Source organism: Talpa europaea, assembly GCF_964194135.1.
Source record: "Talpa europaea genome assembly, chromosome: 1".
Taxonomy (NCBI): Eukaryota; Metazoa; Chordata; class Mammalia; order Eulipotyphla; family Talpidae; genus Talpa; species Talpa europaea.
The window spans coordinates 144,641,987-144,711,137 of NC_140073.1; the positions used below are offsets into that span (position 1 = coordinate 144,641,987).

Consider the following 69,151-nt stretch of genomic DNA (forward strand, 5'->3'; position numbering starts at 1 on the left):
GGGGCAGGGAACCTCCCCCTTTCCTGGGGACCACCCTGTTACAAGAAAACTCCCAAGCTACAAGGTAGTGCCAAGTAGTAAACCTAGGCTTGTTTCCATTGCCTTGGAGTTTCCCAGTAGGCTAGTGTTATGAGCTGCCATTTTCTCAAGTTGGAACTCTGTGAGGACAGGATCTGGGCCATATTCTGTGAGGACAGGATCTGGGCCATATTCTCTATATATCCTGGCATCATCTAGTAAGTAGATGCTCAGTTAATGCTTGTGGATTGGCCTGGATGATATCAAGCAGGAGCCAATCCTGGAAGGTTCTCTAAGGTCCCTTTGAACCCCGGAATCCTTTTAAGGTGAAAGAGATCTACGCAGGATCAGTTTGGGAAGAAACACCTTGAATTTAGGGCATTTTTTTTCGTCCCCCCCCTACTCTTTATCCCTACTATCCTCCAAAGTGTCAAAACTGTAAACAAGGAGTCCTTCTATTCAATATTAATCATCCAATGCTTATGAATACTTTTATTTTAAAGGTAGGTCAATGTTTAAATTTATTAGAGACTGCCAAACCACTTTTTTTCAAGGTGATTTTGACCATTTTATACTCTCTTCAACAATATGTGAAAGATCTAGTTGTCCCACATCCTAACACTTGATATTATCACGGTTTCTAATTTTAGCCCTCCTAGTGGGAGTATCTCATTGTAGCTTAATTTACACTCCCCTGGTGTCTAATGATGTGGAGCACTTTTTCATGTGCCACCGACCATTCACATAGTTTCTTTTGTGGAGGGCCTATTTTTATGGGGTATTTATCTTTTCTTACCGTTGTTTGGGGATTCGTTATGTGCATATTTTGAACCCCACGACTGCCTAATACTCTAGACACAATCTACTATGTGAACTGACATTCTGGTGGGGGGGGAGGCGATGACTGTCAAACAAACACATTAAATGCTAATCTGTAGCTCCATCACGTGAGATGGGGCTGCCAGGAGACGCCAGGTGGCCAGGTGAGGCGGATGGTACCTACTCAGGGAAGCAGGGCAGCCCTCCGGGGCACCCAGGGGCTGCAGCTGGGATCAGAGGAGTCTGCGAGTGCTCGAGGTAATGATTTCCTCCGGGGTGAGTAATCATCCATATTGGGGCGTGTTTACAGGAAAGCTACAGAGCTGCCGGGGGCCGACAGCTCGCTTGTTGGCGAGTGCGTCACGCCTGGCCGGAGCCACCCGGTCGCCCAGGTTCCCTGCCGGGGTGACGTCGTCCTGGTGCAAGCCCGAAATAGCCGGCTCCGCCCCGATCTCCCGGCAGTCCCTGCAGCGACACCGCCCCCCCAAAACCCCCTCCCCCCCGAGTGACAGGCCGAACCGGCCTCCTCTGGGCCTCTAGTAGTTTCCGCGCCGCTGACGCACGCGCGCGCACCGCCGGGCCGACCGCGTCCTGCGCAGCAACCGCGAGCCCGCAGCCGGTGCCAGACGGTTCCCCGCGGGGGGCCGGGGCGGGGCGCGGCTGGAGCCAGGGACTCCGGGCGGAGGAGGTGCGGGAGGCGGACCCCTGGGCAGGTTAGGGGGCCTCGGGCCGGCTGCTGGAGTTAGGGGACCCCGATAGGGCTCTGGGCCTGGAAGGCGAGATAGTCCGTGGCACCGGTCTGCTGGGGCCGATAAGACCGCCCGAGGGAGCGTCGTCACCGGCCCCCAGCTGAGCCCAATGGGTCGGCCTCGGCTGGGAGAGCCTCCTGCCGCTGTTGGGGGTGGGGGGGTGTCCAGCCCCGGGAAGGGATTCTGGGTTCTTTCTGGCTGATTCCTTCTCTCCTGCAGCCCCTAGGAGACCCAGCACTGACGAGTTGCTATGGCATCCTACTACGAGATCCTAGACGTGCCCCGAAGTGCGTCCGCTGATGATATCAAGAAGGCGTAAGTGCCTCTGCTGCATCAGAAAGTCTCTCCTCTCCCTCTCTCCCTCCTCCCTCCCCCCCTCACCCCCGGGGGCCTTGCAGAAGCTGGGCAGGGGAACCAGGTCCTTAAATTGGGGGTCTCTCCAGAGATGACACCTGTCCTGGAAGAGTAGAAGGAGAAAGTCTGTAGAGTGAAGAAGTTCTGCTGAGAGCTGCATTGGAGTCCCTTTCCAGTGGACTCTCCTGTCCCCTCCTGGACCTCCCCAACCCCAGCCCTGAGGTGTGGCTTTCTCAGGATGCATGGCAAAGCCGCTCCTGCACGGTGGTCTGGATGGAGTAGTGTCCCTATTCCCTTCACGGCCACATGTACCCTCAAGCACTGCAGCGCCCCCCACCCCAGCTCCAGGGAGAAGTTAGGACCAGGCTTTGTGACTGTCACATTACCATCTGCTAATACATGTAGTCCCAGCACTGGCTGCAGAGGGGACAGGAGGACTGTATTAAAACATGGCAGCAGAGGCTGACTTAGCAACTGGGGTGGACTGGAGTCAGAGAGGTGAGAGGCACCGGAGGGTTAGTGGGAAAATGGGTCATCCTGTTCCCTCAGAAGGAGCCTCTGACCCTCCTCTGAACACACTTCCTGCAGGTATCGGCGGAAGGCTCTACAGTGGCACCCAGACAAGAACCCGGATAATAAAGAATTTGCCGAGAGGAAGTTCAAGGAGGTGGCTGAGGCATATGAAGTGCTGTCAGACAGTAAGGGCTAGGGTCAGGCCCTGGGCTCAACATGTCACCCCCACTTCATGCCCCATAGCATTTCTTCCCGAAGCCACGCTGCTGCCACCCTAGCCTCTGTGCCTTTTTCCAACCTGACATTTAAAACTCCCACAGGGGCTCTGGGACTTTTTTTCTTTTTTGCCCCAATTTAAATGAGTGCCTATTACATACAAAGCACTCCTATTCTTCCCTTAATGCACTGCGCTCAGTTTCTGTTCCCCAGGATCTGGCAGTTACAGCATGAGTCCTGCCAAGGGGAAGGATGCTGCGCAGGTAACCTGTGTGCCGAGCCTCTTCTGTGCCAGGCCTTGGTGGGTTAATCTCCTTGGGTCCTCACAGCCATCTTGCAAGGCAGGATTTATCAACCTCCTTTTACAGGCAAGGACACTGAGGCTGAGAGAAATGAAATAACTTGCTCAAGGCCACTCAGAACTGGAATATGCATTCAGTTTTGTCTTTAATTCATTCATTTATTTACTCGTTCATTCAATATAGGCACCGATCGCTTATGGTGACAGGTCCCTGTTGGCCACTGGGAAACCATGCAGGACAAGCAGGCATTGTCCTCATTCTGATGGCTTTATCAGATCCTGGTCAGGAAAGACTGACATTAACCGAGTAAATACACGGTCAGGATTATGTGAAGAGTATTCCAGAAGAAAGTGGCCAGGTGATGTGACAGGGGATAATCAACACTGATTTTTGTCAAGGTGTCACAGAAGACCTCTCTAAGGAGGTGACATTTAGGCTAAGTCCTGATTAATAGTAACGCAGTATTAGTTAGGTAGCATTTATTGAACATTTGCTGTGTGTCAGGCACTGTGCTAGGCAGTCTGTGTGGGTCATTTGCTGCTTGCACAAGCCTGTGAGCTAGGTGCTGTTATTGTGCCCACTGAAGGGATAAGAAGGAGCCTGAAGGCCGAGCTGCTGCTGAAACCTGTAACCCGTGTCCCCTGTGCTCTCTGCTGCCCCTCAACTGTCATTCTTTGGCCAGTCTTCTGAGAGGCCTAGCCTTGAAGGGTCATCCCTGAGGGAGGGAGAAATGATCTGGTCTCTCTTTCCAGAGCATAAGCGGGAGATCTACGACCGCTATGGACGGGAAGGGCTGACTGGGGCAGGTAGGTGACACCATAGGGCCCAGGAATGGAAGTGGGTCAGAAGGGAGAGGGGAAGGGTGGATTCTTGAGAAGGATGCTCTCCTTGGGCTCCTGGCTACACCTGCTTGGCATCCCCTGGCTCAGGGCACGTTGCACACCCTCAGCCCACTCATCCTCCTGCCTCTCTTCCAGGAACTGGCCCATCTCGAACGGATGTTGGTGGCGGTGGGTCCGGCTTCACCTTCAGCTTCCGCAGCCCCGAGGAGGTCTTCCAGGAGTTCTTTGGGAGTGGAGACCCTTTTGCAGAGCTCTTTGGTGAGTGGACTCAGAAAGCCTCTCACTAGCTTGACCTCCCCTCCAGGTGGGTCCTTATCAACTGGGAGAACCTGTGGAGGCTGAGCAGGAAGCAGAATCCCACAGACAGATTTTGTGAGGTTGGATCCAGTGACAGCTGAGACAGAACCTCACACAGGCCAGAATCCCCGTGACCACAGTGCCGCTTCAGAGACTCGCTTCAATAAGTGGTGGCAACAATAATACATTGTTAGACCTCCACAGGGACAGGCTGGGAAGCCAGACCCAGAGCATCATGGGACAATGGGAAAGACACCACAAACAACAATTGCCATTTTGGGGGATGATTAATGTGTGCCACGTGTCTTACCTCTCCTCACCCTCTAATGAATTCTGCAAGGCGGATACTTGTATTCCCATTTACAGATGAAAACCTTTCCATGAGGTAATTGTTAATCTCCTTACTTGTTGCAGATGACCTGGGTCAGTTCTCGGGGCTGCAGAACCGGGTGTCGTCGGGACACAGGCCTTTCTTCACCTTCTCTTCCTCCTTCCCCGGGCACTCTGGTAAGTGCTGTCTTCCCACTTTTGCAAGTCCTGAGTCCTGGAAGCTCACCCCTCAAGGCCTGGTCCCTCAGGGCCTTGCCTTCTCAGCTGCATATCTGGAGCCCTGCCTCTGGCAGCTCTTCAGGGAGACCCCACAGAGGTTCCCCATCCATGTGCTGCTTGGGGTCTTCCTCTAACGACCTCTCCTCCTTTGTCCTGGCACCAGATTTCTCCTCCTCGTCTTTCTCCTTCAGCCCTGGGGCTGGTGCTTTTCGTTCTGTTTCCACGTCCACCACCTTTGTCCAAGGGCACCGCATTACAACACGAAGGTAAGGGCGGAGGGGCCTGGGGCTGAGGGGTGGAGAGGGAGCTGCCCACACTAGATCAGCTCCTCCACCGCTGCAGAGCCTGGTCTGCCCTGTCACTGCAGCGTCCAGAGCCTGGGCCACACCAGTGCTCCCTGAGCGGCCCCTGCTGTCTCCCGCAGGATCATGGAGAACGGGCAGGAACGGGTGGAAGTGGAGGAGGACGGGCAGCTCAAGTCGGTCACAATCAACGGTGAGGAGCGGCTCTCCCACCCTGTCCTTGGCAGGAAGCCCCGAAAACCCACTCCCCCAACTGCTCCTCCCTGTGTTCCCTCGGAGTGGGTAGGGATTGGTGGCCACGGACCATACCAGCTGGATCAGAGATTTCCCAGGGAGGGGCCAAGACAAGGAATCCGGGCGTCTCAGAGGGCTGGCGAATCACCATCATCACTTGGAGGCCCGGTGTTTGCAGAGCACTTCACTGTTCCTAAAGCACTCACCCATCTCCGCTTCATTCCAGGGCAAAAGCTGGCAGAGGACTGTGCCCTAGTTTTCATTTGAGGGGACAGAGCCTTGGCATGGCTAAATGACTCTAACTCCCATGGAGTCGCAGGCCCAAGGCTCTGGATACTTAGTAAGGGGCACAGCCAGGAATGAGACTTGGGTGCAGGATTCCAGGATTCCAGGATTCTGCCCGCCCTCCCCAGGACATGGCCGTAACACCCTTGTGTGATGCTAGAAACAGATGTGTGCCCTGCTTTTCATGGGCTCTCTCTTACTTAGCCAGTGGGCAATTTGACATCATTCCCATTTTATAGATGAGGCAAGAGGGCTGAGGGAGGTTGAGTAGCTTAACTATGAAGACAGCATGTCCCAGGGAGCTGAATACCCGCTCATGCTCACAGCCTCAGCTTGGGTGCCAGAAATGCATGTGCCCCCTCCTCAGGAGGGGCTGTAAGCTGTCCTTGCAGGGACTCTTTTGCTGCCCACAGCAGCCTGGCAGGCAGCTGGCCTGGGTCGGAGGGCCTCATGACAGCCCTGACTCCTGCAGGTGTCCCAGACGACCTGGCACTGGGCTTGGAGCTGAGCCGTCGTGAGCAGCAACCGTCAGTCACCTCCAGGCCCGGGAGCACGCAGGTCCGTCAGACCCTTGCCACACGCCCTTCTGACAGCGACCTGTCTGATGATGAGGATCTACAGCTCGCCATGGCCTACAGCCTGTCAGAGATGGAGGCGGCTGGGAAGAAACCGGCAGGTGGGCGGGGGGCACAGCAACGGCAGCAGGGCAAGCCCAAGGCCCTGTACCAAGATCCGAGTGTGGGGGGCACCCACGAGGGTACTAGGGGTGAGGCAGCCAGACCCAGCCCACCCCCAGAAGAGAAGACCTCTCGCTGCCTCATCCTCTGATGCCCAGGCCCAGTCTGACTCCTGGCAGGAGAGCAGATAGGAGCATGGCCTGAGTTGCAGGAGCCGGCTCAGTGCCACGCTCCCTCCGTGGGTGCCCAGGCCCACCGGCACTCCAGCGAGGACTCGGGATTTGCTGTGCTCCACCCACAGCTGATAGGTGCCTGGTGAATCCCAGGGTGGGGGCCTCAGGGCAGGGGGAGGGCATCAGGAGCCAGAATGCACTTATTCTTCCTAGATGGGGAGTCTCTAGGGGGCACTGGTGGTTTGGGGTAAGCCTCTGTACCCTGGTCATTTGCCACCTGTGTTGCTGATAATGTCAAGGAAGGAGGACTTGGCCTGGGGTTCTCTGAGCCTGAGCTGAGTCAGCAGCTACAGTGGGGAGACTCCTTGTCCAGCTGCTGACATCCTACCCTGGTTTCTGTGCGCGTTGAGCTCTGACCATCTCTGTTGCTTCCCTCTGGTGCTGCTTCTCCTTCCTCGCACTGTTCTCAGCAATTCCCTGCAGGCTGCATCGCTTGCTTTCACTGCTGTCTGGCTAGGACTCCCTTCTTCCTTCCCTGAGAAGGCCTCAGTGTGGAGAGGAAGATGCTGAGGCCTGTAGGGTCTTCCCGGGAGGCTAGCTGGGTGGGGCGGGAGCCTCTCAGCCATCCAGATTCGGAACCGGAGCCCACTCTTCCTCCCTCTTGCTGCCTCAGCCTGCCCCAGGCCTCGGGACTAGGCAGAGGTGAGGCCTGTTAACCCTGGAGAGGTGGGATAGGGCTAGGGTGACCCAGGAGGGAGGCCTAGGTGGGGACCGGCCGAGGATCCTACCTCACCATGCATCAGGGCTCAGGGAGAGGCCACAGGGCTAGCCCAGGACTGCATGCTTGGCTCCAGCCGCCACGGCTTGCTGCTGACCCTCTCTCCTGTCACCCCACCCCTGCTCTCTCCCCAGATGTGTTCTGAGCTGAATGTCCGGAATCCAGAGTTGCTGCACAGCTCCAACAGGACAGCGCCCTCCCCCGCGTGCTGGGAGGGGACCCTCATTTCTTTCCTTCACCCGTGCAGAGCGTAGAGCTGGGCCTGGGTGGTGGGTGGGGGTGGGTCTGTAGTCTCAGCCTGTAAATTCTTCCCTGGGTGTTTGGTGCTGTCCCTTGGAGACTGCAGGTCCCAGAATGCGGTGCACCCTGCCTCCTTTCTGGTAGATCATGCTTGGGGGAAGCAGTGCATGGTTATGGAGCTGTGCATCTTGGGACGTGTAGTTCCAGCCCAGGTGGGCCTGTTGCTTGCTGTGAGATGGGGACATCTTGTCATTTGATTTGTCTCTGGTAGGGGCGTCGATAATGTGGATGAAGGGGTAATGGTCTGAGCTTCGGCCTCCCTGACACCTATTGCTAGTGCTGGATTAGAGAGTGCAAATCAAATCCCAGTGCCATCTGGGGGAGGCAGCCAGGGCAGATCCACTACGCAGGGCACACTAGCCTCCGAAGGCTGATAGGCATGGGCTGGCAGAGAGCTGGGGAGGGCGGGCCACACCCAGTGTGTGGGGCCACAGTTGACATGTGAAGGGAGCTCCGGGCATGTTGCTGTTTGTATGGCTTTCTTGGCCTCTGACCCTGTTGGCCGTTCTCTCTCTCTAACACCACGGAGGAGCTGCCTCGCCTCCTCCCTGCCCGGGGAGCACAGTGGCCAGGGAGGGGAGTGGTGGAGCCGGGGTGTGGCCAGCCCTGGTGACATTGATTCTCAGAGACTTATCATAGCCAGCTTGGCTTTGGGCTGAGCTCAGAAGAGAGGGGAACACTGGAAGTCAATAAAACTTGAGTTTTGAGAGCTCGGGGTATGCTGTGTTTCTGTGTCCTCCCTTCTCAGGACGGCCCAGGAGGCACCCCATGGGACCAGTGGGTGACACACCTCCCTTTCTGGCCCAGACTCTAGCTGGAGGCGGCAGCCTTCTTCCCAGCTGACAGCACAGTCCCATTTCCCCCTCTGTGTCCTCCAGCGAGTTACGGAACCCTGAGGCATGCTCACGTCCTTCTGCTCTTAACTTCTGGGGACCCCACACCTGGCTTTCCCCAAGCAGCCTCTGCTCCTCTTACTCGGGGACGCACTGCTCTAGGAAACCAAAGTGACTCCATCTTGTATTGATGCCATCTTGGGCCCTTGACCAATAGCTATACCCCGCCCCGGGGAGGTGGCCAGTCTCCCCACTGTTTCTTTTGTGTGCGCACCTGTCCCCGTGACCCCCACACAGCCTGTTCATCTTAGAACAAAGACGCACGCGACACGACCCCCTGGACCTCTGTTGTCACTAGCCTCACACAAGGAAGATCGCATGGCCTCGGCAGGGTGTGTGGCCTGTCAGGGTGGGTGTGTGGATCCCGCCTTGACCCAAAGCCCTGGCCGCTGGCTCCGTGCTGAGACCGCCTGCACGAGTTATCCTGAATAAACTTTGAGACTGGTGGGTGTGCCTGCTGCCTTCTTTGGACTCCAGTTACCTCCTACGTGGCGGGAACTCATTCCTGCAGCCGCATGCCCACCGACACTCAGCAGCCCAGCTGGAGGGCCAGGCCAAGTTCAGACGTGCCTGAAAGCCTGGGGACCGACAGGGCAGGTGACTTGGTGAAAACCTGTGAAACGTCCTCCCTCAGCCCAGACTGAGCCGCTCTTGAGGTATGATGGCGACGCTGCCTTTCCTGCGTGGAGGGAGTTTCGCCCCAGCTGGGTTCCCCCTCTATCTCCAGACATGTGCAGAGAGACCCGGCAACCACGGGCAAGCACCTTAGCTTCGTCGGTCAGGGCAGCACCGCTCCCCATAATGCTTCCATTCCAGAGCGTGGCTTCTTTAAGACCACAGGGCCCATATGCCATTTTTCTCAAAGCAAAGGGGCAGTGTCTCCTGAAAGAGGAATCTCAAGCCTCCAACTCAAGAGAATCTGTTGGAAGTTTGTAAAATGGCTGTTTGGCCCACTTGGACCTTGAGATGAGCTGGAGTTGAGCAGGAGGGCCTGCGGGCTGCAGGGGCCCTTCACTCCCTGCGCGGCTGGGATGTGGCTGGTGGGGCAGAGCACTGCTCATCCTAGTCATTCTCATTTATGGAGACCGGGTAAAATCAAGTGGCCCTAACCCAAGCAGCCCCAGACCGAAGGTTCTTTTTGCCTCATTTCTGTGTCTACCATCTTTGTCCAAGGGCCTGTTGTGAAATGCAGGTGAGGTCTCCTGGGCCCACATGGAATGGATGGTTCTGGAAGCCTTCCGGGGGCTGGCAGATGGGAGAGAAAGGGAGAAAGTGCCCTTGCCCCAGGTGAAGGTCTGTTCTACAACCCACACAGCAAGTCAGACTCCAGAAGTTTTGCTTAAGGCATGGAAGGCACTTTGCCTGTACCACCTCCTTCAGGCCTATCTTCGGAGGAACATTATTCCTAAGGCTGAAGTTCATGAAGCATTGAGAGCAGAATCAGCCAAGCAGTCAGGCATGCCTGGGTGTGAATCCATCACTCATGGGAAATGTGACTTTGGGCAAGCTCTGTGCCGCAGCCGGATGTCAAGTGGGGCTAATAAATTGGAAGCGCTGCGAACACTCAATAAGTTAATGTCTATAAAGCCATTGGAGACTGGCGGCCACATGGGAAAAGCATAAAAAATACTGCTCATTGCTATTTGCTATCACTCAGGCTGGGAGAGCCAGCTCTGCCAATGCCCAGGCTCTGCTGTGGGCCCTGGCAACTCCAGAGATGCCCAGCAGCGCAGGCTGCTGCATAGAACTGGGGTCTGGAAGCCGGGCAGATAGATGCACAGGAGTCTAGGCTGCAGTTGCACACACAACACACTAACTTTATTCACATTGATACAAAAGTAGATTTTTCTAGAAATGTTATCTTGGACCAGAGAGAGGGAGTGGAGTAGCACATGGTGTGAGGGCGGAGGGAGGAGGCCAGCAGGAAGGGCTGGGTGGAGTATGGGTCTCAGAGGCATGAGGGCAGGCAGCAGGGGCTGGAAAAGCAGGGGGAGCTGGGTATAGCGGTCCCTCCAACCTACTCTGTCCACACTGGAGGGTGGTGGGGCAGGGGGTCCACACAGACATGTCAGGAGCATCCAGATGGCGGGAGATGGGGGCCAGGAAACTCAGGCAGGAGAAGGCTCTGGGTGGAATTGATTTTCCTCTCTCCTGGCTAGCTGACAGCTCCCCCTGGGGTGCCCTTGGCTCCAGCATGCACCCTCGAGGCTGGGCGGCCTGGCCTCCAGCTTCCCCTTCCTTACACAGTGCTCCTGGAGGGCTGGGCTTGCCCAAGAGGGGCCAAGGTGACGGGTAGGGTGTGGGCTTTGGGATGGCACACAGATAGATGCTCACACAGGCAAAGAGGGGGCAGAGGCGGGGCTGCCCGCAGGGTCCCCAGGGTCTCACTGGGGCAGGGCCTTGAGGATGGCGTTCACCTCCTCAGCCACAGCTGTCAGAGCAAATTCAAACTGGTCCTGGGGAAGGGCGGTGAGAGAAGGGTCAGAGGAGGCCCCTGGCAGGGGGAGCTGGGAGTCCTCTTGGGGAAGGCACAGGGGTTGGGATAGAGGCCAGTGAGAGGGGACGCCTGCTGCTGGCTTCCCCAGGGTGCTGGAGAAGTGGGTGCTAGGGGAGGGTGGCAGGTAGGGTCAGGCAGGGAGGAACAGTCACCTTGGAACGCACGAGGCCAGGCCGCTGATCCCGGACATGCTCCAGTGTGGCAGCGATGTCAATCTCCTTTACTCCTAGAAGGGACAGGCCAGGGGAAGCCAGCAGTTAGAACCCAGAAAGCCTGAGGCATCTGGATGTGGGAGGCTTGGAGGATCGAGGAAGCTTGGGGGGGGGGGGTGGCAGTCTGCCTCCACATGAGCCCCCACAACCTTGGGTGCTGGCGTGGGCTTCAGGCACTGCGGGCAGGTCCTCACCTTTCGCCATACGGTTCAGTACCATGTCAATGAGGATGTAGGTGCCAGTTCTCCCTGCACCATCGCTGCAACGGGAGATGGTGACAGGCTCAGCTGGGGACCCAGCAGAAAGCAGGGGCGGTGCAGAGACATGCAAGTGTGGCGGGGGAGGCTGGTGGAGCCGCTGGGGTGGGTGTGAGTGAGACGAGGGTGAGGGGCTGGTCACGGCACCTGGGCCCTGGGAACCTGGTCTGGAGTGGCAGAAGCCTGTGACCCACAGGCTGGTGGTGTCCCTTGGGTCATGTGCCAAATGAAAGAGCCCTGCTCAGCCCTGAGGCGGAGGCCTTGGAAGGGACGGCAGTGGCCCTTTCTAGCCTCTGGCCAGGATTCTCATCGGCCGATTTTTTGTGTAAATGGCCAGGTAGTATTTTCAATTTGGGGACCACACAGAGTCCCTGTCACACCATCTTCTTTCATTGTTTTCTTTCTACCATTTAAGAATGTGAATATCATGCTTAGTTCATGGGCTAATCAAAAGCAGACAGTAGGCTGGACATGGGCCGTGGGCTGTAAGTGGCCGGCATCAAGGGGACTGGCAGGCAGTGTGCGTGGAAGGTATCTGGGGAAGGGGACAGAGAGAGGGCAGGAACCAGGAATGCCCCATGCAGAGCCTCTGGTCAGGCTGTCTGTCCCCTTCCATCCCTGCCCCCAGGCTCCAGCCCAGCCCCCCTCCACGCACCTGCAGTGCACAATGATGGGGCAGGAGCGGCCCCTGTAGCACTTGTTCACCTTCCTGCAATAAGAAATGCATGTGAGGGCAGGGGCCCGCCAGCAGAGTGGGGGAACTGATGCACACCCCGTGGGCCTCTCTTCTTTTCTCCCCGCGTGCCCCAGGCAGAGCAGGGACACGGACTGCAGAGAGGAGTCAGGGCTGGAGGCAAAGATCGGAGATGGTGTGGGTGGCACTGGACTTTGTAACTTGGAGCTACGCGCCCCAACTATGCACCTGGAACAACTATTTTACCCCTTTGACCCTCGGTTTTCTTACCTGCAAGATGAGAATGATAATCACAGTAACCTCTTTAAAGCTCTTACCATGCTTACATGAGTTAATGTGGGCAAAGAATTATGTGCGAGGTCTGGCACATAGTAGATGCTCAGTGCATGGTGACTATTGTTAATGAGCACACGTAATAATGTAACAGCCACCTCTGCCAGAGGCCGGGGGGATGGACTTGCCAGTGACTCCCAGGGTTTCAATCTTGCCACATCCTTGCTCTGCCCTTCACTGTCCTCCATAACTGCCTAGGATACCCTCCCTCCCTACTCAGGCTCCTGTGTTCTCACAGCGGTGAGACCAGGTAACCCTGGGCACAAAGTTCCTCTGGCTGAGGCAGGACAACAGCTCTGAACCTTGCGCTGTTGCTATTTCCTTGGATCAGTCTCACTGCAGCACAGGTGCTCTGTGGTTGGCTTGTAATCAGACTTGGGGTCCACTTGGACCTCGACTCGTCTCTGCTGCCTGATCACATGTCAGCAAGGGGCCAGGGGTTCCTCCCTACCTCCCTGGCCCAGTCTAACTTCATCCCTTTAACCCTCTTGCTTGGATTGAAGAGTTACCTAGAGAATTCTGATGCCCCCCAAACAGCAAAGACTTTCTCAGGGATTGTTAAAATGCTTCAGGGGAAGCTGAATCCCTAAGACCTGCCGGTGTCAGGCAACTTCAGGTGGTTTTATAAGAGCCCACGTTGCTTTCTGGCATGTTGGGCTCATGTCAGAGGGCTGGGTGGCAAGACAGTTCCAACAATGGTTCCCACTCATTGAATAATAATTTTGAGAATAAATAGTATCTAGAATTAATGGAGCCCTGGCTCTGTGCCAGGCACTTAAACTAGATTTTAGACACTTGATCCTTTTGACTCTTGTAACAGCACCTAAGGTGGAGGCTACTGTGCTCAGGCAGGGAAGGAGACATGAGAGGTCAAGGAACTTGCTCAGGGTCACTTTCTGGGATTAAAAAGAATTTTTCCTTACCTCTAGTAGAACTTCATCAAACTATATTATTAAACAGCAATTAATTTTGTTCTGAGAGTCTAGTGCAACTGAGTTTACGTAATTCCAACCTAAAGCAAAGCTTACCTGTACAGCCTTAAAACAGCTCCATGCACTAGTTCCCTAAGGATGGTTTAAATGTGGAAAACAGAAAATAGCCCCCATATGCCTGGCACTGAGAAGCCTGGGCCTCAGACCCCAGGGACCCCAGTTAGAAAGCACTGTGCTGAGGTTCTGAATCTATGCCCCTGTCCCCCCCCCCAACTCTGGTCCCTGCCCTCTGTCCAGCACCAAGAAGAGGGCAGGCCAGCAGGGTGGGGGTGGGGAGAGGACAGGCCTGCAGGGGGTGGGGATGGGGCCAGCCGGTGGCCACAGGATTCTCAGCCACCTAAGTGTGGGTTGGGGTGGGGAGTGTTGGGGGAGGCAGGGGCTGCAGAGGCTGGCCTGTTCGTGGCCTAGTTGTGGTTTGGGTGTCGGAACAGGTCAAGTCCCTGCTAGCTTCCCGTCCCCACCGCTACCTGGTTCCCAGAGAACCCCAAGATCCTCTGCATTCCCTTTGATAGTATCTGTCTCCTCCCTGTGTCCCTCCAGCCCCCAGCTCTCCCAGCAGCCTTGGGTGGCCCCCGGGTCCCCATGTCCTGTCCTGTCCATGCAGCGGCCACACCTGCCAATGATCACTTTTGTGACTATGCAACTGGAGTGAGAATACTAGCTGCAGATCACAAAAATGACGCCGGCAGCTGTGAGAGAGAGAAAGAGAGGAGGGAAGGGAGAGCGTGGTGGAGAGACAGACATGCGGAGGGCCAGGAAGAGGGAGGCGGCCAGGTGAGACAGGGACAAAGAGGGGCAGGGGGGACAGCCAGGACGGGGAGGTGGAGAGAGACAAAGAGACAGAACACGGGGCAAGCGCAGAGGAGAGAGAGAGTGTGTTGGGGGTGGGAAGAGGAAAAGGAAGGGAAACAGAATAAGACAGACAGGGAGAGAATTAAAAATAGAGGCAAGAGCCAGAGGGATCAGGCCAGGGAGATGCCAGGCGGGGTCGGCGGGTACAGGCGCAGGGAAGGCTTGCCAGGGCGTGGCAGGACACACAGCAAGGACAGACGGGGAGGCAGGGGCAAGGGAACTGCGCGGTTGGAAACCAGGCCCGTCCTTCTTGGGGACGGGGGTGAAAGAGAAGCCAGACAGGGAACGGAGAGGGCCAGAGTAAAAGGCGGCGTGACAGGGCGACGCAGAACAGCAGATGGGGGACACCGAGCACGACCACGGCGGGCGGGCGGGGCGGGCGGGGTGGGCGAGGGGTGCGCACAGCGACACAAAGCATCAGTCCTGGTTGGGAGGGTCTGGAAGGGGCGGTCGGAGGTCAGAGGTCAGAGGCCAGGCCCCAGGTCAGGTTCGAGGGCCCGCCTCACATAACCTTGTCCCCAGGAGGAGCCGGAGAGCTGGGGGGTCGCCCCTGGACCCCTGCCCCGGGGCTGCCCTCCCCCCGACCCCGGGAGCTGCGCGTGCAGGCGCCCACGCCGCGGCGCGCCCGCTCACCTGCGGAAGTCCAGCAGCGGCCGCGTGGAGGCCGGGGTGCCCTCTGCCGGCCAGCTGAGGAAGTGGAACTGGGTCAGCGTGCGCGTCTCCTGGGTCTGCACGTTCTTCAGGTAGAAGCTGCGCACCAGGAAGTCCTCGCACCAGATGTGCTCGGACACCAGGTTCACCTGCGGGGCGGGGCCCAGGCCTCAGCGTGCCGGGGCCTGTCCCTGCGTGCACGCTCCGCGGCCTCTCCGGACCCCAGGCCCCCGCCCCGCCAAACCCGGCGTGTGCAAATTCTAAATCCTCCAGGAAGCTTCCCCAGCTGCCCAGGCCCCTGCTCCTGGGAGCTCTAGCTGCTCCTGTCACTCATCTACTGCGCAGGGCAGCTGGTGGCTCTTCTGCCTGCTTGCAACTCTTGTGAGCGTCTGGAGGTCAGTTTCTCCTTCTTCAGAGTCTAGCAAGTGACAGTGCTACGATGCGCCATAAACTTATTTGATCTTTTCTTCACTCATGAGTAAGGCCAATAAAATTTTAAAAAGAGAGAGCTCATCTGGTTGTGAAAAAACTGCTGTCCAGTGCGCATCTGGTGACGAGCAGACTCTCTTCAGATCTTACTAGTGGGGCCTCCCTGGTGGCGCAGCGGTTGAGCGCTGGGTTGTGAAGCTGCCTGCAGCCTCTGCGGCGCTGGTTCGATCCCTGGCTGCTCCCCGGCCACCGGAGGAGGGTCCCACATGGCGCGCAGACCTCTCCTGCCGCCCGCTGCTCCCCTCAGCAGTGTACTTCGGTCCTTCTGCCTGCTCTGCTCCCTGCTCTGGCTCTGGTGAATTCTCTCACCCTCCCATGCTTCTGACTGTACCCAGTGCTTGTATAAATAAATCTTAAAAAAAAAATCTTACTAGTGGACGCACCTGCTCCCATTTGTCAGGGATTTGTTTCTCTTTCCCTTGCTTTCTATCTGCCCAGTTTCCCCTACGTATCCTCTGTCCTAAAGAAAAAGTTTGATTCCACTTTACGTAAGCAACGCATGTGACTGATGGGATTCTTTCTTTGCTTTGGCCCCCAGGGAACTCAGAACTAAGTTAGGCTCAATTAAAGTAGGGGTTAGTCTTGGTCTTTGGGTGCACTTAGTTTCCCTGTCTCATCCACTCTTGGTTCTTAGCTTCAGTGGTTTTATAGTTTTATTTCTATACTTTCTAGTGTAGGCCCCTGCAAATATTTTTGGTCTAAACCAGACACACATTTGCACACACATATTCATGCGCACATACATGTACACGTGTTTATGTACATACATGTATAAATGGTCCACCGTCCACTTTCCCCACTCCCATTGTCCCCTGGCTGGGGTGTCCTGCTGACCTCATATACATGGTACAGGGAGGAGCCCTCATCGGGCCAGTAGCGGTCACACTGCTTGACACCATCCTCCACCAGCGGGGTCAGCATGACGATGACGGTGCAGCCACTCTCCCACACCATCTAGGCACAGAGAGACAGGTAAGTTGCTTCCATCCTCCCTGGGACGGGGCCAGCCCTGGCTGACACTAGGTCCCTGGAGAAGCCGGCCTCCAAGAACCCACCTGCCAGAAGTCTGCGATGGTGTGGGAGAGCGGGCCCTGAGTGGCTATGTAGGCTGGCATCCGAGGGTCGTGTTCAATCTGGGGGCAGGAAGAGACAACGTGAACCAGAATGAGAAATGCCGAAGGGAGAGGGCCAGGGCCTGGGGGAAGCTGGGCCCCCCATTTCCATGCAAGGCTATCAGGCTCCAGCATTCCAGGGCTTTGAGGGGGGTGGGTGGTGAGCATAAGGGAATGGACTTATTTGTGCCAGGATAAGAAGGGCAGGGGTGCGGGCTGGGGCCACTCACGATGGGGCTGGCGTTGATGTAATCACTCCGGGAAGGGCTGCTCTCCACCTTCAGCTTGATGCGAGCATGGTCATCTGCAGAGACCCCCGCATCCCACCCCACGTGCGCCATCATTAGGGTGCTGGCACCTCTGTCATTCAGCCTCAGCCCTCCCCCAACCTCTGCGGCGCTCCCAGCAGACACAGGGGTGAACCCCATTGGCCAGCAGAGCTCGCTCACAGGGCAGGAAGTCAGGATGGCGGTTCTTTTTGAGGTTGCCCTCTCCCTGGGCGGTGGCGCAGGTGTTGGGCTCTGCCTGGTAGGCACACAGGGCCTGCCACTCCTTGGCCAAGCGGTCACGGTTCCGCAGGTGGTCCTCCATGTACGCCTACAGGGACACACAGCCTGGCTCGGCCCACACCACCAGGCCGGCCTCCTCCACCTACCTGTCCCTTCACCCCCTCCGCACCGGGCCCCGTCCTGACCAGAATCATGTGTCCTGTGGAGATGTCCATGTTGGCCTGGGCCGGCTCCTCACACCAGGACGGTGTGCTGCTGTGGGAGCTGGGGCTGGCCTGGGCCGCGTCGCTGAACTGAGAGGACACGCTGCTCACCCGCGAAGGCTCTGGCGGGCCCTCCGCCCGGTTGAACAGGGACTTTGTGGCCATGTGCTGGCGGCACAGGTCCTGCGGGGGAAGATCGGGGCGGGGGGAGCCCGTGGGCCCCCGGATGCCTTTTCAGCCAGATCCTGGGCTCGATTCTGAATCTTTAAGTTCATCCTCGATTGATTTGAAATGAAACCATCTCCTCTAGGGTAGGGTGTCTGGCTTGGCCCTCACCTTTATTGGGGGGGCTCTGCTTGACAACCTCAGCTATCACATGGTGGAGACCCAGAGCCAACTACAGCTTTGGGAAGAACCTTAGGAACTGTCTGCTCCCAGTTCCATCAGAATGCCTGCTCCCCACCCTGTTGGGGCTCTCCAGACTCCGCCTAATGTCCTCAGGGATGGATACTCACTCCCTAGTCAACTCCCACCTTCACCCCATGCCAGGCCTTCCCAAGCCCCTTCCATCCCCTTCCATCCCCTCCTCTCCCCTCAACAAGCTTTGGATTTGCATACCTGGTACTCAAAGGTAGTGTCCCCCTGAGCCCCCTCAGGCCCCAGGGCTGCCAGGTGCTCCTTGTCGCACTGCCGCGCGTGCTGCCGCATACACAGAGCCACCGCCAGAGCCACCAGCAACCCGGCCACCCCCGCCAGGGCCACCAGGGTCAGCAGCACTGAGCGCAGGGGGGAGGTGCTGTGCGCCTTTCGCGGAAGGACCGCGGCTGCCTCCTCCCTCTGTGGGAACAAGACTAGAATCAAGGGCGGGCACTGGGAGAGGGCATTTAGACACTTAGTCACCCCTGTCCCGGGCAACAGGGTGTCCCCTGGGGCAAAGCTGGAGGAAAGGGGTTCAGTGGTGCAGGCAGAAGGGCTCAGGGAGGCCCAAGACCCTCCTCTAGTCCCATCAGACCAACCCAACCGCATTACCGCGCGGGTGACATAGTGGGGGACCCGCCCCCACCAGGAGTTTTTACATTTAAAATAGAAAGTGTAGTGGAACCCAGTGGACAGGATATAAAACTTCAGGGTTGGATCAAGTGCAGAAGCATAGTTTGAGTTTATGTGCGACCTGGGCTAGGAATGCAAACACTACTCAGGGTGTTAGGGAGGTCTCAGCAGGTGCCTGCCCAGGGAGGTCTCAGCAGGTGCCTGCCCAGGGTGCTGCCCGCTGCAGGGAGGGCCCGCTGGGGCCATCTGCTGGTCAGGGAGACAACTGCACGGAGAGAGGGCTGCCTTGGCTGAACTGCGCCCTGGTGAGCTGCACGAGGTTTCAGCTCCTTTTCTCTTGCCAAGTTTGCCTCCACCTCTCATTGGCAACATTACCCTCTGGGTTTTTAACTGGCTCACCAGTCAGCTCATACCTGTCCCACTCCTGTCTGCAAGATCTGGAGCCCTGTCTGTGCTTCCAGTTTGGACTTCATCAGCCCTGCAGGTAGGATGAACTTAAGTCAGTCTCTTCAGCCAAGGCGGTCTCCACTCCATGTTATGTTATGCCATGTGGCAGGCGAGACCCACATGGGCTGAGAACATTTAAAGACACATCATCCACAGGCTGTATATCCTACTAGGGCTGAGGTCGGGGTAGGCATTATTTACCAGCTTTCTGGGTCACATCAGCCAAGGTCAGGTTCTGTTCATTGTGCCGGATGCGAAAGGTGAGGGCTGGTCCCACCACACTGCCAGATAGAAGCTAGGTTACTGCCTTACTCCTCCTAGGCTGCAGACTCAAAAAGAGGCCAGCTCCGGCCCTCTCCCCAATAGAGAAGGGGGCTGAAGCGGATCAGAGATGCCCTACAGCAGCAGCTGAGGCCAGGGAGACTGTGTGGGGCCAGCAGCAGGGCTAGGTGTGGCTGTGCCTTCAATGCAGTTGGACCCTTACTCAGTGCTTGTCTTCTCCTCCTTCCCTGAGCACCTCCAGCCACCTTCTGCCTCAAGCTACCTTCTAGATCTCTGCTACCTTTTAGATACCTGCCACCCCAGCCAGATACCAGTCCCACCTGATGTTGATGAAGCTGCCCGAGGACATGTGCACGTGCTCAGCCAGGATCTCCAGCAGTTTCACTCCTGCAGCCAGGCTCAGGGGCCTGAAAGTGGTGAGCAGGCAGAGGGAGGAACGTGGGGACCCTCTTGATCACTTTCTTGAAACAGGCCACCATTGGGGGTGCAGTCACCCATCCCTCTGTCTACTTCACGTCTAGATTTCTACTGTCTGCCTCCTGCCAGGCAGCCATCCCAGCCCCAGTGTGCTGGAGACCTTGCCCAGGCTTCCTTACTTTTGGTCAGTGACAATGTAGCCATATTCCTCTGCCGAGGGCTGAGTTGAGGGCTGCCCCGCCACGGTGGGCTGACTCTGGCTCAGTGGACTCTTTTTCTCCAGCAGGACAGATGTGGCTGCAGAGCCAGCAGTTTTGGGGGGCTCAGAGGATCCAGACCCCAGCACCTGCTGGGCTTTATTGGAGGTGGGGACGGCAGTGGGGTATACAGGCAGGGAAGGGGTAGGGGGTGGAGGCTCTGCTGTGTCTCCGCCCTGCATCTGCTCCTCCACCGTCTGTTAGAAGAGATGATGGAGGTGTGGTTTCTGCACAGAGCAGGGGCGGGGGTAGGCTGGGGAAGTAGGGGGTACATCTAAACTCTGGGGTCCCTACTGAGGAGCTGAGGACTTGCTTCTCTTTTTACCCCCATGGCCTAGTGCATCCACAAAGAAGCCACCCAGAAAAGTGAGCCAAGTGAATCAATGAATCAGTAAAAGACTGAATGTGTGGATCACAGTCAGAATAATCTAGAGGCTGGAGCTGGAGTGAGGGAAGCTGGGTTAGGACAGTTAGAATTTTTTAGCCACAAAAATCTTGGAAGTTTGACATGCGGTCCTGATGGTGGTGGGGGTGTCAGAAGCCTGCCTGCTCACAAATCCCTCTCTTCCTGGGGTTACTCAGGCAGAACAGAATCTGAATGAGGGGGGAGGGGGGAACGTAGTGACTCATGAATTCTGGTTTCTAGTTCTTGTACTGCCACCAATTTAAGTTCAGCTCTTAGGCAATGATTTAGCTGGGGCCTTAGTTTCCCCAGAATGAGGGGTGGGAGGATAGAGGTCCTGCTCCTGAGGTTTAGATTCAAAAGGGTTTGCTGCCCTGGGGCATTATGGATGAGGGAAGCGCAGGGCACTCACTTTCTTGATGTCAGCGCCTATGTTTACAACCCCTCCTGCAGAGACAGGAAAAACAAGACTCTGGGCAAAGGGCCCAGATCCACACAACACTGGGGGGAGGAAGGGCCAAGGACCCTGAGCTTACACCTGCTGCTGCCTCCTTCCCTTGGGTCAGTGACCAAGACACTGGTCTTTGGTCTCATCCTAAGCTGGATCTCCCACCTCCAGGCTTCTGCCTTGAAATTCATGTGCTCTAAGTGGTTGTCACCCCCTCCAGGCCACACCCACCAGTCACTGGCTTCTCCTTCCCCTTAGCCACACCCCCTCCTCATCAGTCATCAGCCATCTCCTCATCAGTCCTCTCGGGACCCCTGCTCACACCCCATGTTCCCATTATTTCCACGCCTTCCCTGGTCTGCTTCCTCGCCTCCCCACCACACCCCCTTGCTCCTTGACCTTTGCTGGCCATGACCCGCTGTCTTGAAAGAATTCTCTTTCCTTGACCTTGACCCTGACCCTTTCCCTCTAGACTGCTCCAGGTGGTTTTGAGAGGTAAGGCAAGAAGACTCCGTGGAGCAGGTAGTGCTACAGAGACCCCCACTCACCCAGATTTTGTCCTGTGCCCTTGGGCAGCAGCTGCAACAGGGTGGAGAGGGTGGAGAGCTGCTCAGGGGTGAGCTGGTGCACCTCCACCCCGTAGCCTGCCAGCACAGCGGCCAGTCTCTTCAGAGTCGCGTCTGCTGGGAGCCAGACAGAGCTTAGTGCTGGTGGCATAAACTTGTGGGGTGCAGACGGTGCGTTGCAGGTGAGAGGGGATTAAGCATGTGAGAGGTTCTTCTCAAACATCAGGACACTGATGCCCTCTCCGCCCTCCTAGCCTCGCACAGTTTGGGGAAAAGACCTTCCTGGACCAAGACCCAACTTCAGCTCAACCATGGACATCCTGACTCTCCACTGAAGTCATGTCAGCTCCACCCCCAAGGAACCCGCATGGCCTACTGAGTGCCTGGCAGGGATCTGGTGGTCAGTAGACATTAGTTAGCTTTGTGAAAGGGTCTCAGTGCAAATCAGTAAAGGCAGGAGCCCCAGAAGCATTCCCCGCAGACAGGAAGGTGGACCTGAGGGCTGTTACCTGGCTGCTCTGCTGGTGAAGGCAGCTTCTCTCTGAGGCCCTCTAGTCTTCCCTCCTCATAGCCCTCTGAGGAGTCCTCTGCCCGGCTGCTGCCCCCTTGCTCCGGCAGCCTTGGTGCCCTGGCCCTACTGGGCACTGGCGGTTCCTGGGCCAGGTAAAGCAGTCCTGACTCCTGGAAAAGCTGAGCAGGTGAAGGCCCTGGAGGGTCCCCATAGGAGTGGCCAGGGTGAGCCCCAAACATGCCCTTGGGGGCAGTTCTGCTGAAGAGGGCAGGGGGTTCGGTCTTGGGCAGGGGGCCAACACTGGCCATCCCTGGGGAGCTCTCTGAGCCCCGGGAGCCATCACGGGAGGCAAACTGTGGGAAACCAGAGATCTGGGTAAGAGCAGAAGTCAGGGCTAGGGGGTTGGGGGGTGGGGCCGGTGTCTAGGACTCACCTGGTGGAACAGGTAGGGCTGCAGCAGGGCAGGTTCATAACTCAGGGCAGGGTGGGGGGGTTGTGGGGGTAGTAGTAGATGCTCCAAGAGGGGGGGCAGCAACTCAGCTTGCAGAGGGGACAGGGGAGAGCCTGCCCCACCTCCATCCCCACCCCCTGGAGGTCGAGGAAGGCGGTGCTGGGCAGCTGGGGCAGAGCCAGTGGGGATGCCCTGTAAAAGCAGCTCCCCTGCAGGACCAGATCTCCTGGGCACCAAGCCAGGCCTGGGGAAGAGAGCATGTATGTTGGTTGTGTCAGGCGAAGGCAGTGACCCTACAAGGCAGAGATGGTGCAGCCAGGCAGGCTCTGCAGTTTAGAGTGAGTTTGACCACTTGAGAAAGGAGGCAGCCTCAGGGGAAGGGGAGAGGGCCTAGCCTGTGACAGAGGTCATTGTCTCTCCCTGGCCTGGGTCTCTGAAACACAGCTGCAGAGGTCAGGGAAACACGGGGCTAGGGATGGAGAAGGGGGGCGGGGAGCGCGGGAGGCAGCCGGGAAGCTTTCTAGATGAATCGTGGCTGCAGCTTGCCCCAATGCCCCCGTGTATATGTTCCCACGCCTGGCTGTCCATGTCTACATTCAAATACTCCATCTGTACCACCCCCCACCAGGCCTTCATCACCCCAGCAGCATGACCCTCATTTACTTTCTTTGCAGAGTCTGCACTGCTCTTAACACACATTCTGGAATCCACTAGCATCTATACAGCCTTATTACTTATAGTATTAGATGAACTGTCTATGCTCTCAGAAGCCCTGCCCACCAGAAGATGACAGTATCTCCCACCATATACAATTCCACATAGTAATGAAACAATATTAAACCACCCCAGTCCATCAAAAATATAATTTGTTCCATGATGACTACTTTGATGTTTCCTTTAAAATATCAACTGTCAAAAAGCATAAATAAATAGAATAATTTTAAAATAATAAATATATAAAGACTTTTTAAAATACCAAATGTCCAAATTTTTCAAAACACTATAAAAATGCCCCTATGTTGGGGCCTCCCTGGTGGCACAAGGGGTTAAGTTGCAGCACTATGAAGCTATCTGCAGCCACTGCAGCATGAGTTCAATTTCAGCCAATTCCCACATGGTGCAGCAGACCTCACCTGTCTTACCTGCTGCTCCCCTCAGCAGTGCATTTCAGTAGATCTGCCTGTTCTGCTCCCCACTCTGTCTCTGATGAATCCTCTCACCCTCCCCAACCTGCACTTCTGGTCTACACCCCAGAAGAACTGCTGTCTGCAGTTCTTGTATGCATAAATAACTAAATCTTTAGGGAAAAAATGGCTGAATCCCCAGGGATGAACTCAGCTCCTACTGGGCATGTGAACCCTGCCTCTACTTCCCTCTCTTTTTCCTTCATCCATCAAAAAGGCCACAGACCCACTGACCTTTTCATGCTAGAGTCATTGAGAAAGGATGCCTACCTGTCCCTTGGACGGGACTCTGAGGGGTACAGCCTGGGGATGCGCTCCATCTCCTGGGAGATCACATACTGGGTGAGGTCATCATGCCACGACAATCCTGTCAGAGGACGGGATAGGGTGAGGTCGGCTTGGGACAGCCAGAGGGACCAATGACAGGGACCAGTAGAGATCAGATCAAAACCCCACCCCTTTCCTGCAGTGTATTGAGTTTGGCATAGCAGAGTGGCAGAGGAGGGGTCTCAACTCCTGGTGGGTGACTTGAGCTGTCCTTACCCCGCCTTCGGTATAGATTTTGGAGTCATACTGTCTTCAGTTACACTGTATTTGAATCTTCTGCCACTTACTAATGTGTGACTTTGGGCAAGTTGTTGAGCCTGCCTGGGACTCAGTTCCCTCATCTATAGAATGAGTTAATACCTCTTAAGATTGTTCTGCTAATTAAAAAATAACATAAAATGGTTAGAATAGCACCTGTCCTATAGCAAACCTGCAATAGTTGCAAAATGATAAAATTATTATCATAATTATCATTCCTGTTATTATTCTTTCTGTCCATCCTGAACCTCAGTTTCTTTTATTTTTAAAGTGAGAATAACATCTGTTCATGGGGCTGTTGTGAAGACCAAGTACAACAGGGTGATGAAAGTGCTTAGAGAACTCTAAAGCAGGATACACATAATTTAAACATTCCTCATCATCCTCATCTTACCCTGAGGCAGATCTGCTTTTGACCCTTCCTTCAGTGTACTTCTGCCCTCAGAGAAGCTAGACACTTGTTCTAAGGTACTAATCTACTTTCCACCTCCATTTCTTTTTCCCAGTTTCTGGATTAATAGTCTATACTGCTCTTATGTCATATTTTGGGATCAAGTAACATCCATTCCTGCCTTCTTCCCTATAACATTAGATGAACTATATTGTGTTCTTATTTAAGGTAAATTCTTCCATCTGAGAACTAGATTTTATCCCCTATCACCTACTCAAGAACACTTCCCACTTCCAATGACTTCTAGAAACTTCCTCTGAACTCCTCCAGGGAGTCTAGATGTGAAGAGCCCATCTCAAGGGTTCTATTTGAGTTGCTCCCTTCTCCAGCAAGGTCTGGGAAGGGGAAGGTTCAGAAGTGTGTGTGTTAGGAATATTCCATGATGAAAAATCTTTGATTCAGGTGGTACCTTAGTTCCCCATCCTTATCTTACTGGTTCCAGTCTCTCTCCTCCAGTTCACCTAGACCTCACCTTGGGACATGAGTTGTCGGAGCACACCTTGTAAGCGCTGAAGGACAGGGGAGGTGACTTGCAAGAGGGGCCGAGCCTGCCCCACTCCCACCTGGCACTGTCCAAACAAGCCATCTGAGAGGACAAAAGTGGTGTTACCAGGGAGCTTGGAAGAAGACACCCCAAAGTCCAGGATGCAAATGAATAGCACCCTTACCATCTCCTTGTATGGCTTCAGAGTATTATGTTCCTCCAGACCAGCCCCCCTTGTCCCCAAACCCAGCACTCCTTATCCATTCCATGCCTCCCTCCACATCTTTCTTATTGTGTCCCCCTGTCTGGTAAATCCTATACTTGGGCCTCACTCACCCTGAATACAGACTTCCAGGTGAGAGCAGAGCCTGCGGTCAAACAGGCAGCCTGTAGAGGGAGAGTGAGCAGACGTTCAGACTCCCCACACAGAATGATCAGATGGACGGACAGGCTGGGATGGGGAAGCAGATGGAGTCCATTCTTTCATTCTAAGGGAGGCTTGAAGCTGGTAGGAGCGGAGGGGGGAGTCTAGATTTCTTGAGAGAAAGCAGTGCAGGATCTAAGTTTGGATTCTAAGGATCTGCGAGTCTGGATCCTTTTCCTAAAAGCCTCAATTTGTTTAACGGAGTGATGGAGAGGCGGCTTGGGATGACGGTGGAGGACATACACTCTCTACCTGCAAGTACTACTGGCAAGTTTTTGCCTAAATTCCAAGGGAAAATGGACTTTCCTCCCCAAATCTCCAAAAGCATTCTAACCATGATGGCCTGGGGTTCGAAGGAGATGAAAACTCTAGCACCCCCCCAACCTCCGCGTAAAGCGGGGTCAGGGCGAGCCGGCCCGTGGCTGGCGCTGTCCGCGGTGCTGAAGCCCCGCGCGGGCGCCGCCGAGGGCTCGCCGGGAAGCAGCTATGGACGAGCAGGGAGGGGCGACAGGGCGGGGTGTGTCCACAAGGCCTGACCGCTCCGCCGTGCCAGCCCTCATCTTACCAGCCCGCAACGTCACAGGAAGTACCCTGAATTGGTTTCCAAGCCGTGTTTCCAAGCCGTGTGGGGAGGGCGCCAGACGGCCCCTTCCCCCGCAAGCCCCCTCCCACCCTCCCCCTGCCCGTGAGTCAGCGCCGGGCGTCTCAGCCCGCTCCGAAGTGAGTCAGCAGCGGGCCCGGCTGTGGGGAGGGGGAGGAAGGAGACCCTTTCATCTCCACCCTCGCTGTCCCTCCCCCCCCACCGGAGGGCCAGCCTCAGCAACCGGACCTCTGGGCTTGAAAACAAAACCCTGCAACGCGCCTGCAGCCTGGTTTTCTACGGGGCGCTGGGACCCCGAGGCTCTGGGCCGGGACGCCTGCAGCCCGGAGATCGGGGTTCCTTCTCCCGCCCCCTACTCCTGCACCCAATCCAACTCCTCGACGCCGGCCTTCACTTCCAGGGAGCCTCGCGACGCGCTTCTCCTGGGTCTTGCATCTCGTCTCCAAGCCCTCTTGTCCATAGCACCCCGGTCCTTCTCCCAAACCCGCGAGCTTCCCCTGAGCCCGCTTCTCTTAGGTCCCGCCCCCGTACTGCCAGCCCCACCCCCAGGCCTACGCCCCTTTCCTCCCAGCGCTTCGTCTCACAGCGCTTCCCCTGCCCCACTCCACACTCAGATTCTACCTGCGCTTCCCACCTTCGCGGCACTTCCCTCACCCCACGCCGAGTTTTGCTCCCGGCACCACCCGTTCTCCCTCCTTCCCTCCACCCCCCAACCCTGTTTCCTCCTGACCGTGGGCACTGATGGCGCTGCAGCCTCCCGGGCGGCTGCTCAGCAGCAGGAGACAGAGGAGCGCCCGGAGGCCCCCAGCACCCCCAGGCCTCCTTGGGCGCCGCATCCTTCCCGGCTCCCAGCGCTCGCTCTGCTGCCAGAGCCGCAGCGACGCGGGCTGGAGCCAGCCGGAGGGGCAAAGGCGGGGCCTGCCGCTCCCCACCCTCCTACGAGGCGGGGTCTACACGCCCCTCTCTCGGCAACTCGGCCAACCCGGGGCGGGTGGTGACGACATCTCCACCCCCGGCTCTTACGCTTATTTGCGTCAGAGGTGGCGTAAAAGCCCTGCTTACCCCGGCAGCAACCCGCCCTAGCCATCCTCCTCCAAATAGTAGGCGACTCACTAGCATCCCTACTTGGCCCCACACCTCTTTTTGACGCATGCTTCTCCCCTAGGACCGCCACCTCCACACCCAGGCCCAGCGGTGGCGAAAGGGTTACCGCACTGATAGTGTAGTATAAACCCTAAGATAAGGAGCAGAAAAGTAAATAACCTAGGTAATTATGCATCTTCATTAGTGGTATGGGTGGCATCCTTGAGAGCAGGAATGGTTAGGCATGTGTGCCAGGAGTCCAGTTCTAAGCAATGCCACCTCCTAGGGGTATAACTTTGGGCGAGTTGTTTCATCTTTCTGCACCCAAATTTCCCGATGGTAAAATGGAGGTGCTACTAAAACCTCCCCCACAAGATGGTTGTGAGGATTACAGGAGTTTAACTCACGTGGGTCACTCGGAATAACGACGTCACTGGCACACACTGAACACGAGACACACATTCGTTTTGCTGTTAACCTTGAAGCTCCTTTCTTTCGTCCTTTGCCACCAGGAGCTTCCAACAATCTTCTGTGTCCCATCAGCCCACATCTTGATCTCTTTTTACTGTCCTAGCTAAACAGCTGTGCACTTTCACCACGACTCTTGCTGTAATCATCTAATTTGCCTCTTACTTCCAGTCTTACCACCCATAAGCTAGGGAGTGAGTTTTCTAACGTTCAAATTTTATCACTTTACTCTCTGACTTTTCAGGAACGAATGTTCCAAAATACAAAACGTATTTTTTCTCTTTTTAGTATTTAAAATGAAATGATAGAGATCATATTTCTTTTATAAACATTTGAATATTTCTTTCCAAGACATAAGAATATTTTCCCATAACCAAAATGTCATCATGACATCTAACAAAATTTGCCATAATTCCCTCATATCATTTAATACTCAGTTCATATTCAAATTCCTCAGTTTCCAAAAATACTCTGATATGTTGTCAATATATATATATATATATATATATATATATATATATAGAGAGAGAGAGAGAGAGAGAGAGAGAGCTGAATAATATTCCATCATGTATCTATACCACATCTTCTTTCTTCACTCATCTGTCATTGGGCACTTAGGTTGTTGCCATAACTTGGTTATTGTAAATAGTGCTGCAGGGAACATAGTAGTGCATAGATCCCTTCAAATTAGAGCTTTTGTGTTCTTCCAGTAGATACCAGGTGAGGGATTGGTAGATCATATGCTAATCTATTTTTAATGTTTTGAGAATCTTCCATATTGTTTTCCATGAAAGCTGGATTAGCCTACATTCTCACCAACAGTGTAGAAGGGCTCCTTTTCCTCCACACCTTCACCAACACTTGTTGTTTCTGGTCTTTTTTTTTAATATTTATTTATTTATTTATACAAGAACTGGGGTACAGGCCAGATGTGCGGGAGGGTGAGAGGATTCACCAGAGACAGAGTGGGGAACAGAACAGGCAGACTGACAAAATACACTGCTGAGGGGAGGAGCGGGCACAACAGGAGAGGTCTGCTGCACCATGTGGGACCCTCGCCAGCCAGCCAGGATAGAAGCGGTGCTGCAGAGGCTGCGGGCAGCTTCACAGCCTGTGCTCAACCACCTGTGCCACCAGGGGAGGCCCTGTTTCTGGTCTTTTTAATGTGGATGGTTCTCACAGGTATGAGGTCATATCTCATTGTGGGTTTGACTTGCATTTCCCTGATAATAAGTGATGGTGAGCGTTTTTTAAGTGCCTGTTGGCTTTTTGTATGGATTATGATAAGTGAAATAATTTAGAGGGAGAAAGACAAATACCAGGTGATTTCATTTATACATGGAATATAAAAAGAAAAAAAAAAACAAAGTAAAGGAACAGACAGAAAATCAAAAATCTTGAAATCTGACCGCATAACAGAAAGGGAGAGCAAAGGGTAGAGGGAGACCAATGGATTATGGTGGATTATCAGGGCCATGGTGGTGGTGTGATAACATACATTTGTAGAGATTTAAATCAACATTCCCTCAAACATAATTAAAAAAGAAACAGAAGTAAGTGAACAAGGATCTCTGGTTGATGGAGTCCATAGACATCACCCTAGAATCATAAAGCCGAGTGAAGGTGGAAGATAATTTTTTTTTTTTTAAAGATCTGAACTCAAGCCCAAGTCTTTTCTCCTTTCTTTCTTTCTTTCTTTCTTTCTTTCTTTCTTTCTTTCTTTCTTTCTTTCTTTCTTTCTTTCTTTCTTTCTTTCTTTCTTTCTTTCTTTCTTTCTTTCTTTCTTTCTTTCTTTCTTTCTTTCTTTTAGATTTATTTATTTATACAAGCACTGGGTACAGTCAGAAGTGCAGGAGGGTGAGAGAATTCACCAGAGCCAGAGCAGGGGAGGCCCAATTTTAAATATTTTGAACTAAATATCAGTTATATATAACTGATATTTAGTTCAAAATATTTAAAATTTCTCTCCTAATTTTTTTGGCTCATGGGTTATTTAGAAAGCTGTTGTTTTCCAGACATTTGAGGATTTTCCAATTCTCCTTCTGTTATTGATTTCCAGTCTAATTCCATCATGGTCTAGGAAGATATTTTGTATGACTTCTATTCTTTAACATTTGTTAAGTGTTTTTTTTTAATTAATTAATTAATTTGTTTGTTTGTTTATACAAGCACTGGGTACAGTCAGAAGCGCGGGAGGGTGAGAGAATTCACCAGAGCCAGAGTGGGGAGCAGAGCAGGCAGAAGGACCGAAGTACACTGCTGAGGGGAGCAGCGGGCGGCAGGAGAGGTCTGCGCGCCATGTGGGACCCTCGCCCGGTGGGATCGAATCGGCGCTGCAGAGGCTGTGGGCAGCTTCGCAACCCAGCGCTCAACCGCTGCGCCACCGGGGAGGCCCTGTTAAGTGTGTTTTGTGATGGTCTATCTTGATGAAAGTTCTATGTGAACTTGAGAAGAATATGTATTTGGCCCTTGTTGCACAGAGTATTCTAAATGTCGATTAAATCAAGCTGATTGATAGTTGTGTTCAGAGCTGGTAAACCCAATCATCTGTATCTTTAATGGTCTTCTGCCTGCTTGATCTATCAATTACTGTCAAAAGGATAGTGAAGACTCCAACTATGAAAAGAAATTTGTCTAGTATTCTATTTGTTTTTTGCCTCATGTATTTTGACAAATTTGATTCTTTAAATGATCTTCTATCTTATTTTCTGTGGTTTCTAGTTCCTGGTCAAAACTTGCAACGGGTCTGTTATATGCTTGGACATAGCAAGTACAGCTACAGTGCCCTGGAATCACTGTGGGTTTCTGTTCTCTATTGTGCAGAGCATAGTATTTGAAAAGTGAGTAGAAGTAATTTAAGACCTTAGAGAGTCTTCATTTATTTTTGCAAATGCCTACAATTAATAGCGATTTGATAGAATCTTGATCCATTTTTAAGACCATGGTGCAGTCTGGGCAAGGGCTGATTTACTTCCACTTACCCTTCTTCCTAGGGCTTGCCTCTTTGTCTCAGACCAAAACAGAGAGCAGTTTACTAGGCCTCTGCTTTTCACAGGTGCTGGGAACTGACATCTACTCCTCTGGCTCCTTAGGCTGTCTAAATCAGCCTTCCATCTGCTTCAGCAGCACTGATCATTGGGCTTACCATATCTGGCTTCTGCTCCTTTTCCACCTATTGATCTGGATCAGTTACTTTTCACTCTCCTGCTAGCTCCTTGATATTTTTAAGAATAATTTGGATAATTTTTCATCCAGTTTTCAAAAGTATATTAGACACCACTTGTCGCTCCATCTTGTACCTTCTTGAGTTCCCTTTCAACCCCAGCCATTACTGAACCCACCAGGTGTAATCTGACATGACTTGGCTCACCTGTACAGCATACGTCACCACAGCATTAGAGACCCATGGGAATCTGCTTTGACAGTCTCATATATGACAAGCCCGGAACTATGACGAAATTAGTATCCCACAGTGCAAGCCTTTACCCAATGGGGATGGAGTCCATAGAGTACTTTCTTTTTCTCTATTGCAGAGGACAGATTCTAAGATGCAGCGTACATAATGCTTTCAGAGAATTCCCAGAAGAACTCAATTGCCCGCAACTCACCGATACCCCTTCTACTTGCTCTCCAGGCCCTCTGTTCCACTCTCTCCATTCCCCCACTCTTCACCTTGCAGTCTTATCCCAACCTAAACAGCCCCTGTGCCAGCCCTTACTCAAGGCTTTGATTTGAGGAGTAATCAGACTGAGACAAATTGTCTTCAGCAGGTAAAATATTACGAATTACTCCAGGCACTGTTACCAGAAGCAGAATTTTAAAAATAATAACTGTAGGATATATTGCAGTATAGTTAAGCACTGATGAAATAAGCAGGCATCCAGCAGAAAAGTAATTAGGTAGGAGAGAAATGCTGTTGTGATGTCCTTGAACAAGAGCACATCCATTTCCTTCCCCCAACCAATTCCAATCAATATGCGTAACATCATTATTCACCCAGGCAGAACAGCTCTAAATTCATGATGGATCCTCTCTCCAAAAAAATCCAGCCATCTGCATTAATTCCCTGGGGCTAGTGTAACAAAGCACCATAAACCAGGTAGCTTAACAACAGAAATCTATCTTATCTTCTCACAGTTCTGGAGGCTAGAAGTCTGAAACCAAGATATTAGCCAGTTAAGTTCCTTCTGGGACCTTCTCTTGGCCTTGTAGATGGGCATCTCTCCCTTTGTCTCTTCAAATTGTCTTCCCTCTATGTGTGTCTGTCTCCAGATTTCTGATAAAGACACTTTGTCATACTGGATAGGACCCATCCGAAAGACCTCATCTTACTTTAACTAGCTACATCTGCAACAGTCTCATTTCTAAATCAGGTCACATTCTAAGGTGTCAGAGATTAGATTTCATATAAATGTTGGGGGGCAGGATTCAACCCATAACAATTGCCAAGGTCTATTCATTCATCTTTCAAAATATCTCTCATACAGGTCCTCTTTCACTCAAGGTCAAGTCCTGTGTGGCATACCCCCACCATTTTGTTTGCTTATTTGCTTGTTTGTTTGTTTTGAGAACAGAACAGGCAGATTTACTGAAATACACTGCTAGGAGTGTTGTAGAGCAACCCCGATACAAAACGGGGTGCCTGACTGTGGGTCCTCACCCGCGCGCTTAAAAGGACTTATTAATGCTCTACTGCAGGCACACGTGAAAGGTTAATAAAAGGTTTATTTACAAGGGAAGGGGAAATGAGGAAATATACAGCTCTGGGAGAAAAGCGGGAGACAAAGTTTTAAATGAGTCCTACCCGATCCGCCGATCTGGAACCCCAAAATGGCGCTCTGAGAGCTGGCCGCCAGCCAGGAGCGGTGAAGCCGGGAGGCGAGTGATCGCGAGCCAGAGAGCCCTAGGCCCACGTGTTTGGTTTTTTATATCCAACCTGGCTGCCCAACTCCACCCTCCGGTCCCAGCCACCCTCCCCTTGGTGGTGATGGGATTTGTCTTCCCCAATGTCCTGATGGTTTTAGTCTGGAGTGGGGGTGGAGTCCACAAAGCCTGTATGGGATTAACTCAGGACATCACTTCCCCCTAACAATTCTCCCCTTTCACTTTTTGCCACCATTTCCATGGTGATGAAGATCAAACATATGGATGCTGGGATACAGTCTCAGATGAAAGTTTTCCAGGGTTCCAGTCTGAAAGAAAACGAATCCCTCCAGGTATTGTCCATTGTGGAAAGCAAAAGTCCTCCATTCCTGGAAAAACAGTTCATCAGTCCCAGCCGAAAGAAAACATCTGGAGGCATTAGCCAGAACAAGACAGCAGATATGTCAAGATCACAGGAAAAAAAATGTTAAAATGGTTCAACCACTAGTGCGCTTATGGTGACCAACGCAAGGAATGTTACTTTGGGCTGGTCAACCGCGGGTGTAACTTGGAAACCACGCTGGGCGCCAAACTGTTGTAGAGCAACCCCGATACAAAACGGGGTGCCTGACTGTGGGTCCTCACCCGCGCGCTTAAAAGGACTTATCAATGCTCTACTGCAGGCACACGTGAAAGGTTAATAAAAGGTTTATTTACAAGGGAAGGGGAAATGAGGAAATATACAGCTCTGGGAGAAAAGCGGGAGACAAAGTTTTAAATGAGTCCTACCCGATCCGCCGATCTGGAACCCCAAAATGGCGCTCTGAGAGCTGGCCGCCAGCCAGGAGCGGTGAAGCCGGGAGGCGAGTGATCGCGAGCCAGAGAGCCCTAGGCCCACGTGTTTGGTTTTTTATATCCAACCTGGCTGCCCAACTCCACCCTCCGGTCCCAGCCACCCTCCCCTTGGTGGTGATGGGATTTGTCTTCCCCAATGTCCTGATGGTTTTAGTCTGGAGTGGGGGTGGAGTCCACAAAGCCTGTATGGGATTAACTCAGGACATCACTTCCCCCTAACAGGAGAAGCAGCAGGCAAGACAGGAGCAGTCTGCTGCACCCCCCACCACCATTTTAAAGTCTTTCTAGGGCCTCCCCGGTGGCGCAGCGGTTGAGCGCTGGGTTGCGAGGCTGCCCGTGGCCTCTGCGGCACTGGTTCGATCCCCGGCTGCTCCCCGGCCACCAGAGGAGGGTCCCACATGGCGCGCAGACCTCTCCTGCCGCCCGCTGCTCCCCTCAGCAGTGTACTTAGGTCCTTCTGCCTGCTCTGCTCCCCGCTCTGGCTCTGGTGAATTCTCACACCCTCCTGTGCTTCTGACTGTACCCAGTGCTTGTATAAGTGAATAAACAAAAAACAAAACAAAACAAAACAAAAAGTTAAAAAAAAAATCTTTCTAGAATATTTGCACTCTTTCCCCACTCCCTAATCCATCCTTATACAGAAGTATAGGATTTTTTAAAGCAGCTTTCATTGTCTTGCTTCCCTACTCAAAAAAACCTCCAATGGCTCTCCATTTTCTATCAAATAATAAAATTCAATAATATAGCCTGCTCCTTCTCAATAAGATCTTAAATTTATCTTCCTCTGTAAAAATGGCCATCTTTCTACCCATTCATTCTATTCCAGAATGATGAGATTTTTTTTTTTTAACTTCCCCTGTCAGTGTTATCTTTGTAACATTTGCAAGTTTAGCTAAGAGTACGACAGATGTTATAGTGGTTGAGGACAGACTACCAGTGTGTTGGGGACTGGGCACTTGTAGGTGGCAGTAACTGTATATGAAAGAGCTCAGGAGCTTGAAGCTCTTGGGCGCATTTTGGGAAATACAAGTAGGGTTGAGTTTCTGGAGCAAATCCATGGCAGCATGGAGCAAACACTGCAGGGCAAGAGTTAGTATCTTGAATGCTCTGTGGACCAGATAAATTACTTGGACTTTTCCCTGTAAACAGAGGGTTAGTAAATGATTTATAACATATGCCATGGCAGTGAACATATTTCTTATTTACAACTACCCGCTACCCCCAGACCTATAAGATTGTCCAGAGCATAGCCGGCTCAGTTTGAGTTGACCTAAAAGCAGATTAAGACAAGAACTTGGGAGCAGGTAGTGTGTGTGGAAGATGATCCCTGAAGTCACAGATGAGGGATTGGGTGAGCTGAAGAAGGGAGAAAAGTCAGCAATATTGTATTTTTAATCAGGGTACCGCAGTGGCTGACTGAGCTGCTTCTCACTGGGGCCTGTTAAGCAATCACACTATATTCCTGAGAGTTGTCCTCCAAGGACTAGAGGTATCTGGGTATTTTTGCACTAAATTCAGTCCTTAATGGGTTGGGAGTGGCCCCAGGTCCTTCAGGGCCATCTGGAGAATAGGCAGGTGAGTTCTCCTGGTATTCTAGACAAAGAGCAGCGAGTCCAAAGAGCAGCGAGTCCAAAGAGCAGTGAGTCCTGGGGCTTGAGGTGGGAAGCAGTGCTGCAGGAACTGCCCAGAACATGGGGCAGGCCACCTGCTGCTTCCAACCCCTGCACATTCCTGCTGAATAAACCTAGGTGCATATGGCTTACTTCCCTAGTGGCTCTTTGAGGTCTTTAATGGCAAGAACCAAATATAGAGGCTGAGCACAGCAGAGCACAGGGCTCCAGACAGGCTTGAGCATGACTGGGAAAGGAAGGAGGGAGATGTGGCTGGGGGGCAGGGAGTGCCTGAGTCAATGAGAACTAGGTATCCATGAGTATGGCTGACCTTGTGTGGGGTTTAGCTACACCCCTGAGCACAACACAGAGAGTGGAGAGGGTGAGAACAGCAGCATGACTATCTGTGTGATCTAGGATTAGTCACGTACTTACTCTGGGTGGCTGCTACACGGGTGAGATGTGTAGCCAAATCCAAAAAGTCACTCCTTAGAACAACTAAAGCTTGATTCATGCCCATTTGCTTACATCTTTGAGTCCCCTTGGAGAAGCAGAAAGCTTTGCAAATAGAACATTCTGGTGTCTGGTTGGGCTGAGCTTTGGTGGTCAGGTTCCCTGATTCCTTGTAAGATCTCAGCTACCAGGAGCAAACTAGCAAGAGCCATCAACATGTAAATATGGGGGGCCCCTGGTGTCTCAGGGTTAAAGTCTCAGCATTATCAAGCTATCACCAGCGACTGTGGCTGGCATACTAGTTTGATCCTGGCCAGGGAGCTATCCCACATGGCACAGCAGACCCCTCCTGACTCGCCCGCTGCTCCCCTCAGCAGTAGATTTCAGTACATCTGCCTTTTCTGCTCCCCACTGTCTCTGGTTAATCCTCTCACCCCTGCACCTCTGACCTGCACCCCAGTTCTTATATGCACAAATAAATAAAAATAAAAATAAAAATATTTTTAAAACATGCAAATATGTACATGTTGACTGCAGCACTTCTCTGTGGATTCCTAGGAGCAGGATGGGTGACACCCTGGCAAGGGCCTTAATGCTGGAGGCAGGAACCTTCACAGAACATCAGGGACCAGGCCTGACATGGAAGGATGGGCACCTGGACCACATGGCGTTGCTGGGTGTGGGTGGAGAAGGCAGCCTTTTCAGCTGCAGCCCCACCCAAATTTTCACCCCTTCAGGAATGGTCATTGGAAGCAAAACAAGACAGAGCCCAGTCTTCCATCAGCACCCAGGGTCTGGGCTCTCCTCACCCCCACACCTATCCCAGTCCCCACTCTTTCACTTCCTAGACACTCTGGCCAGGTCCAAACCCCGCCATTTCCTCAAGAAGAGTCACAGAAAGAGTCTGCATGAATGTCTACTTTAATGATTCAGATTGGGGTCATGCTAGAACCGCCCCTCTGGAGGGGAGCAGGGAGGGCGTGGGGGCAGAGAGGCTTTGCACGTCTCAATCAGCTACGAGGTTGCGGCCCACCGTGGGGGGAGGCTTAAAGAAGCCCTAAAACAAGAAGAAACAATGGATTGTAATCAGTATGTAGGAAGGTGATGCCTCCCTTTCCTATTCTCCTTCCCCCAAATACTTCAATTCCTGTCTGTTCCAGTAAGCCCACAACTGCGTGCCCATCCCCTTGGCTGCATACTCTAACAGCCACCCCATGAGTTTCCCTTAGACTTGGGCTCCAGGCTGGAGAATTGCAGCTCCCAGCCAGACCCCCACAGCGGGGTTGTTACTCCAGGATGACTGCTTTGACCCAACAACCACCCCAGGCTTAGGAATGCCAGTTACTACCTCATGGGGGTGAGGACCAGCTTCCTTGGTAAGCACAAGGGGCTAGAGGCCCCTCCCAAGATGCAGCCTGCCTGTGGATGGAGGTGTTAGCTCTGCTGTGCAGGCCCCTCCATCTCCCCAGGACCAGGATGACTGGCTCTCTGCAAGCCTGTTTTCATTCTTGCTCTCTGCATAATCCCTTCCCCAGGTCACTAGAGTGGCCTTTGAAAATTGTTGATCACATGATGACATTCCCTCCCTCAAATATTCTCAGTTTACCTGCAGCTGCACTTAAAATCCAAACCTTTGCCCATGATCTATAAGACTCTGTTTGGTCAGTCCTGGGCCTGCTTCTCCCACCATATCTTCTCCCACTGACTTTTCTGTAGGCTCCTCTAACATTGTAGGCTCCTCCTCCTTGCATTACAGCCTTTGTCACAGCAGTGCCTTCTGCCTGGGGTGTCTTTCCTTTGTACCTTCTTCTGGTTGCCATTTTCTTGTAACTTAGATCTTAGTCTCCAAACACTTGTCAATATGGAGGAGTCTGTTGTTTGGGGCAGCCCAGTCCTGGGTGGGCAGGGCTTGCTGCAGCTCTAGAAGGGCAGGGCTGTGCACAGGAAAGGGCTGGGACTCATGTGAGCTGGGCCATCTTGGCACGTGAATGTGCTCTGCAGCCTTAACCAGTAAATAAGCCCCTTGACCAGCCTGGGCCACAGTTTCTCATCCATAAAGATAGAGTGTTAGATGGGTGATTTTCAATCTGGATTCTGAAGAGTTCAAACATGCTGAATGCCTCTGAGTCTTACCCAGGTGACTTCTCCAGGACACAGAATAGAGCAAGGGGTGCATGGGGGAGGGGCACTGAATGTGAAGGTATCTGGGCTGCCCCTTTCATTTATCCAAGAAGCTGTGATATCATTTGATGCACAGAAGGGAGTGTATGAAGAAAAGGAGGATCTTTTATTTAATTTTGAAAAACTGCAGTTTTCAATGCCTATTTTAAATCCAAATACCCATGCATGATCTTATCGCTCATTTCATCCTTAGTGGCTCTCAGCACCTGCATCATACCCCACTCTCTCATGGATACCCACAGGGCGTCTGTGCGAGCATCAGAAAAGTGGGTATACCTTTATCCATTGACACTTCAATACCCACTCCCTCCTTCACACCTGTCCCCCTCACTTAAACATGTGATTCCAGCCTCAGAAAAATTGAGTCCCTCACCTTGACAGGCTTGGCCACCTCTCGTTTCAGGGCATTTGAAACCACTTTGGAGCTAAAGCACTGGTCCCTGTTCACCTTGGACACTGGGCTCTGTGAGAAAGGAAGTCAGGAGTCAGGAAGGAGGCAGCAAAGAGTGACAGCACCCACAGGGAAAGAAATGGGACTTAAAGACAGGGATTTAAAATTCTTGAGAAAACACAGTCTCACCTTGGGGAATAGGAGTCGAAGTTTCTCCTCATGCTTGCCCCTGGAAGAGACAGAGATGATTAGCAGGACCCCAGCTAGCTAGCACCCGCTCACTCTCCCTTTGCAAACATCACTAAAGTGTCATGGAATTGCTTCCTGCAGATCTCAGACAGGACCTCAAAATCATTCTCTTAGTGTACCTGAAAATTCTTACCTGCAATATTAACGCCCATCCCAGCCCTACACCATCTGTCCATCAGGAAGCATGGCCTTACCACAGGCCTCACACACCTCACTCCAGTGGTTTTGGTGGGAAAGGCTGCCTGCCCATCCCTCAGACATGGATCTTGGGGGTGGAGTCTCCTGATGTGCTCCATCTCCTGGGTCATCACATTCTGGGTTATGTCATCCTTCCAGAACAAACCTGCAGAGCAAAAGGACTCAGTGCATTGACTCCTGGGACACTCTGACCCATTGTAGGGAACACTCTGACCCATTGTAGGGACCAGAGTGAGATCAACACTCCCCCAATTCTCCAACTAGAGAAAAGATCACAATTTGTGGTGATAATTAAATGAGATGGTATATATGTTTAACACCATGGTTGGCATGAAATAACCATTCAACTAGCATCAGAATTACATTCTCTTCGCTGAGTCCATTGATATTATTGCAGGATTAAATGAGCGTAGGGATATAAAGAATGCTTAGAAACTCAAAGACAGTGACTCCCAGACAGTGGTGTTTGGGAGAAAGCCTTGTTAAAGCACAGATTGCTGCTGTTCCCCACCCCTAGAATTTCTGATTCAGTAGGTCTCAGTGAAACTCAAGAATTAGCATTTCTAACAAGTTCCCCACTGCTGCTGATGGTCCAAGGATGCACTTTGAGAACTACTGTGCTAAGGCATTATACACACATTAGATATCAGTCATAACAGTTGTAATATTAACTCAAGGCAGATTTCCTATCGATCTCTCCATTCATAAAACTGCTCTAAGAGGGCCTCCCCTGGTAGCGCAGTGGTTGGGTGCTGGGTTGCGAAGCTTCCCGCAGCCTCTGCAGCACCGGTTTGATCCCCGGCCACAGGCGAGTGTCCCCACATGGCACACAGACCCCTTCTGTCTTGCTCGCTGCTCCCCTCAGCAGTGTATTTCATCAGTCTGCCTGTATAAATAAATAAATAAATCTAAAAAAAAATTTAGGAAATGGCCAGCCATCTTTCTCCAAGGGACTTTCCATTGCCTTTCATTTCTCCCCTCTATTTGTTATATATTTTGTTTTGCTTCCTACTGAGAGGCTGACCTACTGAGAGGTGTATATTTTCTCCTGACCAAGAACTTAAGGCTTCCTGGTTCTGGAAAAACTCAGATAATGCCAGGGTTTGGGGCTAGACCCAAGGAGTTGAATGCTGGTCTCTTCCAGGGGCATCTTCTTGAAGCCTCTGCTGGGGTTTTTCAGAGTGTTCAAGGGCTAACAGCCCACCCCTGAAACTCTGCCTCTCCCTTTGGTCTCATCTCCTTCTCCCTGGGGTGAATATAACAGGAAAGTTTCTAGTAGATTTTTTTTATAGAGGCATGTTTTATTTATTTGTTTGTTTGTTTGTTTGTTTATACATGCACTGGGTACAGTCAGAAGCGCGGGAGGGTGAGACAATTCACCAGAGCCAGAGTGGGGAGCAGACCAGGCAGACTGATGAAGTAGACTGCTGAGGGGAGCAGCGGGCAGCAGGAGAGGTCTGCGCACCATGTGGGACCCTCCTCCGGTGGCCGGGGAGCAGCCGGGGATCGAACCGGTGCTGCAGAGGCTGCGGGCAACTTCACAACCCAGCGCTCAACCGCTGCGCCACCAGGGAGGCCCAGATATCTTTTTTTTTTAAAGATGTATTTATTTTTATACAAGAGCTGGAGTACAGGCCAAAGGCGTGGGAGTGTGAGAGGATTCACCAGAGACAGAGTGGGGAACAGAACAGGCAGATTGATCAAAATACATTGCTGAGGGGAGCAGCAGGCGCGACAGAAGAGGTCGGCCACACCATGTGGGTATCTCCCTGGTTGGCCAGGAATTGAACCCATGTGGCAGAGGCTGCGGACAGCTTCACAGTGATGCGCTCAATACACTGCACCACCCTCTGCGCCACCCGCTGGAGGCCCCTCTAGTAGATATCTTGAGGAAGAAAGTCCCAGATCAAATGGTCCCTCCTCAGGCCCTCCCACCTCCCCAATCCTCAGCAGGAGACCCTAGCCTCTCTTCAGCTTGTACTCACCTTGGGGCACAATCTGCTGGAGTACAACTCGCAAATGCCGGAAGAGTGGGCTGGTAAATCCTTGGAGGGGCCAGAGCTGCCCCACTCCCACTTGGCCCTGACCTTCTAAGGGCAAAATAGCAGTGTCAGCATGGAGCTTGGTTATAACCTTCCAAATTCCAGTTGAAGAAAAGTAGCTTCTTTCCACTATTGCCACTGAATTCCCTGGTCTCTATTCCCCTCACCAAGCCCCCACCTTTTCATTTTTTCCTCTCCCCCATTTGCCCTGTTCTTCAGCCTCTGCACCTCATTCAACTCAGGCACTGATTTCTAGTTAGGAAGAAAGCTTACAAAGAGTGGCCTGTGGAGGTTCAGTTAATCAGAGATGCAGAAAACGGCACACATAAGCAGGTGAACAGGTGGGGGAGGGGGAAGCACGTGAACTGCATCTCAGGAAAGCCTCTGCAGCCTGGGGAGACTGGAAGCGAAGGCCTGGAGTGTGGTATTGGTGTGTAGAGGGTCTTTGAGTGTTTGGGAAGCCGGGGTAAGGGTAGGAATTGGGTGAGGAAAATACCTAATGCTCTGCACACCTTCCCTTATTCCAGTGGGGTAGTAGGTGAGGTAGGATTGGAAGAGAGTTCAGGGTACTTTTCTATGGTGAAATTACCATGCATCGTTGTAAACCAACCGGTTTTAAGAAAAGGAAATTCTCCCCATTTAAATTCACCCTGTTATCAATTTTCTGGCTTTGGAGAAAAGTTAGCACTGCCAGCACCCTATAGAGAAGGAAAAGAGCCTCAGGAAGAGATCTTTCTCTGAAGCAGCGCTCCAAGTGGAAAGGTGGCGAAGTGGACGTCCTGGACCAGACCCACGGCGGGCCTGCCGCTGTCCGTGGTGCTGACAGGCAGCCTGAGCCTGGATCGCAGGCTCTCTGGGCGATAAAAACCCAGGCGCCTACATGAGCCTTGCCACTCTATCCCCTCCCACCTCACGGCCCTCCCTGCCTCCCCCAGCCTTCGCTAATCCTCTGCTTTGGCCTCTAAATCCGGAGGGGAGAGTAGGCGTCTCCTAGGAGTTTGCACCCTCTTCCCTGCGTCCGCCTCTCGCTGCACTCCTGAGGCTGCGCGTTGCGTCCCTGGCTGCTCAGCCCTGAGTCAGCGCGGGTCTCCTCCACTGGCTTGGGGTGTGGGGGGGGCCCTTCCTTTCCTGTTCCGTCCTTTTACCCCAGCCTCATCTTCCCCTTCTTATCGGAAATCGGATCGCAGCCACCAGGCTCTGAGAGCTTATGAAGAACGCCTGGCCCAGACCTTTCTCCAGAACCAGCACCCAGGACCCGCGGCTCTGCTCCTGTGCAGACACCCTACTCTCCTCTCCTAACCCGCGCCATCTCTTGCCTGCCTCAGCCCCTCTTCCTCCCGCGACCTCCCTCCGTCCGTTGGTTTTCTCATCCTCCTGCCGAATCTCCAATCTTCTCCCGAACCCGCTGCTCTTAGGTCCAGATCTTGCATCCTCAGCCTCAGCCCAAGGCTGCATCTCATTCCTAACCGTGAACCCCCAACCCATTTCTTTCAGGACCGTCCTCGCTCGGCCCTCACCCCCCCCCACCCCCCGGTTTCCTCCTGACCGTGGCCACTAATGTCGCTGCAGCCCCCTGGGCGACTGATCAGCAGCAGGAAGCAGAGAAACAACCGGAGCCCCTCGGATCCCCCAGGCCACAGCGGGCGCTGCATCCTCCCGGCCCCGGCGCGCTCGCTCCCGCCTAAGTCCGGCGTGGGGGGCCGTGGAGACGGCGGCCCGAGGGCCGGGGCGGGGCTGGCGCGTCCTACCCGCCGGGGGCTGAATCTGCACAACGCTTCGTGGCCTCTCCGCCAATCGCGGGCGGACCCAGCTCTCGCAGACGCCTACCCCAACTCCTCCTTTCTCCTTAGCACCCCCTAGGCACCCCACCATCACCGAGCGCCCGCTCCTTTTCTTATGTAAACTTAGTGCCAAGAACTATCTTGTCCACTCCCAATCCCAAGGCTGGAGAACAGGATTGCGTGTAAAATGTGGGTGTGAATTGTACCTACATCAAAGGTTTGTGGTAAGGATTAGATATGAACTGCAGGCAATCAATTGAGTCTATTTTTGTTATCTTGATGCTCTTTACCCTCACCCACCTGAAAACCTTCCATTGTGGGATCGACCTGCAAAATGTATTGCACATCCATCCACTTCTATCCATATCCACTGCCCTCACCTTGGTTCAAACCACTGTACTCTTTTTCATGAAACTTGCAAAAAGTAACTGTCTTACAAATGAGCTTATTTCTTATTTCCACCCTTGTTTAGGTACAGGGTAGTGTGAGCTTTCTAAATCCTAGGCTGGCATTTAATTATTTTTTTCATTAACTTTAAAACACCCATTTTGAAAACTTTCAAACGTTAAAAAAAGAAGAATCTAATAACCATGCATATGCCTACCAGCTAGACTAAATTACTTTTTGTCACAACTTCTTTTTCTTGGTGAAATCGTGTAAAAATAATTTACAGACATCCTGACATTTCACTCCTAAATAATATAAAATGCATGACATTTCACTCCTAAATAATATTAAATGCATTAGAAGTAATGATTTTAGTGCATGACCAAGGGGTAAACAGGGACCCCCAAATTTGCATACTTTAAAGAGATCCAGCCATCCATGCACATAAAGGCAAGTTCTCTTAATGTGAAAGAACTTTAATAGAATTAGCGTGCATTGAGAGAGAAGAGAAGAAAGGATATTTTCCCCAATAAATCACCCAAGTTAGCCATCCCCTCACGGGCAAATGCCTGCCAAACAGGGCTGGCCTGAAGTGGGGCCATTGAGGTCTGAAAATTTGCCTCAAGTCTAAGCACCTTCTGGCCGGGAACCGTAGAAAAGGGCTTTTGAAGCAGGTCCCAGAAAGTTGGGACAAAAGGAGCAAAATCAAAGTACAAATCAAGATAATGACAGCTGTTATTAGGCTTCCCGCATCTCTCTAGTGTCTCTCCATGTGCTCCTCTCCAGGTCTCCTTCCAGGGTGCAGGTCAGCCTGCAGAAGCAAGAGCTCTCATCCTTTCTCTCTCTCGCTCAACCCACCACTCAGCTCTGTCCATCAAGCGGGGCAGGGAACATGATACTGTCCCCTTTTATGTAACAATGATAGTTTCCTACATAACCATAATACCATCATGAGATCTGTCAAAAGCTGAATAATGACCCCTACAGGGATGCTTTCTGAATTCTTGGAAACTGGGCACATGTTATTGTACATGTTAAAAGGGATTGTGCCGGGGCCCTCCCTGGTGGCACAAGGGGTTAAGAAGCAACCTATGAAGCTATCACCAACCACTGCAGCAGGAGTTCAATCCCTGGCCAGGGAGCTACCCACATGGTGCAGCAGACCTCTCCTGTCTCCCCTGCTGCTCCCCTCAGCAGTGTATTTCAGTCAGTCTGCCTGTTCTGCTCCCCACTCTGTCTCTGGTGAATCCTCTCAACCCCTGCATCTCTGGCCTGTACCCCAGCTCTTGTATGCATAAATAAATAAATCTTAAAAAAAAGAAAAAAGAAAAATAAGTCATATCTACTCACACATTTCCTAGTTCTGGTGTATGCTTTTTATTTCTTCTTTCAGATTCCAGTTTTGATCTGGGATCATTTTTGGTTTGAAGAGCTCCTTTGGCATTTTTGTGCGGGTCTCTTGACAATGACTTTCCATGCTTTTTGTTTGTTTAAAAATGTCTCTATTTCTCTAAGTCTGACAGAGAAACCCCACATGATTTCACTCATGTGTGGGCTATAGAGAAAACAGATGAACTAAATAAAACAAAATTAAACATTTGTACTATAAAATCAATTAGCAGTTACCAGGAGGGGGAGGACAGGGCGTGTGTAAATTGGAACAAAGGGGACATGGTCTGGTGAGGGACAGAATTGGACTTTTAGTGGTAAACTTAATGTTATATGTATACTCGTTGATTTTCAAAGATGCACACCTGAAGCTTATGTAATATTATAATGCAATGTTATGTCATTTAAAAAATTAAATTATAAAAATCTCTATTTCTCCCTTGTTTTAAAAAGGTCTACTACTCTGAGTAGTAACCCATTGTGTCTATTGAACACATCTTGATTCAGGCATCTCCATTTAAGTTGGAGAAAGAGATTTTTTTTTTAAAGATTTATTTATTTATTTATACAAGCACTGGGCACAGTCAGAAGCGTGGGGTGGGGGGGGGGTGGCGAGAGAACTCACCAGAGCCAGAGCAGGGAGCAGAACAAGCAGAAGGACCAAAGTTCACTGCTGAGGGGAGCAGCAGGCGGCAGGAGAGGTCTGCGCGCCATGTGGGACTGTCGTCCCGCGGCTGGGTATTGAACCAGCGCCGCGGGGCCACGGGCAGCCTCACAACCCAGCGCTCAACCGCTGCGCCACTGGGGAGGCCCGAGAAAGAGTCATTTTTAAACAAAAAGTATGAGAGGTCATTGTCAGCAGACCAGATATTTAACTTTTCGACTAGACTCTGTGAAATCTCACCCTGCATCTTTGCCATGTTGCAGACAGCTAAGGATTTGAGGGTAATTTGTATGTGGACTTGGGTTCCCCTTTTTTGAGCTCACTCATGTCCTGGGTTTCTGGCTCAATTTCCAGCTGGAGTTTCTGTCTTCTAACCTCTGCTTTCTCAGCCACTAAGATGCCACTTTCAGCCTGAGCTCTGCTGCTCCATGTGCTGCCAGGGACTAAAAAGTTTCCTCAGAGGAAAAGCCTGATAAACGTGCAGCTTACCCAGCAGGCTTAGCTTTTTGCAAGCATTACATTCCTTCTAGCTTTTCTTTGGTCTCCATGCTTTCCTATAATTGTGTTTGTTTTTTTTGTCTGGATTACACAGTAATAGTAGGAGGGTCTGACCCAGCTCTTTTGCCACTCCAGGAGCTGGAGATTTTTCTGGATACCATTAATCTGTGTTATACATATATATTTAAACTATTTACAGAAATAATTTGAGTTCTAGGAGCAAATGAATGTGAACCTGCTTTGAGAAGTTTAATGTTACAGGAAAAAGGGACACATTGGTTTGGGCCGGGTTGAACAGAGGTGGGGTGCTTCTCCTTCCCCTGCAGATTTCAAACCACCAGGGAAGTGACACATGCGTTGGTACTGCACTTCTTTTTGCTTTTCATTCAAGAAGGCCCTAACACTGAGGGTTACACACACTCGGAAGACCAAGCAGGGTCTCAGGAGCATTGCACCCAGGGTTCAAAGGGAGGAACTTCCTTTCCCAAGAGGAAAAAGAGCACCATACAGCATTGCAGGGGTGGGGGGACAAATTGCAGTTCAGCTGTAGTCCTGCCCTGCCTCGCATTCACTCTCTGAATGATGTCTGGAAGGAGAAAGGGATGAGAAATCTGCACCAAGGGTATATTCCAGGCACCTCTGTTCTGGCCCTACACAGTTCCCGTCAGAGGCTCTGCTGGCGGCCTGCCTGTTTTGCATCCAGACAAGTCAACAGAGCTTTGACAAAAATTCATTTTAAAAATCTCGCAGTAGATTGTTCTAGAACTGCCCCTCTGGATGGCAATGCAGGAGTTGGGGGAGAGGGAGGACTGCCTCATCAGTTACACAATTTTGCTCAAGGAAGGAAACAGGTCAAAGAAGCTTTATCGTGGAGGAAATGTGGGATTTGCAATTTGTGTGTACACATGCTGGATTCCCCCCCAACCCCATGAGGCAAACTCTCCCTTTCCCCAATAAATAATAGGCTCTGATAGTCCTGATCTGGCCAAGTCTGAGGCACAGTGACTCAGCAACTGCCTGGCAGCTGGGTCTCCTGGCTCCAGGGCTGATCGTCTCCCTCCCCCGTTTCCCTTTGGAGTAGAGCTAGTCAAGGGCCCTGGACCCGAGAAGAATGGGGATTCTTGTTTGCACACTTGGCACCATGGTAACCAGTTCTTGTGGAGATCAGTCACTTCATAGTATGATGTCACCTCAGCCACCAATCAGAGCAGATGAAGCCCAGCTGCCATGGTGACAGGAATCAGAAGCTGTTTCCGTGGAGAGCAGAAGGGTCTGGAGACCCCTGCAGTTCAGACTGGCAGTGCACATGGCCCTGGGATGTGCTCAGTCCACCCTGCCAGTGTCCCCTGGGCCAAACCAACACTTCCTAACAGGTTGATAGCTTCTTCTCTTGTCCCCATGGTACATTCTCCAACTGTGCCAGGGTCATCTTTTTGTTTTTTAAATCTCAACATTCTTATTAGTAGAATTTGATTGATTTACAATACTATGTATTGATAAATCCTCATGTTTGGGGGAGTCAAGCTTCACACCTTGGTATGTGTGTAAGCCTTACCTCATTCCGCCACCAAAATTCTAGTGCCGTTTCCACGATGAAACAGACCTCTTTCCCCTGTCCTATCACCCTAGTAACCGTGCTTTTCAAGGAGTCTAAGAGTTGTTCTTATTTTGATTTGTTAGATCATTTGCTTTGCCTATTTACATTCCACATACAAGAAAAAGCACCTGATAATTGTCTTTTACTTTTTGACTTTCTTCTTGTAGCATCACCACCTCAAGTTCTATCCATGTTATCACAAAAGACAAAAAAGATTTCTTTTTAATAGCTGAGTAGTATTCCATTAAGTAAACATACCACAACATCTTTATCCAGTCTTCCCTCTATGGGCATTAAGCTTATTTTTATATCACACTTGTTGTGAATAATGCTGCTGTGAACATAGGGGTGCAGAGATCTTTTCCAGTTAGTGTTTTCATATCCACTGGATAAATTCCCAAGTGTGATATAACTGGATCACATTGTATTTCTATTTCAATTTTTAAGGAATCTCCATACTGTTTTCCATAGAAGCTGCACCAATTTATAGCCCTCCCAGCAGGGTACAAGAGTTTCTTTTTCTCCACTGCTTGCACTTGTTTCCAGTCTTTTTGATACAGACCATTCTCAGGGGTGGGAGATGATATCTTTTTGCGGTTTTGATTTGCATCTCCCTGATGATAAGTGGAGCTGAGTGTTGTTCACATGCCATATTGGCCACTTGTATGTTTTCTTTGGAGAAGTGTCTATTTGGGTCTTTTAGGGTTTGTACAAGTCTTTTAAAATTGTACATCATGACATTGTATTCCATTCCATTCCTTAAAATCCCTAGTGATTTCCCTCTACACTTGACGTAAGTTTTAGACTTTTTCCTATTACCTGAAAGACCCTATGTGGTCAGTTCTGGGCCTACGTCTCCAACCTTATTTCCTGCCACTGGCTGTTCAATTTGTTTCTCTTATGCACCATTTAGAACTGAAAATTACAATAACCAAATTAGGAACTCCCTCAGTCGGCTCCACGGCAGAAGAAGAAAAAAGAGTCTGTATCAACAGAAATGATCCAATTAGAACAACAGAGAGAAAAGCCATGTGGGAAGGATGTTTCCAGAGCCTCAAGAACTTGCAGGACAATATCAACTATCCAGTATCTGTTACTGGCATTCCAGAGAAAGAAGAGAAATAAATGTAATGTTCTTTTATTTTATTTTTAGTATGGGCACTATTCCCATTTGTTTGCATATTTCTGGAGTTATCTAGCACGGAAGGGAAAATAATCATATGGGAAAGAGACTAGAGAATTTCTGGGATGATGTTCTTGATGAGGCCTTTGCTGTTAATTCTCAGGAGTAAGACAACTTCTTTCCCAGATCATTCCTTTTCTAGACATCCCTATTTCTGTGAGCAGCACAATTATTCTCCTGGGTACTAGTTCTCTAAATGCAGGTATGGCTTCTGCCTTTATGTCTCCACTGAGGAGACGTAGACCAGGGCCTATCAACCCACCTTCTATTTCTCTCTCCAAGGTGCCAACGCTTTGTTTGCTCCATGCCTGCACAGTCACGTCTCAGAGCACACGTCAGTCATGACACCACTTACAGTTCTAATTGGCTGCCTCCTTCACATCCTTCTCCCCTCTCCTCCTAGCTTTCAAGCTATTCTTTTACTTTGTCCTTCCCTTGACTACACAATTTCAGTGACTCCCCAGTGCCTCTTCAAAGTGAGGTCTCAATTACAAAGCCTGGCCCTCTGCCATCAAGCCCAAACCCACTTTTCCAGACTTGCCTCCAGCTGTTCCAACAAGACTTATTCACTGAGGAGTCTTTCTGCTCTCCATCTTCTTTGATATTTTCCACACATTATCACATCCTACTGACACCATAGAGGCTGCGCCAATTTATATCCCCACTAGCAGGGTACAAGAGTTACTTCCTGGCTTAAGTAACTCAAGGGCCAGCTCAAGAGTTACTTCCTTACTGAGACCTTCCCATGTCACTCACTCACATGTGAAGCCAAGGATCACAGACTGTCAGCTGAAAGGGATATTTCTGAGGATATAATTCAATACTGGTTTTACAGGTAAGACAGTACAGTCTCCCACCTGTAGCTCTTTTTCTCCATCATCCTCATCCAACTCCACTCAATACCTGCTGAGTCTCTGCCTTGTCCCGCGCGCTATGCTAGGTTCCCAGGATGGGTGTGAATAAGCCACATACCTGGACCGGAAGGAGGTACAGTCATATAAATACATATAAGGCATAAAGTAAAACAGTGAGTTTGCACAGAGAAGGGGGTGGCAAACTCAGGAAGGAGAGTTTAAGGAGGTGCAGAGAAGGCGCTATAGAGGAGGGGCTATTGAGTCTAGATTTTGGGGATAAGATGGATAAAGGGTGTCAGGGGTAAGATACATGCAGGCAGAGAAGAGCCTATATAAGAAGCTAGTTGTGTGAACCAGCTGGGCACAATTTGAGAAATACAGGTGGGGCTGACTAACTGGGCACACAGAGAGGCCAAAAGGAGGAATGCCTTCAGCTGAGACAGGAGGGGTTGGCAGGGGATAAGACCTTGAAGTCCACATGTAGGAAAACCAAATTGACTCCATCTTGCGTCAATGCCACCTTAGGTCCATGACCGACAGTTCTCTTACTCCAGGAAGACAGCCAAAGTCCCCATTGTTTTCTCCATCGACATGAACCACACATGAACATATTCATCTTAAAGAGGCACAAAACATGTCCCTGAGCTGGTCTAGTGCCAGCAGGCACAGGGCAGGTTCATTGTCAATTCGGGTAGATGGATAGAGTCCTGGAGCCCTTGGTGGATTTTTAAGACTTTAATGGTATCTCAGGGAACCAGGTACACTGGCACAGCAGGCAGGGAGGCTGGCATGCAGGGAGGCTGGCACAGGCTGGGTGGGGGTGCTGGGAGGCAGGCAGGACACTGTGCCTCCCAGCCTCTCATGAATCTTTACGCTCACTCTCTCTGGGCTCTCTCTGACTCTCCCTCTCAGCCTCATGTAGTCTCATAGACTTGCCTCAGAGTGGCTCTCCTCACTGCACTGCCACCCTGTAGCCCATAGCCTCTGGGCACAGGTGTCCGCATGCACATGCCTGTGCTCTTGGGTCCAAGTGTCCAGAATCAAAGGCACATATGCCCTGTGCCCACGCTCCTTGGCCCAGTCATCCACGCTAGCTTCAGGAGGGTGTAAAAAGGCCTGATAACTTCATTTACTCTACAGCTGGCAGCATTAGTTTTACACAAATTCCTACTCTAGTTAAACATTAAGCCTCACTGGGGAATAATACGCCTCACCTGCCAGGGTGGGAGGTGTGGATCCAGCCTGGACCTGAATCCTGTCCATTGGCAACAGGATTAAGCCAGCGTTACCCACCGGTCAAGGCCCTACTTTGACAGTTTCTCACACATCTCTTCTTCACTCCAGGCTCCAGAAGTGGCTGAGCGTTACCATCTAAATGATGTATCCCCCTTCCTCAATTGATGTGCTGAAATCCTAACCCCAAGCTGATAGTGCTTGGCAGTGAGTAGGGCAGGAGGGTGGAGGCCTCGTGGGGGAGTTGAGTGCTGTGTGGGAGGACACATTTTCCTCTTCCTTTCCTGGTATTTATGGCTGGAAAATAAACTGACATAAGACAGATTAGCATAAGAAAAAGGGCAATTTCTTTTCATGCATGTTGGGGGTAATGTATAGATACAGAAAGAGTTTGCTTGAAACCCATAACAATCTAGACTTGGATCAGCTCAAAATTGCTCTTCTGGAGAGGACCAGAGAAGGTGAGGTTTAATAAGCCACAAGGTTGGTGTTATTCCCCAAGAAATGACACAAAGACACCCTAAAATGGGAAGAAATAAGGGATTTTCAGTGAATTTTTACAAGGTAGGGTTTGCCACTCTTTCCCCACCACTCCCCCATAAAATTCAGCTCGATATCAGCCTTCATCTGAACAAGCCTGAGATGAGAGATGCTGGCGTCAGACTGCATGCAGGCTCTTCCCAGTCCCCATCCCTAATCCCTTCTCCTTCTTGGGATTTTTCCATTCCACACAGGGCTGGTCGGTCCTGGAGCCCAGAGGATAATGGCAGCTCCTGTTTGCATACTTGGCAGAACCATGGCAACCAGCCCATCACAGGGTGGGTCACAGGATCAGAGCCGGCCTGCTGGCAACCAATCCAAGCAGAGGAGACCAGCTGCCATGGCGACGGGAAGGGGACCCGTTTCTTTGAGAGGGGTGAGGGGCTGGGGCACCTCTGAGGTGCCAGAGACCTCTGGATGCAGCCTAGGGAGGGGCTTGCAGCACTGCTACCAAGATCTTAGTCCATGGTACCACCCCATCAAACCCTGGATAGTACAAGTCCCCAAGAGGTCTACCTAATGCTACTCTTAACTGTTTCATCATCTTTTTCCCCAGCAGTAGCTTTACAAAATATTTATCACATTATCCTATTCCTCTCCGTAAAAAATCTGGTGATTTTCCACTGAACTTTGAGTAAAACCCAAACACCTGACTATCAGCTATGACTAGTGGTGAGCCCAGTCCCCAGCTCACCTCGGCTGGAAGCCCTGCCATTCCACCTACGGGCAATTTATTTGTCATTCTCTCTGCCTTGGAGACCCTTCTCCAGCTCTTCCCCTGCCTGCTTCCTTCTTGCCATCCAGGTCAAATTTCTAATGTCAGCTCCTGGGCTTCGCCCAGCGTGGCGGCCCTGGTGTGTGAAGCAGCCCACCCCACGGTCTGAAGAGGACGGTGGCCTGGCAGAACTTGATGCAGTCCTGCTCACCCACGGTCCCTCTGTTTCTCAGCTGTCGGGGTCACAGTGAACGAATATGTGGGTGGTTTTCTCTTGCTTCCAACCAGCTACCTGAGAGACTTACTCAACGGAGGAGAGCAAGGGGGGAGCTAAATGTGAGGCGCTCTGGATCCACCTTCCCCATTAGAGAGTGATGCTAAGGTACGTGGATACGGATGGGTGAGCAGGGTGCGGGTTGGTGTCATGCCATACTTAAGATTTCCTTAGAAAAACGCAGCCCGTGTATTTTCTCAAGTAGGTGTCTGCAGGCCCCCTCAGCTGCCCCCCACCCCCACCCCTCTTGATCTTACGGAACAAGAGGCCCTGGGAGCTGCCATCCACAGCTGCTGGAATCCATGAAGGGCGACTTTGAGACAAGGAGGGCGGGGGCGCCCTCCAGTGGGAAAATGAAGAATCTCATTTCCATGCCCCAGCAGCTGGCAGACTCTTTTCCCTGCTGTATTTGATCCTCACAGCAAGAGGATGGACCCTATCCCCTGCCTTTATTACCAACTGCATTTCACAGATGTGGAGTAAGACACTTCAGGGGCTTAGGTAATGTGTTCAAGGTCACAACTGGGTAGGGCAGAGGCAGGATTGGGATCCAAAAAGCTCAAATGTTCCCAGGAGAAACCCTGGATTGAAAGTCCTATTCTTTGCCAACCTCCAGGCCCTCTTCCAGAAGGTTCTCCATCAGGCTCAGTGAGGTCCTGTCATCCCTCATCCATCAATTCTATCTCCTCCTTCCCCTGCCTCTCTCTTAAACAGGCACTTGGTGGGCAAGGCTGCCTGTCCACCCCACATGCAGCTCTCTGGGGCAAGGAGCCTGGGCATGTGCTCCATCTTCTGGGTCTTTACATCTAGAGTGACAATATCCTTCCAGAACAGTCCTGCAGGGTGACAGGATGGAGGGAGTTGGTGCTTGGACATAGTTCTACTCCAGAAGCCAGAGAGATTGGCAGGTCTCCTTTCTGTAGAGTACATAGGGGTCCCCCTAGTGGCACGGGGTTAAAGACAGTGCTATCAAGCTATCACCAGCCACTGCAAGCATGAGTTTGATTCCAGGTCAGCAGACCAGAGAGCTGACCCACATGGAGCAGCAGAACTCTCCTGCCTTGCCCATTGCTCCCTCAGCAGTGTATTTCAGTAGATCTGCCTGTTCTGCTCCCCACTCTGTCTCTGGTGAATCCTCTCACCCCTGCACCTCTGACTTGTACCCCAGGTCCTGTATGCATAAATAAATAAATAAATCTTAACAAAATAAAGTATGTAGGAGCCACAGGGCCTTGGAGGGATCCAGAGACAGACTGGGGTACAGGAGTTTGTCTTCTGCCCCCTCAAGATTTGAATTCCCACTTTTACTAGCCCTGTGACCCTGGGAAACTTAAGTAAACTTACTGAGCCTCAGTTTTCTCATCCATGAAATGACTAACCTCATAGGTTGTTGAGAGAATTAAAGGAGAGGGTGCATGCAGCTCTCTGAGCATAGTGCTTGGCATGTAAGAAGCGATGAAATGGGAGTTTAATAATGATGCTGTTATGAGAAGTGAGATTGAAGCTTTAACAAGAGCTTTTAAAACACTAAGGTGTTACTCACACATTAGACATGATGGTTCGCATTACTGGTCATTCCAGCTCCAAACAGATCTTTCTTCTGAGCCCTGCAACCCTGCTTTCAGGATGGATCAGACCCTTTCCCCAAGGAGTCACCCCCATCTTCCATGTCTTCTACTGGTCAGGCACTCTGAGCTGCCCTCTGCCCTCTGCTGATTCCCTGCCTCTGAGTCTGGGAAATGTGGGGAAGAGAAGGGGTTCTGGCCAGGGACCTCATAATTCCTGGCTGTGGAGCACTTGAGAAACAGCAGGGCGCTGGGCCAGTTCCAAGGAGTCCCTGGATGCTGGCCTCTTTCAAGGACTTCTAGTTGCTTCTACCATGTGCCTCTAAAGAGAGACCAGTGCTATTGTGAAGGTTGTATCACTGTCCCCTTCTCTAAGGAGGTCTGAGCAAGTGAGGGTCCAAAGATGCACAGTGTGAAGAGAAAGTTTCAGGCAGAGACATTTGGTGACAGAGCTCACATGTCATGTGGGGGATTCCCTCCCCACCCCTAGTCTTCCAGGTTCCAGCTCTGCAGTCTTACCTGGAGGTTCCAACTGCCAGAGCACACCTTGCCAATATGTGAAGAGCAGGTTGATCCCCTTCTGGAGGAACCTGGCCGGCCATGCTCCTACCTGGCTCTGTCCTTCTAAGTGCACAAGAAGGATACTAGTGGAGACCTTAGGCAAGAGCTTTCCAAAGGTGCTAGGAGCAGAGGAAAACGCCCTCCCCACCAGCGCTCCAAGATACCCCAAGCTCAGTATCCTCTTTCCTCCACTTGACCTCTAGGTCTCATGCTCCTGTGGCCCAGACTTCCAAGAGCTGAGTCTTTGGACAAAGAGACAAGCTAGGGAGCCCGTGGAGGTTGATAAAAATTGACACGACAGACAGGCAGACAAACTATGGATGGTGAGAATGTTCAGTTGAGCTGGAGAGAGTTCTGGAATCCTTGAAGAATAAAGTGTGGAGCCTGAGCTGACAGTTAGGCTTGGTGAGTCCAGGTTCTCTTCCTGACCCCACTAAGCAATGTGGAAGTGGCCTTTCTACTGCACAGACCCTCCTTGACCAGACAGAGTGGGGCAGGGCACAATCCAGTTCCTTTCCCCATTCTGGTTCTCTTTCCTTCTTCGGTTTACAAGTGTATCCTAACAATGATGCCAAAAGGTGAGGCCCCAATAAAAAGGCAACCCAATTTTAAAATGGGGAAAGGATCTGAATAGACATTTCTCCAAAGAAAATGTTAAATGGCCAATAAACACATGAACAGATGCAAAACATCATTAGCCATCAAGGAAATGCCAACCCAAACTATTTCACACGTACCAGGCTTGATTGAAAAGACCAATCATAACAAGTGCTGGCAAGGATATGGAGAAGTTGGGAGCTTCTACGCTGCTGGTGAGAACGTGGCGTGGTACAGTGGCTGTGGGAAACACAGTCCAGGGAAAGGTCACCCAGCAATTCCACCCCAGAGAAATGAACACATGTCCACACAAATGCTCAGAGCAGCATTATTCATAATAGCCCCAAAGAGGAAACAGCCCAAGTGTCCATCGATTGATGAACGGATAGGTGAAAGATGGTACTCCATACAATGAAATGACATTCTATAATAACATGGTGGGACCTTGAAAACATTATGCTAAGGACAATAAGTCAATCACAAGAGGACCTCCCCGGTGGCGCAGCGGTTGAGCGCTGGGTTGCGAAGCTGCCCGCAGCCTCTGCAGTGCTGATTCGATCCCTAGCTGCCGGGCGAGGGTCCCACATGATGCGAGGACCTCTCCTGCTGCGCCCGCTGCTCCCCTCAGCAGTGTACTTCATCAGTCTGCCTGCTCTGCTCCCCGCTCTGTCTCTGGTGAATTCTCTCACCCTCCTGTGCTTCTGACTGTACCCCAGTGCTTGTGTAAATAAATAAATAAATCTTTAAAAAAAAAAGAAGTCAGTCACAAGAGATTACATAGTGTAGGGTTCCATTTACATGAAATGTCCACAATAGGCAAATCCATAGCGGCAGAAAGTACATTAGTGGTTGCCCTGGCTGGAGGGTGGGGGCAGCTGGGAGGGGAGCAGAGAGCAGGGCTAAGGGTTTAAGTTTCTTTGGGGGATGATGAAATGTTATAAAATTGATTGTAGTGATGGTTCCATGAATATACTAAAGGCTATTTTAAGTGGGAGAGCACTTTCTCCATAAAATTATTATTTTTAAATCACTAATAAATTTAGTTTAACTAAATGGATGCATTATAACTTAACACAATTCCCAGATCTGTTAGTTGAGAACCACCACCTGCTGTTCGCCTTATCTTTTATCATTGTGTTGTTATTGGCTTACTCTTTCTGTTTGATTTATGTGTTTTAATTAAGTAACTTTATTTTAAAAGGAAACTTGGCCACGGTTAATGGAAAGCCAGTATCACTTGACATATTGTAGATGGAAGGTAATTACAAAAAATAAGACAATAAAAAATAAGGGCGGGAGGGCTTCCCTGGTGGCCCAAGGGGTTAAGACAGAACCTAGGAAGCTGTCTGCAGCCTCGGCAGCACGGTCCCCCCCATCCCCAGGTGGCGACTAGATGCCCGTGGGGGCGACCCCCCGCTGCTGGCTCTGGCCCCACCGCTTGCTGTTTCTTGAGACTTGGATCCACTTCACTCATCCACTCGCCCCGCATCCCTCCTGCCGAATCCCGGGTGTCTCCTTGTGTCCTCTTTCTCTTCACTGCCACCCCATCTTCCGATTTTTTCCCCCAGCCTCCAAGATGCCTCTAACTCTCCCCACCCCCCTACAATTCCCCGCTCTTCTCAGCCTTGGGCACTCGAAAGCCCTCCCTCTGGAGAGCGCCCCAACCCCTGCCCACTGAACCTCGGACTTGGGGACTCACGGTCCCAGGGCCCAGGGCGGCTGCTCAGCAGCGGGAAGCAAAGCAACGGTGGCGGCCTGGCCCTGGCCTCCGCGCCCCAGCCCGCGACTCTGCGCGCCCCTCTTGCCCCGGCGACCTGCTGCGGCGGGGAGCAAGACCCTGAGCCTGTGCTCTTACCTGCCTCCACGGCAGAGTCCTGCTTTTAAGAGTGGACCGGTCCCGAAAACAGTTAACACCCCTCCCACGGCCCCGGGTCTGGAACCTATTACCCAAGAGTCCTCTCCCACCCCCAGCACCCCCCACCCCCAAACACGCACAGAAGCGCAGCCCCCACCCTCTTCTTCACCAGTGAGTGAAGATGGGGCGTGTGTGGTAAAATCCGTAATTGCATATCAGCAACCAGCACCTGGAAGTCACTGGGTGCTTGTTAAGGCAGCACTGGGCAGATGGCCCGCAGGCAAGCCAGGCGCCCGCTGGCCGCGCTCAGCTCCCTGGGCCCAGCTCCTCATCGGTAGGAGGGAGATGCTAACAGCATCCAGCTCGCTGTGTTCTTAGGATTGTAACAGGGTGGTCCCCAGGGAAAGGGGAGGCTCCAGGGCCCTGCCCCACCCAGGGATGGGTAGAGCTGAGCAGGGGGCGGGGGGAAGAAGAAAGGAGCTGAGCAGGAGAGCAAGAAGGAGCCTGGAGGAGGCACAAGGAGCAGAGAGACGGGTGAAGAAGCTGTGCTTGCGCCTCGGCCCTGCTTGGCCTTGTACCTGGAACTTGGGGGACATGGAAGGAGACACTTGAAATGTTATAGGGCAGCCCCGATATTGAACGGGTTGCCTGGCTGTGGGTCCTCACCCGCGCGCTTACAAGGGACTTATGAATACCCCACGACAGGCACACACAAAAGGTTGATAAAAGGTTTATTTACAAGGGAAAAGGAAAGAAGGAAAATGTACAACTCAGGGAGAAAATAGGGAAATAAAGTCTTTAATGCGTCCTACCCGATCCGCCGACCCGGAAGCCCAAAGGCACTCTCAGAGCTGCGAGCTGGCGGGGAGCCAAAATGGGGACTCCCCCCAAAGCCCACGTGTCTGGCTTTATATCAACCTGGCTGCTTCACCCCACCCTCAGGTCCCAGCCACCTTCCCTTGGGTGGTGATGGGATGTGGAGTTCCCAGTGTCTTTGGCTTTGGCCTGGGGTGGGGGTGGAGTCCACAAAGCCTGTGTGGAATTAGCTTTAGGACAGCCTTTCCCCCTACCGGAAACAGAGGTGGGTGAGAGGCACGCAGGGAAGCTGACAATGGCCGCCTTCATCCTGATTTTGAGTTTGCTCTTTTCCTTCCAGACTTGTCTGGCCCCTTCTGCCCCTTTCCTGTGGGTCCCCACCAGGAGGTGCCTTAGCCTTGTGGCAAGCTCTCGGCCTCAGTGGTCCTGCTTTGGGCCAACCCTGTCTGGCTGGGCATTTACTCACAAGGGGATGGGTAACTTTGGGTGTTTTGTGTGAAAACTTCTTTATCAAGGCTTTCCTTTCTCTTGTCTTTGTTGCACACTAATTGTATTAAAGTTCCTTTCCATGGACAGTCTTACACACTAGAGTGTGTTTTGTCTTAATGTGGTGGATGGCAGAACCTATTTAGAGCAGGCAGATTAGGGGCCCAGGGGTGCCCCTCACCCTTCACTGTAACAGGGTGAATTCCCTTCATTCATACCCATGAAGCATTTTGACATTTAGCAGGACCTGCACACAGTGAGCTCTCGCTGCTCCTTAGTCATTCCTGCCTCTGCTCTTTTCCTGTCGTAGGCGAGGATCGCTCCATTCTGACATCAATTCCTATTTTTTCCAGACCATTGCCCTTGCTGAAATCACCTTCATCTCTTACCTGCTACTGAGATTGCATTTCATCTGGTTGCTTGGGATAACGGATTACTTGGGGTGTGTTCCAAGCGCCCCGATAGTAGCTGGCAGACTGTAGATGCTCCATAAATACTTGTTGAACATCTGTTGTTCCACACTGCCTCCCCATAATCTCTTAACAGGCACCAGGGGGATCTTTTTAAAATACAAATTGAAGCATCTTACTCTTTGCTGAACACACGTTTCAGCTACACCTTTGAGGAAACTCTACCCCCAAGTCCCAGCATGATAGAGCCCTGCCTTCCTCTCTGACCATCTCCTTCTCTCCTCTTGCTCCCCTCTGCAGCCACACCAGCTCCTGTCCATTCTTTGAAAGTCTGAACTTTCCCCAGCGTCCTTGGGTATCTGTTTCAGCACAGGCGCCAGCGGCTCAGAGGGGTGCTCCTTCTCCCTCCTGGTCATTGTCACTTCATTCCCTTCACGACACTCACCACTGTTGATAGCGACAGGTTGCTTTGTTTCTTTCATGCCCCCACAGGCGTGTGAGGTCAGAGGGACAGGGGACACGTCAGCTTCACGAACTCTCATAACCTCAGCCTCTAGCTCCAAACCCTGCTCAGGGTGGATTGCTCAGTAAGCATTTGTTGAATTAATGAACAAGGCTTTGGATCCAGAGACATGTATGACACTTCTCTGCCTCGGTGTGGTCATCTGTTGATTGGACGCTCACGAGGGTGACTGTGAAGAGCAAAGAACAATCGGATGTGAAAACAGTCTCACATGCAACCCATGGGGGCAGAATTCTGCTTCACTTCAGCTTCAGTCTTCCTGAAGTTCTCAGACTTCAGCTCCAGCCCCATGAGTTGGGGTGTAGGGGAGACTTTGGAACCTAGAAGGGCTGGCTGAACTGGTAGACAATCCAGAGGGGAACTGAGGAGTCCTGCTTCCCGGCTCATCAGGGGAAGGGGTGGAAGACTTCAGCTAGGCCCAGAGAGCAGAGGCTGCCTGCCCGGATGGGGAGAGGGGGAGCCCTGACTCAGTCTTACCAAAGCTAGCCCACAGCTGGACTCAGCTTCGGGGGCTCCCCAGGAGTTCCTGTCTGTGGGTTGTCTTGACCTGGGGACTCCATTACTGTACCTCCTCTTGGATACGCAGGGAGGAGAGACTGCCATTGTGTTGAGGTTGCCATACCACTACCCTTCCTCAAGGAGCAGGTTCTTCCCTTAAAGCCAGCTCGTCCCTGTGGGAATCTCCAGAAAGGAGCTCCTCAGAGATGGATCAGAACTCCGTGGGTATCTGGGTGCTGGAGAGCCCAAAGACTCTTAGGAGGGTTGTATGATGTATATTGTATGCATTTGTTTGTGTATGTTTGTATATGTAGATTTGTGTGTATGAGGGGGAATGTATTTGTATATAAGTATATATGTATGTGCAATATATTTGTATTCATTATCTATTTTTAAGGGGAAAAGCATTTGTTTTTATTTTTTATAATTAAATTTATTTTTTACATCATTGTTCATTTTTTAATATGTTTTTTAACGATTCATTTATTTATGCATACAAGAGCTGGGGTACAGGCCAGAGGTGTGTGTGGGGGGGTGAGAGGATTCACCAGAGACAGAGTGGGGAGCAGAACAGGCAGACTGACTGAAACACACTGCTGAGGGGAGCAGCGGGTGAGTCAGGAGAGGTTTGCTGCGCCATGTGGGTAGCTCCCTGGCCAGGTGGGGATCAAACTTAGGCCACAGCGGTGATAGCACTGAGACTTGACCCCTGCACCACCGGGGAGGCCCCTTTGTATATATGTTTTGTTATGTGGATGAATGGATTATAGACACAGGATTCTATAGATAGAAACATGATGGTGTTTCATACATGTATGTATGATTGTGCTTCCATATGTGTTTGGTTTTGTACACGGGTATGCAAGTCTATGTGTATTATGTCTACATTTGTGCATGTGCTTGCATATGTGTGTCTGTATTTTGTATGTGTGTGTATTTGTAGTATGTGTATATATAAAATGGGTCTGTCAGTACAGGCAGATGTATATATGCATGTGGCTGTATATGTTTACATATGTGTGTGCCTATAAGTGTGTGTCATGCATGCACATGTTTATGAGCTTGTGTGTAGGTGTGTGTCTGTGTATGAGTGTGTGTACTATGTTTCTGTATGTGTGTGAAGTGGAAGGGGGCAGATGAATGTGTGAGGCCTGTGCAAGTTGTGTTTGTGTATACGGATTCATGCTGGCATGCAGTGCAAGCTTAGGCGTGTCTCCTGATCTGTGGAAGAAAGCATGAGCCAGGCATGGGGTACTCAGGGGGTGTCCCTTCGATTCTTGAGACAATTCATGGACAGGAAGGACAGAGAGCTGGGAGAACAAGCTCTTCCTTGCTTTCAGAATACATAGATTCAAGATCTTCTCCACCTTTGGCTCCCCTTAATCAGGCTTTTTTAGTGATATATTGGGGTTCATTTTTCTTTGAACATTTCTATTTTCCAGAAGTTAAACTAAGGGAGCGAGGAAGGGCTGTCTTTTCTGAAGGCTGAGCTCAGTGGGGAGCAGCGCCCTCTGGGGGAGGTAAGGGGAGCCCGGCCAGGAGAGAAGGGAAATTTTCCTGGAGAACCCAAGGAACCCTCTTCCCTGTGCCCCTCCCAGCATGCCCCCAGTGCTGGAGCTTCTGGGTCTAGTTAGACAAGGAGGGGACATTTCTTTGCTCCTAATGATCCAACCATTTTAGGAGCAACTTTCCCCTTCTTTCAATTTAAAATATTTCGGATGCCAACCTTTCTTTTTGAGACTGTTTTGCTTTTCTTTCTCTTATTTAAAAAAGCATTTTAACCTCATGATGGTGACAAGTTGCACAGATTAGAGGAAAAAATATAAAGGTGTAGCTCAACATATCTCTGGGCTGAGAACAGCAATGTTCCCCAGGCCAGAAATACCTCTGGGCTTCCAGGCCACAGCACTCTCTCTCTCTTCCTCTTCCTCTCCAATCACTCTCCTGTTTTGTGGGCATCATGTCCTTCCTTCCTTTGTTGTGCAACATAAGTAAGCACACATTTTTTTTTTTTTTTTTTTGGTGGGACCCTCGCCTGCAGCTGGGGAATGAACCAGCGCTGCAGAGGCTGTGGGCAGCCTCGCAGCCCAGCGCTCAAGCACTGGGCCCCCAGGGGAGGCCCAGTAAGCACACATTTTAAAAGAGTAGCATTTAGAAATGTAACTATATAGTGTATTTTGTTTCTTCCTGTTGTTACAACAAATCATCTCATGCTTGGTGGTTTAAATCATGTATTCTCTCACAAGTCCGGAGGCCTGAAGTCTGAAATCAAGGAGTTGGCAGACTGACTGCTCCCCAGCAAAGGCTCTATGGAGGAGTCCCCCAACCCGTGCGTCTTCCAGTTTCTGGGGCCTCCTGGTATTCCCTGGCTTATGGCATATTCCAGTACGGGCCTCCATCTTCACACAGCCTCCCTCCGTCTTTCTGTGTGTCCAAATCTCCCTCTCCTTTGTTAATTTATACAAGAACCGGGGTACAGGCCAGATGTGGGGGAGGGTGAGATGATTCACCAGAGACAGAGTGGGGAACAGAACAGGCAGACTGACTGAAATACACTGCTGAGGGGAGCAGTGGGTGAGACAGGAGAGGTCTGCCGCACCATATGTGTTGCTCCACAGTCAGTGAGGATCGAACTCATGCTGCGGAGGCTGCGGACAGCGTCACAGGGGTGCGCTCAATCGCCTGCACTACCAGCGAGGCCCTCTCCCCCTCCTTCTTCTAAAGACACTGATCACTAGATTTCGAGCCCATCCCAAATGGAGGATAATTTTACCTCAAGATCCTTTACTAACCACATCTGCAAAGACCCTTTTTCGAAATTAGGACACAATGTAAGGTTCCATCCAGATGGATATGCATTTTTTGGGAGACACTACACAACATGTGATATGGGTTATTTTGCACTGACTTCTGTTACTCAACATTGTATTTTAAAAATTCAGTCATAATGTTCAATGTAACTATTCAATATATCACATCCATTTTCATTGCTCTATCATCTTCCATTGTGTGATAATATCGCATTACAATTCAGAGTAGGGTGTACTGTGATGCTAATGAATCTTCAGCTTTGGGGAGTCTCAGTTTCCACAACCCTCCCCAGGTTCTGGGTGCAACCTTAGCAATGTGGTCGCATGATCAAATATTTTTGTATGATTTATAAAAGTAATTTGCTGTGATTTTTTTTTTCATTCTAGTTATGAATTTTTCTTTCCCCATTTTGTTCTAGATCTTAGGAGGAAAGCTTAGTCTTTCACTATTAGGTATGATGTTATTTGTGGATTTCTCATAGCTACCCTTTATCAGGCTAAGGAAGTTTCCTTCTGAGGGTTGAATATTTTTATGATGAAAGGATGTTGGATTTTGTCAATTTTTTTTTTTTTTTGCATCTGCTGAGATGATCTTGTGGGTTTTGTCCTTTAGTCCATTGATACGGTGTATTATATTGATTTTCATATGTTGAATCAAGCTCTCTTTCCTGGGATAAATCCTGCTTTGTCACGGTGTATACTGCTTTACTGGGGGTTGCTGGATTCAATTTGCTATTTTGTTGAGTATTTATGTGTCTCTATTCATAAAAGATTAATTTCTTCCCTTTTCTTTTGACATGTGGTATTTAAATCACAGTCTGGTCTTGCAGAACAAGTCAGAAAGTGTATTTTTACTTTTTAGAAGAATTTATGAAGAGTTGCTGTTAATTCTTCCATTAAAGTTTGTCTTCATTCTAATTAGTTATTTGCTTTCATATTAATTTGTAATTTTACGTATTTTTGTCATTTTGTATTCTTTTACTTAATAGGGTCCCTACATTGTTTATGCCTTAGCACTCACAAAGGTAGGCTCTCTGCCAGTATCCACTGTGTGGTTGATGGACTCCTGCATTGTTTCCACTTTGGGGCTCTTGAGCAATGCTGCAGTGGACACTCTTGCACACATTCCTGGTGCCCACGCCAGTAATCCACTCAGTGTACGTCTGGAGTAACTGGCTGGCTTATGAGGACCACGCCAAACTTAGCTATGGTCTATGTACACCCCAAGAAGGCAGGAACACTAATGTTGCTCCACATCTTCAACATTTGGTGCTGTCAGGCTGTGTACAGTGGTGTCTTAGCATGGTTTTCATCTGTGTTAGGTTAAACCCCATGAAACCGCCATTTTGTAGATCAAGATGGTCCAACACAGTCAATTTCACATGATTCAATCCACTGTCTATCTGACTGATGAGGTAAAGTATGTGTTCATGTATTCAATGGCCACTTGGGTTTCCTCTTTTGAAGACTACCTGCTCATCAATTGTGCCCATTGTTCTTTTTTCTTATTAACCTGTAGGTCTTTCTATACTCTCAATGAGCCCTTTGTCAGTTACATAAGTTGAATTTACCTTGTTTCACTTTATGACTTGTCTTCTAATTCTCTTAATGATAATTTTAATGAGGTCAGCTTTGCCAATATTTTCTTCTATGCTTAGTGTTCTTTGTATTATTTCAATCTTGCCCAGCCCTGGTCATAAAGACATTCTTCTCTAATATTTTCTAAAAGCTTTATTGTTTTTGTCATCTATAGTTTAGATCTAAACTCTACTTGCAATTGATTTTGTGCATTATGGAAGGCAGGGTTCCAAGTTCATTTTTCCACATGGATAACCAATTTTCATGACACAATTTATCAAAAAGACCATTGGAATAGCCACTTTTGTCATAAGTCAAGTATCAGATATTCAGGTGTCTCTGCTGGCTCTATTGGTAAGTCTATCCGTGAGCTAACAACGTCCTGTCTTGATGATTATAGCTTTGTAATAAGCTTTCATAACTGGTAAGGCAGTTGTCTTCTGCAAAAGTGTCTTAGCTATTTCCACATATAGAATAGCTTGTCAACTCCCACAAAAGAAGAAAAGAATGGAGGAGGAGAGAACCTGCTGACATTTTAATTAGGAGTGCACTGCATTTATATGTCAAGTTGGAGGAGAACCAATATTTTTACAATATTGAGTTTCACATTGAAAAGTAACACATATCTTCCAAATTATTTGGACCTCCTTTTATATGATTTTCTCTGGAGAGATCTTGTATATCTTTTATTTATTTATGGGCACTTGATTTTTATGCTTTATAGGAGTAATCTTTTTTTACAATTTCATTTTCTAACCATTCATAGCTGGCATATAGAAATACAATTGATTTTTGTATATTGACTTTTCAACCAGCCATCTCTTATTAATCCAAATAATTTATCTTTTGGGTCTTCTAAGTAACAAATCATATCAAAAGGAAGTTTGCCCCTCTCTTTCCAGCCTTTCTTTTACTCCCCTTTTCACCTTATTGCATAGATAAGGACCTACAGTACAAAGCTGAGTAGCAACAGAATAGCAGGCTCCTACATCTTATTCTCTACCTCAAAGGACTTCTAACTTCCTGTAGGTTTCTCAGAAACTGACCTGAGACAAGAATCTGGATGGGAGAGGTTTAATTAAAGGAAAACATTGTACGGAATGGGAAAGTGAGACAAGAAAGGAGGGAAGCTGATAAGGGCATGTTATGATAAGCTTCATTCCAGAATCTATTTCTTTTGTACAAACTAGGCACACACACAGTGTTTTCTCAGCCCAGATTAAAGTTTTTCTATTTAGTAATACATGAATACTCCTTCATAGAAAAGAAAGCCAAAAAGGTGAAAGGCCTTTTGTCACTCTCAGAAAATCATCGTTCAAATTCAATGCGCCTTTTTTTCTATACATACACATGCATACCCATAAAATAAGTTTTTGGGTACACAGATTTTTTGCCCAAATTGCATCATCCTTTACATAGTTTTGCAACTGGTCTTTTGTACTCAACAATGTCCTGTGATCTCTTCATGTAGTTCACATGATTTACCATCTTATCAACAGCACATTGTAGACATTTCCATGTATTTGGCTTTACCTTTGCAGACACAGCTTTAGGTGGATTCTCATTTTGTGCCATTGCTAAATTAAATGTGTATGTATTGATGTGGAAGAATTTCTCTAGATCATATTAAAGTGTTTTTGAAAGCTCAAATGGTCATATTTTCACAAAAATTTTTATATTGGCATCCCTCACCTTGGAAGACCACCAATTATTAGCTCAATTGTTTTGATGAGAGGGGGCAGCTGGTTTATAAGCAGATTTTTACTTTTCCCGTTTTAATTTCTTTGGTGATAATCTTTTTCCCTGGTAATACACTCAGCAATGGAGATGCACTGGTGGCGGCTGAGAAGTGACGGGGGGTGATGGTGAGGCTGGAAGCACAGCCAGTGCCCTTCTCTTTGCAGCTCTGGGGAGGGCTGAGGAGGGATTGCAGGAGGGTGGCAAACAGCCTTGATAGCCCAGGGCAGCCTGAGGGGGTTAATCTGAGCTGGGAGACTGCAGGGTGCTGAGACTTTTCAGGGAATGAAAGGAGGAAAGAGCCTTGAGACCACATCCCAGAAGGGAGACTGAGGACGGAAGAAGTGACCTTCCAAGTTGGGCACCACCCACCCTTCGTCCACATCAGGCATGAGCTTAGGAAGAGTTTGAAACCCTAGGAGCTGTGGCCTCCTCCACCTATACTCTATCCCCACTCCCATCCTAGTTCAGAAGGTCAAGGCAGGCTGAACCTTCATTCTTTCAGCCTCCAAACAGGCACAACAGAATGGGTTTGAGTGGAAAATGCACTTTAATAATCCAGCTTCAGCTCAGCTGAGAACTTCCCGTGGATGAGAAGTCTTTCCAAGAGGCCTCAATCCACTAGGAGGTTACGATTCAGAGAAGGGAACAGCTCAAAGAAGCCCTGAAATGGGATGCAACATGGGATCTGGAATTAGTGGAGGCCAGAATGAGGTGCCCTACCCTTACCTCCCACCAACAGGGGCCCCAGCAAGAGAGGCACAGCTGCTTTACCCTCACCCAGGAACTGCCCATCATCCCATCCCTGAGCCTTCTTTGTCCCCTCATTATCTTCTGGGGGTTGATCAGGACTCCCGAGATTTAAGAATGTGAACCCTTCATTCCTACACAGTAGCACCGAGACACCCAGACCCTTCATCTAGGCCAACCACTCAGTGGTGGTGATGCTGACCAGCAACCAATCCGGCACTAGAGGGACAGGAGTCCAGGTGTCCAAGGCAAAAGGGGTGAGGGGGGAGTCACCTTGAAGAGGGTGAGGGTCTGGAGTACTCCCGTAGTGCAGGCTGTCTCCCGGATGGAGTGCATGGCCAGTTGGGGGCTGCCTAAGTCCAGCACCCGCAGCCCCAGCCGAGAAGCCAAGATAGGGCCAATGGTGGTCCCACAGGGGGAGTCATTCCGGACCATGAGATCCTGGGGGGAGAGGGAAGGTCTCATGAGCAGCACATACGAGGCCAAGGTGGAGGTCAGCCCAGCGCCACAGAGCCATAAGGACCTGGCAGATGGTCACTTCTCCCGCCTCAGAGAGTGGATGTGACCAGGATAAAACGTGGGTTCTATTCCGGCTGGCCAGCAAGAAGCCCACATGGCGAGGCAGACCTCTCTTGTCTTGCCCGCTGCTCCCCATACAGTGTATTTCTTCAGTCTGCCTGTTCTGTTCCCTGCTCTGTCTCCAGTGAATCTTCTCACCCTCCCGTGCATCTGGTCTGTACCCCGGTTCTTGTATAAAAATAATAAATTTAAAAAAATATTAAAAAAAAAATTACAAAGGCGACATGACACCAGCCCAAAGGTCAGTATATCCTGACTTGGTCCTACTCTTTCACTCCAGGTTCCAACTAACATCATCTCACCTCCCCAAATAACCCCTTCTCTGCAGAGCAGGAGGAGGGGATTAAAAAACAATGTATCCTTGGGGCCTCCCTGGTGCTTCAGGGGTTAAAGACATCAAGCCATCTCCAGCCACTGCAGCAAGAGTTCTATCCCCAGCTGGCCATGGAGCAACCCACGTGGCGCTGCAGGCCTCTCCTGTCTCATCCACTGCATCCCTCAGCAGCGTATTTCAGTAGATCCACCTGTTCTGCTCCCCACTCTGTCTCTGGTGAATCCTCTCACCACCCACACCTCTGGCCTGTACCCCAGTTCTTATATGAATAAATAAATGAATATTTTTTTAAAAATGTATCTTTTATGTCACCCTCTTCCTTCATATGCCCCCCACACCATACACCGAGAGAGAGATCACTTAGTTTCAGTGTTTTAAAAAATATCATGACTGACATCTTAAAATCATTTTCTTTATATTATGGTTAAAAGGTAAATTAAATTATAATATGATGTCAGGTACCAAGACTTACAGTGTAAGTTAAAACAATTACACAATCAGATAAAGGATTAGCTTCCAATTTTTGGAATAAGGATTACAATATTAACACATGACTCTCGAAATACATGTCTTTCTTCTATGTTTTCTACAGAAATGGGCCCCAAAGCACTCTCCCCAAGAACAACACTCTTGACACCAGAATGTGGCTTCTAACAGTCATCAAATGCAACCAACTTAGGGGAGAGAAACCAACAAGGAGAGCCTGAAATTTCTTGTTGTGCAAGTTCCCCCACTTACCCCCAACCCTGCTGCCTCCATCATGCCCTCCCAGACAGGCCTGCCCTCACCTGCAGGGGCACCCCAACACTGCTGGCCACTTCTCGGATTAGGGCCTCGGAGACGGCGTTTGAGGCATAGCGCTGCTTGCTATTGACCTTGATCACGGGGCCCTGGGGGGAGGCAGACCGGAAGTTGAGGCAGAGAGGATGACAGGCCCAGAGGGAACGAGAGGCCAGAACCAGCCAAGCCTCCAAGTCCTGGGGAGAAACGGGAGCACCTCACCTTGTGGAATAGGGGCCGGTGGTTCTCCTCGTGCTTGTCCCTGGAACAGGCAGGCTAAGGGTCAGGGATGGCAAACGGGAACTGGGCATGTCAGCACCCACACCTCACAACACAGCCCTCAATCTTTCTTTCTACAGTGCGGGTAGGACTGAGTCACTCTACAAACAGCGTTGCAGCAGCCTCTACCCAGCAGACGGAAACACAGCCTCGTCAACATGGCTAACTGATTTTGGCCAAGCTGGGCCTTGGAGCAATCAGAAGGAAAACCCACTGAACTCCCCTGCAGAATGAGGAAAGGGAGGTGGGGGAGGCCTTGGTCCAGAGCCAGGACCGAGCTGGGAGGCAGGTTACGGTCACATCTCCAGCTATTCAGGTCTGGCAGACCTATGTGCCATGGTAGACTCACGGGTAGTTGGGGTGCACGGCATGGGCCATGTCTGCACTGATCATGTAGGACTTGGGTATGGCTTCCTCGAAGGCCGTCAGGTGCTGCGCTGAGGCTGAGATTCGCCGCAGCACCAGCTCCGTCAGCAGTGACTGCGCCCCCTGGGCGCTCTCAGACCCCACCTGCGAGAGCAAAGACCTGACTCAGACCTGGGCTCAAGGGCCTAAGCTGGAGGCCGGGGAGAGGGACCCCATGTCCAGATTGGCCCAGGACCCCAATGAGGCAGCAAAAGGAAAACACAGGGTGTTATCATCAAGTTCCCCAACCTCATGTCACTGAAAACCTGACAGTGGGCTGGGGCCAAACTAATCCTTTGTCATCTCTGGGGCCAAAATAGCACTTCCTGCTGGGCTTCCACAAAGGAGGAAGCCTCTCTTCCTCCTTCTCAACCCTCACATTTGGGCCTCAGACGGAGAGCCACACACACCGTCGGCTTTAACATGTGCCAGAATCCACTGGCTGCCTTTTACAAAGATCACGTAGGTCATAACTAAACACATAAGTAGGCAACTGAGGGGACATCCCCAGCTTCCCTCACAGCTGAGCAGGGCCTTGCTGGTTCCAGGAGACAGAGGCAGTGGTGACTGCCACTTCTGGGTTATGCCCTTAAAAAGCGAGATGTAGCTTCCCCAGTGCCCCTCCTCCCTGACTAGTAGTCACCCTGGAAGCTGAGTTCAGGACAGCAGAGGCCTGATGACCTGCTAACTCGGAGCTGTGTGTCACAGGCAGAGAACTATCCACGTACTCCAGCTCTAGTTCAGCCTCTCTGACTGCTCTTAACACAAGCACACATTCTAGCAGCCACCAGGTGGTGACCGTGGGGCAGCAGAGATACAGGGCCAAATCCTCGAGGACCCACTGTGTGGCATCAAGGACACACAGGACATAGGGTCACACCAGAGCAGATGGGACCAAATGCTCAGGGAGCACAGCAAGCATTAGTTACTCTGCCTTTGGGACCTCCACAATGGCCCTGGCTCACAATGGAGGCCTGGCACCAGCTGGCTATGGAAAACTCCAGAGACGCCCCAACAGAGCCCCAGACCTACCTCTTCATTGTCATAGAGGGTGATCATGCGCACGTGGGGGTCCGAGGCCAGGGAGGCAGGAGCTGCACAGGAATCAATCAAGGCCTGTTTGGGGAAGAATCAAGAGCATCATCCTCATCCCTCCTCCTTCCTCTGTAACTCAGTCCGCCAGCACCTGGGCACTCATGCTTCCCTCACCCTCCGCCCCCTGCCTGCTGTAATCATGGCCGCAAGGAGAGAGGCTGGGATCTCACAGGCCTCCATCTTTAGGCCACTGCCTCGCAAAGTTGGGGGGACCTTTTCAATGGGATGCTAAGGCCCCTCCCTTGAGGCAGAGGCCAAATGGAAGGAGGAGCAGCAGGAGCAGGGGTAAGAAAGACACTGAGGTGCCCTAAGGGAACTCTCA

At 50.9% G+C, this 69,151-nt stretch overlaps 4 protein-coding genes across 8 annotated transcripts in view; 1 reads left to right on the forward strand and 3 right to left on the reverse strand.

Annotated features, from left to right (window-relative positions):
* Positions 1 to 1,836: 1,836 nt before the first annotated feature.
* On the forward strand, positions 1,837 to 7,258 carry DNAJB2 (DnaJ heat shock protein family (Hsp40) member B2; the record flags this gene model as incomplete). Of its 3 annotated transcripts, none has more annotated exons than XM_084246597.1 (9): positions 1,837 to 1,901; positions 2,529 to 2,638; positions 3,724 to 3,777; positions 3,949 to 4,071; positions 4,525 to 4,617; positions 4,823 to 4,925; positions 5,084 to 5,154; positions 5,953 to 6,178; positions 7,243 to 7,258. In XM_084246597.1, 9 exons carry the CDS (start codon positions 1,837 to 1,839, stop codon positions 7,256 to 7,258), a joined length of 861 nt encoding a protein of 286 aa, XP_084102723.1. The 3 variants fall into 3 exon arrangements, with proteins under 3 accessions (XP_084102723.1, XP_084102724.1, XP_084102722.1); XM_084246598.1 differs by lacking the exon at positions 7,243 to 7,258 and adding an exon at positions 7,004 to 7,026 and having other exon boundaries at positions 5,953 to 6,156; XM_084246596.1 differs by lacking the exon at positions 7,243 to 7,258 and having other exon boundaries at positions 5,953 to 6,308.
* Positions 7,259 to 10,098: 2,840 nt separating this feature from the next.
* PTPRN (protein tyrosine phosphatase receptor type N) lies at positions 10,099 to 26,499 on the reverse strand (the record flags this gene model as incomplete). Of its 2 annotated transcripts, XM_084231125.1 has the most annotated exons (23): positions 10,099 to 10,757; positions 10,951 to 11,024; positions 11,205 to 11,269; positions 11,923 to 11,976; positions 14,772 to 14,938; positions 16,113 to 16,232; positions 16,334 to 16,411; positions 16,621 to 16,694; positions 16,840 to 16,987; positions 17,085 to 17,285; positions 17,721 to 17,939; positions 18,566 to 18,630; positions 18,801 to 18,880; positions 19,202 to 19,288; positions 19,478 to 19,752; positions 20,371 to 20,405; positions 20,955 to 21,086; positions 21,482 to 21,836; positions 21,917 to 22,178; positions 23,389 to 23,485; positions 24,627 to 24,740; positions 24,975 to 25,025; positions 26,394 to 26,499. In XM_084231125.1, the coding sequence occupies 23 exons, from the start codon at positions 26,497 to 26,499 to the stop codon at positions 10,686 to 10,688; spliced, it is 2,931 nt and encodes a 976-aa protein (XP_084087251.1). In that variant the 3' UTR covers positions 10,099 to 10,685. The 2 variants fall into 2 exon arrangements, with proteins under 2 accessions (XP_084087251.1, XP_084087252.1); XM_084231126.1 differs by lacking the exon at positions 19,202 to 19,288.
* Positions 26,500 to 35,931: 9,432 nt separating this feature from the next.
* RESP18 (regulated endocrine specific protein 18) lies at positions 35,932 to 41,731 on the reverse strand. The gene is made up of 6 exons (XM_084231145.1): positions 41,603 to 41,731; positions 40,000 to 40,104; positions 38,027 to 38,159; positions 37,757 to 37,796; positions 37,550 to 37,639; positions 35,932 to 36,052 (listed from the first exon to the last, which is right to left on the reverse strand). The coding sequence occupies exons 1-6, from the start codon at positions 41,706 to 41,708 to the stop codon at positions 36,002 to 36,004; spliced, it is 525 nt and encodes a 174-aa protein (XP_084087271.1). The 5' UTR covers positions 41,709 to 41,731; the 3' UTR covers positions 35,932 to 36,001.
* Positions 41,732 to 65,151: 23,420 nt separating this feature from the next.
* The window catches only part of DNPEP (aspartyl aminopeptidase), a gene marked incomplete at its 5' end in the record, with an annotated part of 6,641 nt that continues 2,641 nt past the window's right edge, over positions 65,152 to 69,151 (reverse strand). For both annotated transcript variants that reach the window (XM_084228525.1, XM_084228526.1), the window contains 6 exons: positions 65,152 to 65,271; positions 65,631 to 65,798; positions 67,059 to 67,160; positions 67,273 to 67,312; positions 67,679 to 67,839; positions 68,767 to 68,850. In XM_084228525.1, coding sequence (XP_084084651.1) covers positions 65,221 to 65,271; positions 65,631 to 65,798; positions 67,059 to 67,160; positions 67,273 to 67,312; positions 67,679 to 67,839; positions 68,767 to 68,850 — 606 coding nt within the window. In that variant the 3' untranslated portion in view covers positions 65,152 to 65,220. The remainder of the gene's footprint in view (positions 65,272 to 65,630; positions 65,799 to 67,058; positions 67,161 to 67,272; positions 67,313 to 67,678; positions 67,840 to 68,766; positions 68,851 to 69,151) is intronic.

Bases quoted from the DNA above. Each gene is read 5' to 3' on its own strand.
- RESP18 (XM_084231145.1), bottom strand. From the start codon at position 41,708: ATGCAGCGCCCGCTGTGGCCTGGGGGATCCGAGGGGCTCCGGTTGTTT. The intron at 37,797-38,026 runs GTGTGTGAGGCC...TGTCTCTTCCAG, and splicing joins ACCAAAACCACTGGAGTGAG to GGGCAAGCATGAGGAGAAAC. The intron at 36,053-37,549 runs GTGAGGGACTCA...TTCTTGTTTTAG, and splicing joins AGGTGGCCAAGCCTGTCAAG to GGCTTCTTTAAGCCTCCCCC.